General features: G+C 45.2%; 3 protein-coding genes and 1 pseudogene across 7 annotated transcripts; 3 read left to right on the top strand and 1 right to left on the bottom strand.

Annotated features, from left to right (window-relative positions):
* Positions 1-16,159: 16,159 nt before the first annotated feature.
* On the bottom strand, positions 16,160-21,699 carry LOC147962265 (protein FAR1-RELATED SEQUENCE 5-like). The gene is made up of 4 exons (XM_087534122.1): positions 21,584-21,699; positions 18,679-19,577; positions 17,490-18,299; positions 16,160-16,371 (listed from the first exon to the last, which is right to left on the bottom strand). Exons 1-4 carry the CDS (start codon positions 21,697-21,699, stop codon positions 16,160-16,162), a joined length of 2,037 nt encoding a protein of 678 aa, XP_087390248.1.
* A 12,617-nt stretch (positions 21,700-34,316) lies between these two features.
* On the top strand, positions 34,317-37,290 carry LOC147962264 (uncharacterized; annotated as a pseudogene).
* An 8,382-nt stretch (positions 37,291-45,672) lies between these two features.
* Positions 45,673-49,651, top strand: LOC125526979 (disease resistance protein RGA2-like). Of its 5 annotated transcripts, none has more exons than XM_087537701.1 (3): positions 45,682-46,459; positions 46,499-49,419; positions 49,604-49,651. In XM_087537701.1, exons 1-3 carry the CDS (start codon positions 45,682-45,684, stop codon positions 49,649-49,651), a joined length of 3,747 nt encoding a protein of 1,248 aa, XP_087393827.1. The 5 variants fall into 5 exon arrangements, with proteins under 5 accessions (XP_087393830.1, XP_087393827.1, XP_087393828.1 ...); XM_087537702.1 differs by having other exon boundaries at positions 45,682-47,323; positions 47,360-49,408; positions 49,602-49,651; XM_087537704.1 differs by having other exon boundaries at positions 45,673-49,419.
* Positions 49,652-52,398: 2,747 nt separating this feature from the next.
* On the top strand, positions 52,399-53,677 carry LOC147962263 (uncharacterized). Its single transcript, XM_087534121.1, has 3 exons — positions 52,399-52,487; positions 52,872-53,540; positions 53,653-53,677. Exons 1-3 carry the CDS (start codon positions 52,399-52,401, stop codon positions 53,675-53,677), a joined length of 783 nt encoding a protein of 260 aa, XP_087390247.1.
* The last annotated feature ends 18,128 nt before the right edge of the window (positions 53,678-71,805 follow it).

Raw genomic sequence — 71,805 nt, 5'->3', positions numbered from 1 at the left:
TGGTCACCAAGAAGCTAGGAGTCTCCTCAAGCCAGCTATCGGTCACATTCAGAGTGCAAGCACGCTTTGCACAAAGATGCGCCGGGACGTTAGCTGACCTGTTTACATGCTGAATATCAAACAGAGTATAGCTCTCCTATCTCTACTAATAAAGGAGCCACAATTGAACGAGAATTGTGGCGAGTGGTCTAGAGCGTCACCATCTCCAAGCAATCAGTTTCCATTATCACATGCGAAAATCCTCGAAGAGAAGCAAACCGAACTCCATCTCGCAGTGATAAACCCTCCATAATCAAGGGATCAGAGATACCCAAATATGGTTTGCACCAAGCTCCCAGGAGCGCCGAAGAGGATCGAGCCACCCCTCCTGCACCGCCCCTGCCATCAGCCAAATTTAAGGCTCCATCCGTGGTGATCTTGACAACACCTTCGTCAGGTGGTCTCCAGCCGAAACCAGGCAAAATCAACGCATCTCTCTGTGGTAGATGAAGAAGGGTGATCGCCTCCTTAGTGGCGCTGATCGTAGCCGTAGGATTCCTTCCCTCTTCGCCATGTTTGATCCGGTTCCGGGAGTGCCATATAGACCACATTATGGTGGTGATCTTCGCGCGGTCATCGTTTGTAAACCGAGGATCACATGTGATATCCCGCGCCCATGAGTCTGGATGAAGACGAGGCAATCTGAGGTCAAACCATGCAGCCGCTTCCTCCCAGAAGCACTTCACATGTGAGCAGTGTATGAGTGCATGCTCCAGATTTTCATCCATAGCCAAACAAACTTTGCATTGACGAATCTCTGCAATATGTCGATGGTTAAGAGTGGCTTCGTCCGGAAGAATTCCACGAAGAACCCTCCACCAGAACACTCTCACCTTCGGAATGACATTCAACTTCCATAGGGATTTCCACATCTGTGTATCATCCTCTGAGGTCCCGGTAGCCGTCCCTTCCTCTAGAGCAACATGCTCTTTCTGAGTCACGAGAGCATGGTACGCCGACTTCACAGTGTAGTTCCCCGATCTTTCAAATGCCCATGCAAGAAAATCATCTCCACCTCCTTGCCGAATAGGGATGTTCAATATTGCTTCAGCATCAGGCGCAATGAAATTATACCGAACAAGATCTTGTCTCCACGACCAGTTAGAAGGATCAATAAGCTCAGACACACGCTCAATAGTTGTATGTTGAGGCCGAAACATAGGAGACATAGATATTGTACCTGGGATCCACTTATCATTCCAGGCTGATATGGAGGAGCCATCGCCCACTCGAAAGATCAGTCCGGATCGAAGGGCTTCCCTTCCCGACATGATCACCCTCCATGTGGCCGATGCCGACTTTGGTATAGTAGCATTCATGAAGTCAGTGTCGGGGAAGTAACGACCCTTGAGAACTCTTGCACATAGGGAACTCGGGTTGGTGATGAATCACCATCCGTGTTTGCCCAGCATAGCAAGATTGAAAAGATGCAGGTCTCTGAACCCCATCCCCCCTTGCACTTGGGTGTAGCTAGCTCCTTCCAGGACACCCAATGCAATGATTTTTTGTCAAGAGAGCTACTCCAAAAATATTTGGCCATTGGTGAAGTAAGACTCTTACAAATTTTCTTGGTCAGTAGGAATGTACTCATTGGATAAGTAGGAATTGATTGAACGACAGATTTGAGAAGAGTCTCTCGACCTGCACACGCCAATAATTTTTCCGACCAGCCTTGTATTTTCCCGCGAGCTCTTTCACTGATATGATCAAATGTACCGCTGGTAATCGACCCACAGCAGTAGGGAGCCCCAGGTATTTCTCACTGAATGCTTGCACATGGATATTTAATGTTGCTTGCAGAACCTGCCTCAACGAATCAGGAGTGTTAGTACTGAAGTATACTGAACTTTTATCATGATTAACACTTTGGCCCGAAGCCTCTCCATAAATCCTGAGAATCTCATTGAGTCTAAGAGCACTTGGATTACTTGCATTGATGAAAATCAAACTATCATCTACAAATAATAAATGTGTGACCCATGGTGATCTATAACTCACCCTCAGACCCCTGTCTATGGTTACTCCACTGTAATATTTTAACAGCGAGGAAAATCCTTCCGCACATATCAGAAAAAGAAATGGTGAAACTGGATCACCTTGTCGGAAGCCTCTGGATGGTGTGAAGTATGGTAGAAGTTCACCGTTGACACGCACCGAGAAGCGCACCGAGGAGACGCACTTCATTATCAATCTAACAAAGCTCATACAGAAGCCAAGTCGAGTTAGTATAGCTTCGAGATAATGCCACTCAACGCGGTCATATGCTTTCATCATATCGAGCTTGACCGCGCATGAATAATTCTTGCCCTTCTTCCTCCGCCTCATCGTATGTACACTTTCATATGCAACTAGCACATTGTCAGTAATAAGGCGGCCGGGGACGAAAGCACTTTGCTCTTCACTTATAACCTCATCCATAATGCATCTCAAGCGATTGGTGATTGCCTTAGCAGCAATCTTATACAAAACTGGGCACAATGCAATTGGACGGTATTGAGAAATTGATTGGGGGTGTCTAACCTTGGGGATGAGGGTAATAGAAGTGCCATTCAGTCCCGATGGCAGCTCCACCCCATTGAGAAAATCAAGCACTGCCGCGGTTACATCATTACCAAGTATATTCCAATGACGCTGATAAAAACATGCAGTAAACCCATCAACACCCGGTGCCTTCAAAGGAGCCATTTGAAACAATGCCACTTTGACTTCCTCCGGGGTGTAGGGTTTGGATAGTTCTATGTTCATCGCTTGTGTCACTTTGACTGGCACATGTGATAACAACAGCTGGGGATCCGCAAAACCCTGTGATTCATAAAGTTGCTGATAGAAGGTCTGTACCTCCACTTTATCCTCGTCTCCACTAGCGCAAACCGTGCCATCAGCTCGGCGAAGATCTGAGATCTTATTCATACGTTGTCGTTGAGCTGCTTGCGCCTGGAAATATGATGTGTTGCGATCGCCCTCTCGGAGCCACGGAACTCTCGAACGCTGTCGAGTCCAGATCTCCTCTTGATGCAAGGCCTCCTTCAGTTTTTTAACAATACTTTTCTCCTCATCCAAAGGCCCAGTACCTATAGCCTGACACCGAACACGGTTCAGACGTTGTTGGAGTTTTCTGACAGTACGTGCCAAACAACCAAATTCCTTCAAACTCCACGGCTCAAGGGTTCTCTGCAAAGTACCAAGCGCCGAGGCAATGCCTTGGAGGCCCGGAGTCCGTGGTATGCCCCGCCAAGTCTCCTCCACTAGGCGGTCATAATCTGTATGTGTCTGTCAGATATTTTCATAGCGGAATTGCTTCTTGGCCCTAGGCCGATCTGACAGTACCTCTTTGATTTCTGCTATCACAAAACAGTGGTCAGACTCAACTGAAGGAAGATGTCGAACCCGTATGTGATGAAAAAGTTGCAGAAATTCCTCGTTCGCAAAAGCTCGATCTAGCCGTGCCTTGACATTTAATTCTCCCATCTGATGATTATCCCATGTGTAGGCCGTGCCAGACCAGCCTAGATCTTGGAAAGAGATGTCATCCACAACCTCCCTGAATGACCTCATGTGAGTTTCAGATCGTGCCGCTCTGCTGAAGTGCTCACATGCATACGAAGTTTCATTAAAATCTCCCATGCACAACCAGGCACTATGGGGTATGTTATGCAAAGTACGCAAGAACCGCCAACTGTGTTGTCTCTCTTCCGCTCGCGGTGCTCCGTAAAAAACCAGTAAAACACCACATAAGCGTTCTGATTATTACTATGAACCAATACATCAATATGATTCTTACTGAAAATTTTCAAATCAACGGTCACATCTCTGGACCAAAAAAGACCTATGCCGCCACTAAGGCCAACATTGTCAACTGCAAAACTGCCTGCAAAACCAAGCGTAAACTTCAGATCCTCAACTCTTTTTGCTCTGATTTTAGTTTCCATTAAAAAGAGAAGGGAGGGGCCTTCAAGCTTCACGATACTACGAAGCTCCCGAACTGCCTCGGGGTTCCCAAGCCCCCGGCAGTTCCAGCTTAAAACACTCATTATGACTGGCAGGACCGCGACGCGGTCTCTGCCGAGTTATCTGGTGTGGGCTTGTTCTTCTTGGGTTCACGAGCAAAGTCATCTCCCTCTGTATCGTTGCTAGCTGTGGTTGGGTCCTTGATGCTTGCACCCGCGTCCCCAATTGGATCGACCAAACTCCCATCTGTAATCAACAAGGGTTTAGCCACGGGTTTGTAGACTTGATGTGGAGCTTCTTTATGCTTCGGTGGCTGCTTGTTCTTCATAGGAGATGTCACTTCCTGCCCAGGTTCCTTGTTAGTACTAGAGTTCTTTGTGGTTGGCTTGCTATTAGACTTTGGTTCCCTGGAGGAGTTGTCGCTGGCTGGCGTCTTCTTTACATCATCCGACGCACGAAGTTTAGAGCCAAACGGAAGCTCACCCTTGTCATCGCGTGAGCCCGGGGTAGCACAATAGAGCTCTGAATGCCCTAATCTACCATAGGAGAAACAAAAGTAGGGAAACTATTCATATTGAATGTCATACAAGTCCGTCTTCTTTCTCCTGGCAGAATCGATCAAAATCCACCTTCTCAAAGGCTTGTGAACCTCAATTGATATCCTTGCTCGCAGACAACCACCATTATGATTAAACTTGACAAACTGGGCGTTTTTATCCTTCTACTTAGCGATCGACATCCACCACGCCTCATCCCTTAGGTTATAGGGTAAATCCATAACCCTAGCCCAAATCTGCAGACGATCGAACTGGACCTTATCAGGCCGCATACATTCGTCAAACTCAGTGAGCACCACGGCGTTCTTACTGATATGCCATGGCGAACCGCCCCACACTCGATCTTTGTCCCTCTGATTCTCAAATTCTGCTATAAACATGTTGACGCCCACTGATCTAAACTGCAAACCACGCGGGTTGCCCCATGCCGGCCGAAGCGCATTAGTGATGGTCTGGATGTGTAGATGGTTCCGGTAGAGCACCTTCCCGGCCAAAAGCCACTTCGCCGGCGTCCCCTCGACGCGATCGTCAAGGATCAGAGGAGTAGCCTCTTCCTCGGATATATCAAGTTTCCCCAAGGCCTCCTCGAGTCTCCTTCTGGTGGTGCAGCCCGCCTGGGGATCGCTCCTCTCCCCCGAGCCCGCGGCGCTAGGCGCAGCCATGAGCCCGGAGCACTTCCCTCTTCCGCTCTCTCTTGCACCGGCAACGAGTCGTAGGGCAAAGTCGAGTCCACGTCAAACCCTAATCGCCGAAGCGCCGCCAGGGGTTTTTAGGGTTTGGGGAAAAAACACGGACACACAAAATGGCTCTCGGGGGGGGGGGGGACCAATCAAACTCTCGATACCCCTTCGTAAGCAGGGGCATGATGGCCATATCTTGAAAAAGAGCCCACCCGCCGCCCGCCCCACACGCCTCTTATATGTAGAAGAATACGTTCATACGAAACACCAGGTGAGGCATGTAGGGCACCCGTCAAAGAAAAAAATGCATGCAGGGCTGGCCAGGCCGCCGCGAATGGCCTGCCCGACCTGTTTTCATCTGCGCGCTGCCCATGCTGCCGCGCTGCACGGCCTACGCCGATTCCGCCTGCGCCATTGCGCCGCCTGCCCCGCTGCGCCGCCGCCCCGCCAGCCCCGCTGACCCGACCCTCGCACACCCCCGGCGGGTCGCCTGCCCCGCCTCCTTCCTACAAAAGAACCACCCCGCCCGGCGCCTCTTCTCACGCACGCAGAAACTACCCCACCCGGCGCCTCTTCTCATGCACGCACATACCCAACCACAACTCAAACCCGACATCAGTTCTGCCGGTGGCGCAGCTCTGTCCGGCGCAATGCCCGGCCGCGTCCATCTCCGCATCAGCCACTCCAGCCGCTGCCGCTGAGTTTCAGATTCCACCAGAACTGGCGGCGATGCAGGAGGAGGGCGACCAGTTGGAGTCACCGGGTTTGATCCGCACGATCCGGAACTCGACTACGGAGAGGGCGACCCATTGGAGTCACCGGGTTTGATCTGCACGATCCGGAACTCGACTTGGGAGACCGTTTGGATGCCGCCGGCGGAGGTGGTTGACCCGAGGGACCTGAACGATGAGCCGGGGTACTGGAGGCGATTAGGGAGTCGACTGATCTGATAGCGCAGCAGTCAGCGACCGCGGCAGAATTTTTCGCCCACTTCGCCGGTTCCGATGACTCTGACTCCGATGGCGGCGAAGACGGCGGCGGAAACGGCGGCAAGCCCATAGTGGTAGATCTGATTAGCGACGAGGAATAGTTTGATTTATTTTAGTGTATTTTAATTTCGAATGTAATATTTCGTTGAACCAACCATGTAAAATATCGTAATGAGTAAAGGAATGTTCGAATAATTTATCAATTATTTATTAGTGTCGTGGATTGCATTTCAATTAGATAGAAATATGTATGAAAGAACGCACGAGCGATCCTTAAACACGACGAAAACTTGCATAAATTTGTTTTGTACAAATTGATCTTCATTGCCGAAATGGAAAAAAGAAAATTATATGCATTTGATCGACAAAATGGAAAAAAAAGAGAATTATATGCATTTGATCGACGAAGTGGAAAAAAGAGAATTATATGCATTTGACCGATGGAAAAAAACCCAATGCAAGCTTAGCCTGCGGGTGCGACCCTCATGGTTATGAATTTCCTCTGCCTTCTCCCTACCCTAGAGCAGACAAACCGCCTGAACCGTATTATTCCTGAAGCACCCTTCCCTCGTTTCACCTTCTCTCTCCTGATGCTAATCCCATGTTCTTTTGTGTGCTTGTTGTAGAATATATATGCATCCCCTTGTGACCGAAAAGTCATAGCCATGACCTTCCAATGTGTCTCCAATACGCGCTTGCTGGTATTGAGCCTCCTCGATATCCATCTCTGCTTCGTCGTCACCACCATCTGGACCATCTGAACCCTCCTACAAAATTACATATGAAATTATGTCAGTTTTTATGATTATTACAAACTACCGCGCGCGGTACAAAATTTTTGAACGAACCTGGCTCAAGTTATTGGCCCACAATTCCTCAAAATTATTTTGCTCATTCTCAATGTCCACATCTTCCTGTAAATTAAAAACACAGACAAATTATTACACATATGGAACTCTGCCAATTGAAAACTGGAATCAAATAGACTTCACTTACATTTTCACTGTCTGCACCATGTTCATTATTCGCAAAATCCTCTGAAGGTAAGATATCATATGATGACCACGAATCGTTATCGCTACTGTCATCTTCTTCATTACTAGGATTGTTATCGGTCCGACCGACATCATTTGTACCATTATCATCGGCCGAAATGAGGTTTCTTCGTCCATTTAAACACACGGTACTACCAACACTGCACATAATTGAAAAACACATTATCCCACGTTAAATCTATACCTAATATTAAAGGGAGGATCCTTTCATGGTTCTCCATAAGTCACCCCTTTATATCCATTGATTTGATGTTAGTCATAAATATTGATGGTTGAGATTTAAAAGGTGAAGGGTTGTCACATATAGAGATCGTTGGCTGGCCCATGTGAACTCGGATCAATCAGCCCAAGCCCAGCCAAAGCGTTCCTGTGTTCCTCACCACAATGATTGATCGATCATGCCTCGATTGATCTTTCCTTCCTTCCCTCAAAAGAAAAAAGATTGATCTTTCCTTCCCAACCCCGATTCCTTATATTCCTGGAAAAAAGACTAATTCCTTCCGTGTTGGATACGAACTAATTCGACCAGAACGTAATACATATAAGGAACCCCTATCATGCCCGGCAGATCAATCTATGTGACGAGGACGGTGCCTGGACAAGCAGCGAGGAACCTCAGCATAAGCACGGGAGAGCATGCTAAAGAGCCCAAATTCTTAAAAGTGCAGCTGTGCTTGTTGGGCGTCCCGAGCGCACACCCTCGCGCGCCGTCCGATCTAAATCGCGACGCGCAGGTGCTGCCTGATCTGATCGGGGGCGCGTCTCAGGTTTCGCCCTGTCGGCCCGGCTCGTTCGACACGCCACGACTAGTCCATCCCCAGCCTCGCAGCCACGTCGCGCGTCACCATTCCCACGCCCACCGCCCTCCCCTCACTCCAGCGAAGAGGAACGGCTCCCCCCATTTTCGAAACTGCCGTATCTCTGAGTCTTTGCTCTCCTCCCCGCGACGAAATCCGGCGGTTCCTTCCTCCCCCCCGTCGATTCAAGCAGTGCACAGCGTTTCCGTTCAAGGGGCGAGGCATTTCTGTGCTCTCGGCGATGTTGGCCGTGCTGATTCGTTGACGGGTTGGATCTAGGGAGGAACGACAACCGGCGGCGGCGGTGCTGTGAACGGCAGCCCCAAGACTCCGGTAATCCCCGCCCTAGCTCTCGCTGTACATTTCCACCCCATCTCTGCTTCCTATCTATGCATCTGGCTGTACATTTGCCCCGTGCTAGGATAGCATCGGATGCGCCAAATTTGGTTGGGGGTGCGAGACGAGTCGCCCCGTTGCTAGGATAGCCCTGGATGCTTCGATTTTTGGTTGAGATGCGAGACGAATCGCCCCATTGATGCTTGTGGAAGGGTGGAGGAACTCGATTTTCCCTCGATTTTCCCTCGATTTTTAGGGCATGTGTGCGTGCATGTTTTAACCCACCGTTAGAGGTTCTAGATGCGCGAGAAATCGATTTTGGTGAGGCGATTTTGCAGTAGTTTTTGGTCAGCGGTTCCTATTACTCTGTTTGCTTGCTTAATTCGGGTTAGTTGCCTAACAGTTGTATCCCTAGTTGCCTGTCAACTGAATTGTTTTTTCCCAACTAATGTACAGCGTAGTTTGCCTAACAGTTGTTTCCCTAGTTGCCTGTCAACTGGATGTAGTTTTCCCAACTGATGTACAGCATGGTTGCCCAATAATTGTCTCACTAGTTGCCTGTCAACTAGATGGGGTTTGCCCAACTGATGAACTTCACAGTTTGCATAACTGTTTTGTCTCCCTAGTTGCTTGTCAACTCAATGATGTTTGCCCAACCGATACAGCAAATAGTCGTACCTGGTGGACAACATTTTTTGTGCATATGACTATTTTTTGAGTCCATTATGCAGCTTCGCGACAATGGTTACCCCTGATATAGTTTTGCTGAGTATGTTCTTTTCTATGTACACATGTTTGCTAAAAAAATCGCCTAATAGTTGTCTATTAGTTGCCTGTTTATTTTTGCATGGTGTTTGCCTAACTGAAAGGTCACTAACCTGCATGTGTTTTTCTTGTCACGCGTTTTGTAATAGATGTCCTTAATAGATTTTGCCTGTTTTTGTCATTGTTTTTGCCTAATGTAGAGGATGCACTTTGCCTGTGCATTAGTTTTAACTGTTCACATGTGTCCTTGTGCATTAGTTGAAGTGGAATTAGTTTTGTGTAAGATAGTTCAAGTGGAAGCAGCTGTTCATTTTCTGATTAGTTAACTGTTCAAACTCATGTGTTTATCTATGTATGTATCTTTTTACCCATGGTTTAATAATGGCTTTTTTCTGTCATATACCAAGAACAATGGATGGCAGCAGTAAGGAAATGCAGGAAGACCGCTTTCCAGTCAACCCCGATGCCGATCCTTCTAATGTTAGTGCAGATAATGAAACAGAGGTGCGTGCGGAAAATTCTTTGAAATCATTCTTCTTCCTTTTTTGTGATGCATTTAATGGGCAGCATTTTATATATGCTGTTTTTTGTTGGTTCTTTGACCTCTGTAGGCTCGTAGTACTGCCCCCACAACCACAATTGGGTACAAGCGTAGAAGAATGTCGAAAGCGGTCATTGCTCGTGGCCCCCGTCCATCAGATATTGATAGCAACGGGGATGTATCTACAGATGCTGACAAGGCCCCTGAATTTGACAAAGAAAATGAGCGTGAACCTGACAAAGATATTGAGTATCATCCAAGAAAAGCAAAGCGCCAAAAGTGTTCAGGAAATGAGGTAATGCAGTTTTTTGCTTAGATTTCCTTTTTTTGCCCATCTAATGTGTATGATTTGCCAAACTGCATACATGTGTTGCCTCATATCTTTTTTTAATAGGGGGGTTCCCAATGTTTTATGTTTTTGTTTCTGTAGGGTTTTAGGAACAGAGGATCGCCTGCAAGGCTGTATAAACTAAACAAATCTCTTATAACTGACCAAAAGGGTGTCATAATTGACAAAGAGTTTGGGGGTTTGTTGGACCTCGTAGCCACTACAATGGATGCAGATCTCAGCCAATGGATTATGAAGCACTACGACCCCGAGAGGTCCCAAATTGTTATACCAGAGAGGAGGAAGATCCCGGTAGATGCAGCTAGCGTTCATAGAATATGGGGGTTGCCAAACAGGGGCAGAAAGGTCTGTTTTGAGAATCGTCCTGACATCACAAAGGCCATTTATAGCATCTACAACATTACATCCAAGAACTCACCAACCCTCACGGCATGGTGTAAGATGATTGTAAATATGCGCGGAGCTCATGACGACAATTTCCTTCGTGCTTGGCTAGCAGTCGCTTTTTCTTGCTTTCTTGCACCGTCAACAAGTCTAAACATATCGCCAAAAAGCTTCCCTGCTGTTATGGATGTCAATGGTATAACAGAGACAAATGTCTGTCAGTTTGTTGTTGATCAGTTAAAGGCAGCATTCACAGTAGCAGGTGTCAAGAAGAATACTGTATGCTGTTGTGTTTTTCATCTTGTAGTAAGTGCAGACAATCGTAACATTTGATTCTCTCTTATTCTTTCTTCTTTCTTTTTCTGTTGGAAAATCATCTTTTTTTACTCCCATGTAGCTGTTGTATCTGGACTCACTTGATGTGGATGAACCTATCCCAAGCTTGACACCAAGAGTTTCTGTTTGGAACTCAGATTTGATCACAAAAGTCGTGAAGAAGGATAAGAAGGGCCCGGGTCAATACGGCAAACTACGTGTAAGTTTTTTCTTTTTCCTCTTTTTATGTCACCTTGTGTTTTATTAGGACACATATGTCTCTTTTCTCCGTTGACTACTATTAAAGTACAATGTACAACAATGACAGAAAAATAGGCAATTCATGTATTTAAATCTGGCAAGTCTTATAATTTTGGTAAAGCAATTTCTTTAGTTTTTTTCAGACAAGCATACCATTTTTGGTTTTTTGTGATGAACAGAATATGTTTTCTGAAGGGAAATGCAGTGGGTGTGTGACTCAATTTTTATGCTACTAATTCAGCTTAACTCTTAGGTGGAAAATTTTCCTATTTTTCAGCGTGAAATTATATACTATGTTGTACTATTTTTTCACAAATGGATCTTATGTGCTCACACTTTTTTTATTCTTTTTTTCTCTTCCAACAAATGCAATCAGCTTAAGACCGAGTTTTCCCGATGTGCGGACGATAGTTTGTTTGGAAGCATGGATCACATCATAAAGTTTGTTGCAGCAAGATTACCCGAGTCATATAATAAAGAAGTAAGTAAATTATTAGCTTTTGTTTTCTCATTTATTTGTTATCATCAAGTCATTATGGCCTTCTTTTCCTTGTGTTTGTTTTTTCTCAAGCTAACTAGTGTCATGGCAATTCTTAAACATGTCTTTGAGCAACTTGCTTCTTTAGGGTAGGCAACTTCAGTTTTTAAAATCAAATTTTAACATGTTCCAGATTCCCAATTCAAAGTTGCTTAGAGTATTTTTTTTACTAAGCTTTACCTCTCCTTTTTGATATCTATATGTTCTAACCACTTTTTTATTTTCTTGTTTTATAGAAACAAAAGAAGGTATCAATCATGGTACACGAAATGTGTTCCAAAATACCGCACTCAGTTGGAAAGCTTGTGTACAACATCGGCAGGATCGATGATATTGAAGCTGGGACAAGCACGACTGAACCTAGTAAGATGGGAAGAAGCAGGCAGCGTTCAATGAAAAGAAGTAAACAGTTTGGCAGTGACAGCGAAAGCTTATTAAGTGAAGAAGGCAGCGACACCTCACCTAGTGAAGAAGAGTTATACAAGTCGGACAGCGATGATAATGACAAAGATGGAGATGAATATGATGAAGCAGATGATAATAACAACGGCAGCGATGGGGACTCGGACGATGATGATGGTGATGAAGTGAGGAGGGAAGATGCTGGGCGTAACCCCAAAGAGCAAGAAGAACAAGGTGAGAGGGAGGAAGCACATATTGCTGAAATGGAACAAGAGGATCAAGCAACCCATGACGGCAGCGCTAGCAAGGATGGGAAAACACAACCAGGTGACACAGTGGCAAGTACAGTAGCGGGCAAGGCACAGCAAACAGTCGAGCAAGAGGGAGATGACGAGGATGAAGAGAACGATAGCGATGAAAATGAAGAAGATGAAGTTAGTACGGAAGATGACGAGGATGATGAAGAAGAAGATGATGATGATGTTGGAAAAGGCGGTGACAAGGAAGAAGACAGGGATGGGGATGGGAAGGGGGATGGGAAGGATGATGAGGATAGGAGTGGAGGTAATAGCAGTGGCCACGTTGATGGTGGTGGGAACAGCAGGAATAAGGATGGAGCTGCTGGTTACTCGGACGGTGATGACGATGAACAATGTACACTGCAGTTTTTGGTTCAAAAGAAGGACAGCAAACCTAAGGAGCTTGATGAATTTGGCACGGTTAATGTCAGAGACATAGTGATGATGGAGCGGGAACATTTTTCCCCACGCATACCATTGTATGAAGTGAAAGAATGCATTGATGAGGCACCAGCTGCATGGGAAGCAAAGAGGGTTTTTCAGCATTTGTTGATGGGATTAGACTTGAAGGAATTCCCCCCAATGGACCTGACGGGAATATGTACAAAACACATGCGCAAGAGGATGATGAAAGAAATGGGTGCAGAACATAACTTGGGTGGAAAACCAGAAGAAATTGTAGAGAGGGAACTATCACCCATCCCACCGAAGAAGAAAAGGACTGTCAGCTTCATCCTGAAGCCAACAGTAGTGACAGCAACAACAGAGGAGCTACGAGAAAGGCGTTCAAAAAATGCACAACAAGTGCAGGTTCCCAAGGAAAGGCAGTCAGTTATTAAGAAATCTGGGCAAACACAGCATCAAAAGCAGGCAACTGATGTACAGAAACAGGCAACTTGTGCTTTTTTGAAGCCCCAGGTGGAAGTATTTAAAATATCAAGCACTACAAGAGCACCAAAAGGATTCCAAGGTGAGAATGTTGCATCATCTGTCACACAAAGTCTGGCAACTCAGCCCAAGGAGGAAGCAAGTTGCAAAAAACTCAGTGCAAATCTTTCAATGGGGAACCTAGGCTCCATCAAAGAAGCACCAGCTAGAGTTTCATCACAAATAGCAGCGAGCACAACTATTCAAAGTTGTGGGCAACCTTTGGTTGAGCTAAATTGTCAAGCACAAAAGCTCCCTTGCGTTAGTGCACCGCAATCAACAAATGTCCCTAATGATGCCAAAGAGCGTAAGATGAAAGGAGCAGCACAGGGTCCATTATTAGATGCAGGTCTGGGCAAGGATCAAGAAAACATTTGCCCCTTGGCATCCACTGCTGCTACAGGTGACACAACTTGCTTTGATCATCACTCATCAAAGTTGCCTGAATCACTGAGCAAGTTGCCTGCAAAGTCAACTTCAGCGGCCCAGAGTGCCCAAACAGTGAGTCCCAAGGGAAAAAAATCCATTTTTTGTGATGATAATAAAGAAAACCGTCCACCACTGCAATTCAAGGGGAGCATAAAGAATAACCTAGAAATAAATGTTCTGGAAATCAGTGATCTCATAGCAAGATTTGCCCCTCCAAGTAAAAAACCTGTTGAAAGCTCAAACAGCATGTCACCCATTTTCATTCAAGCACAGTTGGATCGACCACAGAATCACCAAAGCAAAAGCGCATCATCAAGCAGTTATGCTGATGAGTATTGCCCGGCCCCATCTTTCTCAATTGGCTTAGATGAAATTTTCATTCCAAAAACTACAGTTGAGGGTGCACAGGGAGGTGATGGGCCAAGCAGTATCGCAGCACGTGAGTACATACAAATTCTCGACGACAGTGATGATTTTGAAATTGTACCCGGTAATGAAGCATGTGAAGTGTTCACACCAGAAAAAACTTCTAACCAAGGAGAAGAAGGATCAGGTAGCAAGTTTTATAGTAGCAGCAGCTCTGGAGAGCCCGTCCTAAATAAATTTGAAAGAAGGATAATCAAGCCAGCTCCTTGCATGATGTCACCATTCATACACTACAACGAGAAAAATTCATTTAAATGCAGAGCTGATGTCAACCGGTTGTATGCATCGGTTATTTTGCATGGGAGATTAAACGAAGAAGAGTCACCTGATGTAGATACCAGGTAAAACAATTTCCAAGCATTTTTTACATTTATGTCAGGCAACATATGTAATGTCATGTAGGCATATCATACACCAAAAGCAGGCAATTTTCATTGAAAAAGTTCAATAGAGCAACAAGTTGATTCAAAACCACTTTTTTGTTTTCAATTTTATGAGCATCATGTCAGCATGACATTCTTGTTTTCTTCTCATTTTTCAAATGTAGCCTAAAGGTAATTGACTATGGCAAGTACTTTGTAACTGTGAGGGAGCTTGCTAACGCAATGAAAAAGGAAGGGTTCCTGTTGACCCATGTAGTTGAAATTGGGATACAGTCCATCATGATGAACTTGCCACCAGATTCAATGAAGGTTGTGATGCCCTTGAGATTCTCGGTAAGAAAATGGTAGCTATTTTTAGGTTTTTCAATGTTTTGCTTTCTTTCTTCATGCTGTTTTCATAGACGCATATTCCCTTTTTATTTTGCCTTTTCAGAAAATGTTGCAGGAGATGTCATTAGACGGCCAAGAGCTTGCTTCAAGATTCAATAAATCCAACCGGCTGGATCGTAAAGATATGGTCAGCCAAACTGTTGCTTATTGTTCATATAATTTTTTTCTAGTTATAAAATGCATGGAACAAGTGTGTAAACAACCACATAGCATGCAAGAAGTTGCTCACACAAATGTTTACACTTGCCTGAGTAGCAACATAAGTTGCTTATGGTAACATAACAAGTTGCTCAAATGACGTTACATGTTTGCTCAAATGACTGTACTAATTTTCCAGAGAGTAATATAACAAGTTGCTCAAATGTTTTATACAGTTGTATAAGTTGCCGAGATTAAAACACGGCTTTCTGTGCTGTATACTAACTTTTTTCTTTGTCTCCTATTCTTTTTTTACAGATCATGTTCCCTGTCATAGAGAACATTGACAAAAGCAATCCAATCACAGGAAATCATTATTGGGTTTTCAACTTGAATATATGAGATCGAAAGTTTGAGGTGCTTGATTCGTGGAGGACACTTGCTAACAAGACTCTGGACGGTTGCGCAAGGTCTATTGTCGCAAGTGTTAGAGTTCTCTGGGATAAACACTACCCTAAGTCTCACATTTCCATGGACGATTTTAAACTTGTCAACATTGATGTCCCAAAGCAAAATAATGAGTAAGCAACCAGAACATCCAAACCGCTAGATTTTTTTACACGGCCTTTTTTGTTTGATCTGTTCTCTTTATTTTTGTTTATTTTCTTACTATATTTATACTACATACAAGAAACTATGCAACTAATGACATACTGTTTTTCCTTCCATTTGCTCTACAGGTTTGACTGTGGGGTTTTCGCGCTTACACTCACAAGTGGTTGGGAGGCAAGGGCTGTGCCAAGATTCACCCATAATGACATTCCAAATATCAGGAAGCAACTAACAAGCAATTGGGTCAACACCGTTTACAACAAGGCCCCATGGAGAGACATCTTGAATCTACACTAAGGTAGTTTTTATCATCAAATTAGCACAACAATACTTAAACTAGTTGAGTGACACAATATTGCAACTTGCAAGAATATGCAACAGAAGTTGCATGCATAGTAAAAGTAATGCAATAGTCCATGTCTGCAAGACAAGATATCTGTTTAACATGGTTCAATCAAATTACAACATTGTACGCTAAAATTCAAAAGCTTTCTGGATCATAGGTACTTTCTGGTACGCTAAAATTCAAAGCCATGGTGCTCCTCAAATCTCTAACTTCGCAAGCAACATCTCCACCTTCTCGCATTCTCTACTCTTTTTCACACCAATCTTGTTAGGCAGAGCGCCGAATTGTGCTCAACAGAACTACAATAACTGCATTTGTTCTTTCTTTTCGAGTGCAGTTCAAGTGCTGATTGAATCCTCTTAGTTTTCGCCCTTCCCTTGGTTGTCGACTTTGGTGGGTCTCTAGGTATAGGTGGGTCAGGTGTTGGAGTAGGATATCCAAGGTGTTGGTCAACCCTAGAAGCACCTGCATGACCATCAGTAGGTGTTGAAGTAGAAGACAATAATTGGCCTCCACTCTTTTGCTGCTGTGTAAGAGTAGGTTGCTGTCCAGAGACACTCTGCACTTGGGAAAGTACCGATGGCGGTGGTGTGGCAGCTCCCCTGGGTGTTGATGCTGGCCACCCATGTGGGTTTGTCACATTCAGTAGCTGCGTAGGCCACCCATGTGGTGGTGTAGGTCCTCTGTTTACCGGCATAGGTCCTCTAGGTTGTGTTGCAGCAAGTCTTGGCAGTGGTGCAGCCACCACTGGCAGTGGTGGAGGTCCCCTGGGCCGAGGTGCAACCCCTGGCATGGGCTGTGCAGATACTCCAAAAGGAACAACCACCTTTTGCTTTGTTGCTGAAGTAGTGGGATGTTGTGCAGAGCTGCTTGGCGGTCGTGCAGCTGAAGTAGGAGGTGGTGGAGGGGCACTGGGCCGAGGTGCAACCCCTGGCATGGGCTGTGCAGATACTCCAAAAGGAACAACCACCTTTTGCTTTGTTGCTGAAGTAGTGGGATGTTGTGCAGAGCTGCTTGGCGGTCATGTAGCTGAAGTAGGAGGTGGTGGAGGGGCACTGTTTGCCGGAGGAGCACTGGATTGCGGTGCAGAACCACCACTTGACGGTGGTGGACCACCAGGGCCCCCAGGGGGCACATTGGGAGGTGCTGTTGGCTTCTTTTTCTTCGACAAATTCAAATGCCTTATTTCTGTCCGAGCTGCCCGCATATGTTTCCTCACGATATCTGAAGCAGCATCTGTTGCACTAGCAACACGAGCAAGGCTTGCAAAATCCATTGTCAAGTTTGCGTGCCTCATTTCTTTCTTCGACTGTGCTGGCAATTCATCGGGTTGACCTTCAACATGAGGGGGTGCACTGGGAATTGCCTTAGGTGTCCATCTCCGAAGAATGTATTTTGCTGGAATTTTATCGATGCCAAGTTGGGTCAAAACCTTCAAGATGTGGCAGCAAAGCATGCCATCCCTGTCCATTTTGCAGCACTCACACATGTAGTCTCCAGCACTAGGGTCTGATGTCACAAAATAACTCCTAGAACCATATTTAGCAACCCATGTTTGTGTTTCATTGGGGTAAATCTCGTACATGTGACTTCCATGGGGCTACGTTGGGTTGACTGCAAGAAGGGAAAGAATTGGTGTTTGAAGTAGCAAGGAACCCATGTCTCCCTGTTTTTATATAGGGTCTCAAAGTGTGTATGAGTCATAACCTCATACTTCAACATCAGAGCAGCCCATGCTGCCTCAAACTCCTCTGGTGTCAAGCTGAAGTCAATGCAGCTGTTGAAATCTGTTGACAATCCAGGGTTTCGCCCCAACAAGGCGCCAAGCTTCTCTTGAGCCTTTTTCATTATATGCCAACGACAACATCGGTGGATACTTGTTGGAAACATCCTTTTAATCGACTGTGCCATCGCGATGTCCTGGTCAGTAATGATGTTTGTTGGTGCTAAACCATGCATTGCCTCAAGAAAGGTCCCAAACAGCCAATCAAAGCTTGTAGCCAACTCTTGCCCCACAAAACCGCACCCCAACATGAATGACTGCCCATGTCGATTAATTCCAATGAATGGTGCAAAGGGCATGTTATACATGTTAGTCTTGTATGTGGTGTCAAATGAGATGCAGTCGTGGTATGCCTCCACGTAAGCCCTCCTTGCTGCACCGTCAACCCAGAAAATATTCTCAACCCTGTCCTCCTCATCATACCTCATCTTATAAAAGAAATCTGGATCTTCCTTTTGCTGATCTTTAAAGTAGGCAACTATCTCAATCATATCACCTTCCTTCGTTGCATTCTTGTTCAACTCCGACTTTAGGTTTGAAATATGCTTAGTTCCATAAGGGACAATCAGCTCTGTACCATAGTAATCCGACATGATGTGCATCATTCGACCTGTAGGGGAGCAAAGCCATATATGAATGTTAGTCTAAACTTTTTTTCCTGACATGAAACAAATCCAGAATTAAACAAGGAGATGTGTAAAAAAAGGAATTTTTTGCAACTTAAGAATGCAAGCAACTAACGCATCAGATGCAGGCAAATCAGTGCTTGGGTTCAAGACCTAGGAGCAACTAACACAACTAGCATAAGGCAATCAATTTTGTTGATATGGTTTAAGGAACTAACACAACTAAACAAATGTAAGTACAGGCAAAAATATTTTTTGCTAGGTTTTGAGCAAACTAACAAACTAAATCTAGGCAAAAGGCTGTATAGGGGTTAAGCAACTAACACAATAAACCAAGGCAAGTGCAGTCTTGTTTTCAAAAACCTGTAGGTATATTGCAATTGTGGAGATGTGTAAGGAAGGCCCTCTCTTCTGGGGGGATCCCTTGATGTGATCGCAGATACTTAATCAAAGATGGTTTGTCAACCAATGCATGATTGTGTTCAGCAACAAAGTAAATCACCTCCCAACGACCATCTAATAGTTTGACCACCATCTTTGCTTTGCATCCTGTCTGCACTATTGTATCTCGCTTCCGCTTCTTGCATTTCTTCTTTTTTTTACTCTCATCACCAAGAAAGATAATTTCTTCATCTTCATCAACATCATGTTCTTGTTCAACAATCTTATCTAGGGCAGGAATACTTTCTACTCCTCCATCATCAATTTTAGGTTTCCGAAACTTGTTGCAAACAAACTGCTGCTTTATCAACACACCAGTATCAACAGTCCTCCTTGATGTGTTCATCTTGATTGAAAACCCAAGCTGTAAAGCGTAAGCATTGTAGTGTTCTTTGGCGCCTTCCAAAGTGTCAAACCTCATGCCTATGTAAGGTTCCCTAGGCTGTGACCAAGCTTCATCATCGTTCTCACCTTCCAAGCCTGTCAATCCATTTCCAACAGTCCCTCCAGTATCACCTGCAGCACCTGTGTCATCAAGGGTGTGCGCATCTGTCTCTGCTGCTTCTGTTCCAGGGTTAGTTCTACCACCTGCGGCCACCCCTGCATTAAGTGAGTGGCCACCCGTACCCATTGCTTCTGCCACAGTTTTGGCAACATTTTGCATGACCATAGGATTAGGAGATTCCGCAACGAACTCAGCATCACCTGCATGGATGCTCTGCTGTGTGTAAAATGCAGGAACTCCAATATCATTGTTGGCAGGAATTTGCAATTCAGGGGTATTGTCTTCTGGCAGCTCATTTAGGTCAATCATATCCACCCTGCACATTTTTCAAACCAAAGAAGCGAACAAGTTTAGTTGGACGAGGCAAGCAACTAACACACTGTACATAGGCAACATTTTTAGTAACAGCAGGTATATGATTTTTTTTATCATGGACGCAACATGAAAGTATATTTAAGTTTTCACTTTTCAGGTATATGAGCAGTAGGAAAAGTTTTCTAAATGACTCTTTTTGATTTTTTTACAATAGTCGCTTATGATTTATGTTTCAGGCAATTTATGTCAATACAACAGTTTTTTTATATGATTGCTTTTTAGGCAACTGCTGTATTGACAATAGTTGCCTATAGGAGAGATGTTTTTTTCAATAGTTACAATGATCCATTTTTCCTTTTTTTCCAAATGGCTGCAGATACAACTGATTTTCATGTGTTTCCAAGGCCGAGCAAAGCAAGCTTTTTCCATGGGAACAGGATGCCTTCTTTTTCTTGAAGTGTTTTTAGCATCGAGAGGAAAAGCTAATATTAGAGACTTTTGAGAGTAGCGTTTTGTGCGTCTCATAAATTTTATATACCAGTACTAAAAATTAGCTGGGTGTGACATTTTCTTCATGTTCAGTACTTTGTTAGTATGTAATTCGTACCAGCAACTTCAGGACCATGTTGTGTTTATGGCCTCTTTTTTCATTTTTGCTTGTTGAACTATCTTAACGCGTTGGAGCCCCTAAGGGTTCATGTGTTTTTTCTTGTCTTTCTTCTGTGCATGAACTCTTCTTTGCAGGATCAACCTAATTTTCTTGCCAGGAAGTACAATTGATAGGAAACAATGTTCAGACAATTCCTCAAGGTAATGTTCAATCAATTCCCCAAGGCAATCTTTTTTCCTTTTGATTTTGAACACACAAGTTGCAAATAGTTTTTAATCAGTACTTTTCAGCATCTACCATGATTTCTCTTTATTTTGCACCAAATTTTACCAGTTTTGCTTCAAACGAACACATGAACAACGATTTCTCTTTATTTTGCACCAAATTTTACCAGTTTTGCCTAAAACAAGCAGGGAAATTGCTTGTAATACTAGGTTTTTTTATTTCATGCACCGGCACCCGCAGTTACTCAAACTGAATTGGCTGTGTGAAGTCAACATGGCACTCATCTGCCTGATTTTACTTTTGATTCCCAAAATACAACAGTTGCTTACCACAGTCATAATAGTTGCCTAAAATTGGTAACCGAATTGCTTACAATTCTGCTATTAGTATCAGTGTTTTGCCCAGATCAGGAACTACAATTTTTTCGCACTAAATAATCATGCTTTTTTAATTGCTTAAAAACTGCAGCAGTTTTTGCTTAAAACCATAGCATTTTGGTCAGGTTTTTTGCTTAAGAAATAATCAAATCAGATGATTTTTCACTAACCAACATGAGAAAGGAGGATACAACATAGCATTTTGTGTATAAACTAGAAAGAAAGTGAAGAAAAGAGTCATTGAGAAAGGGGGATGCTTTTAGATGGAAGAGTTGAGCAAACCTGGCCTCCCGTGATTGTTTTTTTGCTTTTGTTCTGATTTCACCCGTCAATTTGGATCTGCTGACCCGGTCTTATGCCGCCATTGCAGGTACAAGGAAGCTTTCTGGATCTTGGGAAGGGAAACCCTAACTTGATGGGGAAGAAGATGGGTACGCGGGGGAAAGGGGGTTGGTATGGTCAGGAGAAGGGGGGGGGTTTGGGAGAGAGAGGGAGCACGTGAGGGGAGGGGCGGACCAGCTTATAGCGTGGTTATAGCGTGGGCTGGTTAGTTTCCCTTTTTGTCAGGGGGGGACCAAAAGTTTCCTTTTATGACAGGCTGCCACAGGATGCTAGGGAGCAGCCGGCCGCTCCCTAGGCGCGTCCGCTAAAGAGATAGCCGGCCATCTGTACGGTGGTTGCTGTCACACCGGAGCGGCTGTGGCTATTCACTTGGCCGTCCATCTTCGACGACGATGTGAGGAGCTCACTATGACGGGGAAAAACAGACAACATCGGTGGGGGAGCCCAGCTCACCCAGATCGAGGACGGACGGCTTTGAGCGAATCGCTCCGGCTGCCCTTGTCGACGGGTTCCAGCCTCAAACGGATCCTCGACCCGATCGACGTCCATGTGACGTGCTCTGCAGCCATGGCGAGTCCATGAACACATCAATCCTAGAGCGTGCGTCTGGAGGCTTGACCGGGATCGCCACCACAGAGAACGACATATGGAGCTCGTTGCGGCGACATCGTGCCTGGCCGTGCCACCTGGATCGGCTGCGCTCTGCCCTGGTAGTCACGAATATCTACCTCTGCAGCCGATGACCAGGCAACAAGAACCCAGCTACGTACGTGCTGGGCTTCGTCCAAGGGGAGGTACAGTGAGTACCTCACGGATAGATTTTTCCGATGTGGCCAAACCAATAAAAGTCTACTATGTTTTTGTCTCGGTAGCATCACCCCTAAAAAAGCTAGGTGGCCAGCTTGCCAAGATCACATATTGCTCCATGGCTGACAGTGCACGTTCTGATGAGAATACTTGAAACAATCTAATCACATATTCGTCCATGAGATATACCTCCTTTTATCTCAATATCTAACAATTTAAAGTTGTTGCAATTCATACATATATCTTATTTTGACCCTATATTTCTATTTCGTACAAACTTTGTTTTTTTGTGAAAGCGTACAATCTTTGCATATACATTAATAAATATATAAAGTGTTATCCAATGCAGATGCACAACTTGAGCCCGCCAAGCCCAACCTCTAGGATTAGTTGGAGATCCAAATATATGTTTTTATTCACAGAAAATAATTTAATACAGAGTGAGCTCCACAATTGAAAAAGATTGGTCAAATATGCTACAATTACAAATGTTCAAGTTGTTGTTTCTGTACTATTATTTCATAACGGTCCAGTTAATTTTGTCTGAACCCGTGCACACATATATGAGCATGTACACATATTTGGGTGGATGAAATTTAAATTGGTTATGTATATGTAGCTCACTTGCGTTGATCAATTTATTGGAAGTTCTATCTATAATCAAGACAATAATGGATTTTCATTTTAAGAATGGTCCTTGGAAGTTGTTTGAGTTTTTTTTTTAGTTTTTAAGTATATACTTATTTATTTATTTTTATTACACGTAGCAACGCACCGCCATGTTTCCTATTTGGTATAATGCTAATATGCAAAAAAATGAATTGTGGTATAAAAACAAGATATGGTACAAGTGAACCGGTGGTTCAAGTAATAGAAACCTAAAACAATGGCCTCACCAGTTTGGTTTTTTAAACAATGTTGTCGGGGAGGGTGAGAAGAAGGATACGAGGTGACACAGATGTGATGCCATGCTATAAAGAACATGGACCTATTGTGGCATTGAATGATCATGATTACTAGGTTAGGGCCATGTGTGTTTTTTCTCCCATTGCAACGCACGGGCTCTTTTGCTAGTTATACCATACGGCAGGAAAAGGAACTGGAAGCTTAGTAGAGATCCAATCTTTGGCCAGTGCAAGAAACAAAACTGAAGCAGAGAGAGCACTGGGATTTATGTATAACTAGAGTTTATTTGTTTCTTGGTACCAAACACAATTAAAACCACTCTAGAACCACCACCTGAATGGCGAGCGTGCAGTTTAACTAAACATAAACATCCATCTAGTGATGAATGGCAAGTACAGCACCACCGTTGTACATCTGAACACAGGTGAAGACCACAAGAATTCCTAGTGGGGACTGAACCGAAAGTGGACAGTGAGGAAATTTGTAACACTAAACTTCAAGTGAAGAACAAAGTACCGAACATTATTATTTTTTGAAGATCCCTCTGATCCCCCCCAACCCCAAAGAAGTTGAGTGGTGGTGACAAACCTTCAGCGGTGGTGTCGATGTCGTCCATCAATGCCGATGGGGCCTTCAGGCACGGGCCTCCGGCGTGATTCAAGACGGCGACGACGTGGAAGACGACGAATCCACAAGCGGGAGTAGCTGACGGATCTGCGGCGGCGAACGAGTTAGGTCAACGTCGGCGTCTTGGACGAGTGTTGTACGCGCCGTGGGACGTCCGAACGGTTACAGGCAGCGGACGCGGCGTCGTTGCGGAAGTCGGCGACGTCCAAGACGTGGCCGGCCACTTCCCTAACCGCCGACCGCGACGTGGGAGACCGACGGGGTTGGAATCGCCGGCGTGGGAGATCGGGATCGTTAGAGGCAGCCGTCGATGCGGAGAACGGCGACGTCCAACACCGGACCGGCCACCGGCGACGGCGGTCTTCCACTCCTCAGCCCACCCGCGACGATCCAGATCAGCCGCCGCGTGATCGCCATATAATCCAGATCAGCGGTTTTTCTTCCTAAATACTGCAAAGTGCAGCTGCACTATTTGGTTATTTCTGGCGCAAGAGCTAGGCGACAAAAGTCGTTCGCTGTCTATAACAATAGCGTTATCCAATGGGTAGTGTAAAGAATACCTATGCGCCTGCATGTGCCGACGTCACCTATTTATTCCGTTTCAATTTTTTTTAAAGCTACAACTTTTGAACCGAGTGTCAGAACGAAGAACCGTTTTCACCGCTAGGTTCCTTGTGACGAGCTCTTCAAAACTAGATCTCATATGAATATGTTTTGATGACTTTTTTTTAAAAGCAACTTTGATGCTAGATGAAGCAACTTTAGTGCTAAACATGAGCAACTCTGATGCTAGATGAATTGCACCGTGTGTATAACTAACTTCACCTGTAGCCACCTAGTTAGTTGTGTGCAACAGTGTAATGGGTGGTCACTATGATTTCTAAGTTGCATACATCGGAAAATAAGTTGTGGATTGTTTAGTTGCCTACCATATTGTGAAAGTTTCTTACTGTAGAGTGGAAAGTTGTCTAACATGGCTTCTAAGTTGTCTACTCCAGAAACCAGGTTGTCCTTTCACTACGAAGTTGCCTACGAGTGATCTTCAATTTCCTACAATACTATGAAAGCTGTTCATCAAAAGACCTAAGTTGCCTACACTATTGGAAAAAAATTGTGGGATCTAAATCATCTATCATGATTTCAAATTTTGAACTGTGTGGGGATGGGTGGTATGAGATCTGTTTGCTTTCCTTTTCTAGGGAAGTCTGCCGCTAACGCTATTGAGCACGCGGGTGTTGGCTAGCCAGGTCGTGACGAGCTATTCAAAACTAAACCCACATGAATATGTTTTTGATAATTTTTCTTTCTTTCAGAAAGCAACTTAAACGCTAGATGAGACAACTTTAGTGCTAATTAAACAGAAGTAACTCCACTCCAATTTAAAGTAACTAATTACCAACAATGAGCAACTAACTAGTAATAGAGAATAACTTTGAACAGAGGTAGACAACATCATATCACCTTTATAAGCAACTTTCTTATTACGAGAGACAATTTTAGTGCTAAAAATAGGCAACTTCACTACACTTTCCGTCCTAATTAAATTTTTTCTAACGTTCTCCTACTTCTTCACCGGTACTTCTAAGTTGCATATTGTTCATGCTTGTATGTTGTTATTTCTAAACTGCCTATAATACTATGAAGTCGTCTACCATTCATACTCTTGTGTCTTCTATTGCTAACTATGATAGGAAACTTAGTGGTCAATTTTGGCAACTTTAGAGTGTTTGCAGGCAACTTAGAAAAACAATGATAAACCACTTCACAATATTGTAGGCAACTATTTTTGCAAAGTTAGGCAACTGAGCAACAATGATAGGAACTAATTACCAATAGTAGGCAACTAGGCATCAATGATAGGCAATTTACAATATTTATAGGCAACTGAACATCAATTGTAGGCAATTGACTATCAAACAATATGCAAATGAGCAACCATGATAGGCGAGTTGGGATAATGTTAGTAAAAGTCACAGGTACACATAGTGCAGTGAAGTTGTTTTGTTTGTAGCACTAAAGGGGCCTTATGTTTTGTGTGATTTTTTTTGTTTTTACGCAAACAAACCTAATAGGCAGTCCTACTAGGCCAAAGAGAAGAAGTTGCTTCCCTATAGCACGATAGTTGCCTCCTTCGCACCCAAAGTTGCCCTCAAAAAAGATATCCAGTTGCCTACAATCAACCATACACTTGCCTAAAACAAAGTACCAGTTGCCCACAATCAACAAATAGTTTGCTTAAAACCATGTATCCAGTTGCCCAATCCTCACGAACATAAACATTTACCAAGAACATTATTTGGTAAATATCTAAAGTTTTTAGATACATGTAATTAAGTTTGGGTCATAAAGGTGGAGTCAAGATTTTTCTCTCCTCGGGTGGGATCGCTTGGTGCGACCGTAGAGGGGAGTGGGTGGAACTGGTTAAGTTACCTAGCTGGAGATATGTGGCACATGAATATGTGTGTGTGTTGGTGCGCGCTCACGCATGCGCGCGCGTGTGTTTTCTCCTCTGCTAGTGCCTAGTTGCCTAACAAAAACGGTGGAGTTGTTCAGGCTTGGACTACACAAGAGTTGTCTGGTGAACTTAGTCTTTTCTATATGTGGCCGCTTATCTGGATACCATGTCAGACTGAGAGTACACAAGAGTTGTCTAGTGAACGCATTGGAGTTGCATAAAAACACCCCAAAACTTGCTGGCTTTTTTAAGTACAACTCCAGTGCATATAAGTCACATAGTTGTTTTTCTTTTCTACCCCCAATGGGTTCTGTTGGGTGAACTTAGTCTTTTCTATATGTGGTTGCATTTATCAATATTCGAAGTTGTTGTTGCCACCTCCTTGTTACAACAAAAAATGTTGCCGCAGTGGGGACGACGTCTCCTCCTTTACGCGGCATCTAGTTTTGGACGTCGTGTTTGCTCGGGAGGGCGGAGAGGGCATCGTCAAACAGCGGTCGGAGGTTGACCATTGGGTTGGCATCTCCATTTCTAGTGTGGACTCTTTGTCCATCGCGGGGGCCTTCTCTTGTCGTCTGAGGTGATGGGATCCGGCTTGATGTCGAAGGGAGAAATCGACGCCGAGGGGCCCTGAGAATGCCCCCTCCTTGTCTGGCTTGGAGGATTTCGGACGTACGAACTTGTTTAAACAAATTCGGTGACCGTCATTGGATGGTTAAAAGTGTCTAGAGAGGCCGATCCTGACATTTGGGGCGATTTGGTGATCCGCGTTGGAGTTGTCTTTATGGTAGGCGACTTATAGATGAAGCTAGTCAATTGGTAGTCATGGTAACCAACTTAGAAGGATCCTTTGCTAATAGGTAGTCATACTAGGGGAAAATAGGAGTTGCTTTTTATAGCATTAAAGTTGCCTCTGTAGCACACAAAGTTGCTCAAGAAAAAAAGTTCGTCGTAACCTACTCATATGGGATCTAGTTTTGAAGAACTCGTCGCGAGAAACGAATCTGAATTTTGAGACTCAAATCAAAAGTTACGACTTTTAAAGTTTTTGATCCCCTAATAAATGCAGGTGGGATATATAGCGTGAGCACATGGACCTGACGCTTTTCTTTGTGAAGCAATAGAAGAGGACCTGTTGATTTCCTTTCTTTAAAAGGAAAGTGTGCTCAATCCGACGAACGAGCGCACTGCGGCTAGCTAGGTCCGTTTTTCTTTCCTCTAGTCGGGCGGCAGGCGGGATCGATGGAGTGGTCGTCCAAGTTTTTTTCTTCTTCTTACTCACGTGTATTCGTATGACCGGGATTGTACGTCTACGATACGAAGTGGGTATACGTTTCTTCTGTATGACCTTTCTGCCCTTCTACGTTTTGTTGGAGGGGGGGTGTACTGAAGCACTTCTCTTTGTACAATAAGTGCTTGTATTTTTCTTGACGGAATGAAGCAGGCAGTGGCTCTGCTGCTTGTTGCCGAAAAGTTGGTGATATACAAATGTAGAATACTCGGGTTCTAGGACACCTTGTTTGACAACGAAGTTTTTCATCTCCTCTACCAAAGCTACTTCATCTATGGGAGCGCCAAATCTTTATATGAGGTACTCAATGTTCTATTAGGGTATAGAGATTATATATACATGAACTTAGCCATAAACAACTATTGAATAAATACAAGGTGGTGAAGTGCGCACCCGAGGAGGGGGGGCAATGCCCCCCTTTAGGTGTGTATATGTGTTGGGCCCTAGGCCGCCGCACCTTTTGCCATGGCCTTGGACTGACCCTGGTTGCGAACTCACAGACACAGACCAACTCTACAGGGGCAGAATCTGGGGCGTTCACGACGGTCGTCTACTCGCATTGCTCCTTCAGCAGCGTAGTCCTCCCTCAGGGCTGGGGCACTATGAGGATCTCATACTCAACAAGGTATGTGACTTGTAACTCCTGCAAGGTTAAGGGGGCAGGATAGAGATAGAAGAGTGAGAAAAATAAGAGCGCGCTGCCAAAGAGTAGTTCTAACATCCTTTCCTCCAAGCTAAAAAACACACCAGAAAAATCCCTACAAAATTGGAATAAAAAATTATCCCACACAACAACCAGATAATCTCCCTCCTTGACCACCTTTAGAGAGGACAACCTTATCAAACCAATCCAGCGATCATCCAAAGCCATGTGATTCATAACATCTCCCTTCCAATCAGTAGGAACAACCATATCATCTCCCTCCACGACTGCCTCATGTTTTCCTACTAAAGGGAACACTCTCCATCTTTGGCATGACAAATAGAAAAATGTTGCTCTCTACTTCAAATAGAAGTTCCCGTGGTTCCACTCCTTTGCTATGGATGATAACGTTTTAGTTACCCAAGCCCTAGGGCAGGGGGGCGGGGGGTCTTCTCAACCTTTCCATCCCCTATCGTCCCAAGCCTTTGATAAATTCCAAATCTTCTAAGTCATGATTGATGGCTAATGAGGATATGACATTCGGGCACCTACGAGATCATAGTCCCAAAGCCTTATGGACTGCATAATGTCCCAAGCCTTATAGACCGCATAGTCCCAAACAAGATCATCGACTCGCTCATGCCTACCGGATGTGAAGAAGAGATGAAGAGGCAACAGATAGAACCTCTGTTCTTCTTGAGGCTTTTTAATGCCCATTTCTCCGTCACTACCATAGTGGGGTGCTCCCTGTTCTTCGTTGAGCTGCTGCTGATCGGTGCTCCACGAAAGGGAAGGTCTTTCCTGTTTCAGTCACAGGAATTTCAACATGAGCGCATATGTGAAATAATAATCCCAGAAGGATTTTCTTTCTTGTTAACTGATCTTCTGGTCTGTATGTCTGCCTTCCTCTGTGGAGGCAATTGGTGCCACGATAATCTCCCGGATATGTTCGGCGAGATCCTTAGTCTCCCCAGGTCTAGGCGTGCGTCCCTTTGGGTTGCCATGGGCACCCTTGAGTGGACTCTCTGGAACTGCCGCAATAAATTAGTCATCGAACGCGTCATTCCTTGCCGTGTAACTGACACAATCTACAAAATGTGTGGCTTCTTACAACTATGGAGACCGCTTAGCAAGCGGCACGACCCAGACGCCATCGACACCATCATCACTGGTCTATGATCCACTGCATCCGTGTTGGTGCCGCCTCCTCCCCTACCATCCTCGGAGCCGGATTAGCTTCTAGCTGTTTCTTTTCTGTTTGGGGCTTGTCTTGTTGTGCCCCCAGCCGCACTTATTTACTTTTCTCTGCTTTCCTCTTCTTGTACTAAAATTTGGATTATTGTCGGATGTTGTGGGATGCTTGGTGCTGTTGCATTATAATATAAAGCGGGGGAAAACCCTTTTTCGTAACCTTCCTCTGTATGCATAACACTACTATTTTGACGTGTACATGAACTGCTACCTGCTCACTACTATCTCTATATTAGGCTGTTGATTGCCCCTAATAGTCTGCACTTAGGAAATGCCTGTCAATTCTTTTGGTAAATGTTTGCTGGTTCATCGTCGCGTGGAGTTTCCACGTTCTGAACAGATGCAAGACGCCTAAATGAAGTTGAAGGCCAGCCATTTTCTTTGTTTGTTCTTTGCGAAGTAAGCTCAGACCAAGTTAAAATTTGCACTTATGTATGTACTGCTGCTAACCGCCAACTCTGGTATACACTGCTAATCATTTAAACTCTTACTAGCTTGGCTTCAATTTTCTCAAGGTATGATGTATTTCCTATTTGATTTTTCCTAACAAGGGGTTCAAAACAGAATCTGAAAACCAAAGCGCATAGTTTTCCAGTTGCTTTACTCATACCACATTTACTAACTTTGTACTAAATCCGTGACACATTTTTCTGAGACGGAGGTAGTAGTAGTAGTAGTACACTAGTACTGCTAAACGAGTGGCCCGGTATGCTTTCCAACTGCGCATATCTCTCTCCACTTCAGTTACTTCAGCACGCAAACATGGGATTCCTTTCCGCTGTTTTCTGTTGCTTACTAGTTCTGTATTTTCCCAGTTGTAGGATATACTATATTCTGTACTCATTCAATGTATTTTATTCAGCCTGAGTAATACTCCGCACTTTGTTTTTCAGTACAATCTAAGCTAGAAATATAATGGTCGTCTGAATTCATCCTGATCGTTATTTGACTTATTTATTGACCATCATATGTATTTGAAGATGTTTGTTCCCCCCTCACACTCTGCACTTTTTTTCTCAAGATAAGTTGCTGTTCTGAGTTGAGGTTAGGAACTTTGGTATACATCATCGTGAACCACTCCAAATTATCAGCACTAACTACAGAGTTGCAACTTCATATTTTCATGATATGATGTTCATCCCTAGCTAGTTTTTCCCTACTAAACTGATCTTTGAGTAAATCAGCAATTTTGAAGCCCATGCATGCAAAATATACATTGTACAATAGCAGTGTAATACTAGCATATATAATGCGTATTACATGATGAGTGAGGAGTTCATCAGACTGGACAGAGGGGGCAAATTGCCTCGTCATATCACGAAGCTCTCTAACTGTCGCGGGTTAGCTAGCCCCGCGACAGTTCCAGCACAGTAGACTCATTGCGCTTGGCGCGACCCCTGCGGGGGCCCACCAGAACGCGCATCAGAGTTTTTGGGTAAGGTTGGGTTCTTTCCACTGTTTTTGTCGCTGTTCATCCCTCCGGTCTTGTTCCTCTTTGTTTCCTGCTTGGTCAATGGGCTGACTGGTGTTTCTGGGGCTGGCAACATCAGCAGCTTCCCTGACGAATCTGTTGCTGGCGGCTTGATTACTGAAGCTGCACGTCACATCGGCTCCCCTTTTCCTGTTATTCTCTGCCTCCCCCATGGTGACGTCCAGACCTTGGCTAATGTCGCTGCTGAGCTCACGTGAAGCATTAGAATTTTGTGTTGGTCCGCGGCCTCGTCCTCTCCCCGAGCGACTATTGCCTCTTCCGCCCAGTGATCCGTTGCCATATTTCGAGCTTCGTCCTTCTCCTGGACCTTTGCCCGGACCCTTGAACCAAGATGCCTTCAAGTCCTTAAAGACTAGATCCTTGGGAGCATGAACGCCATCTCCGCACTCCTTGTATAAGTGTCCAAGATATCCACAGCACACCAATCCGGGAGCCTCTCGTACTTCACCCTGAAGATTTCCCTATGTACTGGATCCTTCTTTCTGACCACCAAGGAGACGGCATTCTTGAGCGGTTTGGTTACATCGATCCTCACTCAAACTCTAGCAAAATTTCCTTCAAAGTCCTGGGCCATTGGCTCGGCGTATATGAACTCGCCCACAGTAGACGCAAGAGCCTTGATTTTTGTGAAGAAGCCGTTCGGGAAATCATGGATCTGGATCCAGATCTCTATCTTGTTGAGCTCAATAGAAGATGGTTTTGTATAGCCGTCATAGGGTTCCAGCACCACTGCCCTGCCCTTGAACAACCACGGACCGTCCTGCATCACACGTTCCCAATCACCCAAGCATGCAAACTGCAAAGTATACAAGTTGTCCTCGAGAGGCCTAATTTTCACTTCTTTTGCCAGATCCCAGGCCGCCCTCATGTTTCTGAAGAACCAGTACTGGCTATAGGTACGGTCCGTGTGAACCCTAGCTATCGCCATCCAACGAGTAGCCTCCTCCAAAAGTTCTTCATCCTCGATTACTACATCCTGGAGATCACCTTCCTTCAATCCCAGCTCCTCCATCATTGCCTCTAGGTCCGACGTGAGGCCGCCCGATCCAGAAGCTGTGTCACCCATAATACTCTTGCCCGAGGTTTTTCGATTCGCGGGCGTTTGAATCCCAACCCACCTTGTCCCTACGTCGGTCGTGGAGGCCCTAGAGGCCGCCGATTGACTCCGGCGAGAGGGGTTAGGGGGGAGATGAGTTCTCTACGGCAGGACGATGGGATCGCCGCCGCCGAGAGGAGTCGGAACCCTAACGAGAGGGGAGATTCAGATCAGATCTTTTCTTTTGATTATTTTTGAATTTTGCTGCAAGGACAGATTTGTTTTAAAGTTCGGAGGTCCTAGGCCTAGTGGGCCTGGGAATCTGCTCGGCATACATACACACTGTTTGCAATGGCCCGCCAGCCGCTAAAAAATTTCCTCAAACTTTGGATTGATCAAGAGGATTGGTAATGGACAGGATACGAGAATTTGGGAAGACCAATGGCTGCCGCGGGGTGAGATGCTGCGACCCTTCGGTTCCATAATGCATGATCCACCCACCATGGTATCTGACTTGATTGACACGATGTTGGCAACGTGGGATATACAGAGGCTCAATGCAATGTTTATGCCCATGAACGTGCAGGTCATTCGGGGAATCCCTCTTTGCACAAGGAACGTACCAGATTTTTGGAGCTGGTTCTTTGATAAGAAGGGCAACTTCATCGTCCGATCAGCGTATAATATGCTAGTAGCCATCCGACAAAGAAGGGAGGCGTGGCTAGAGGGAACGGCTGGACCATCCAACTCGGCTATGGAGGAGAAGGAATGGAAAACTTTGTGGAAAACTGCTGTCCCGGGCAAGATCCGTATGTTCTTATGGCGTTTATCACACCACTCGATCCCGACCAACGATGTTCGAGCGCATAGGCACATGGCAGACTCCAGTTCATGCGGCATTTGTGGAGCTCCAGACTCATGGAAGCATTCTTTGTTGGACTGCACTATGTCAAGGTGTACATGGGCTCTGGTTGACGAAGAACTCGGACAGAATCTAGCGGCTACTACGGAACCCAATGCTAAGCAATGGCTATTTACTCACATGAAATCACTTTCTAATGAGCAATTTGTTAAATTGTCGGTGACCTTATGGGCAATCTGGGCGGCAAGGAGAAAGGCCATTCACGAGGGCATTTTTCAAAGCCCTCATCACATACACTCCTTTGTGATCAGGTTCCTTCAGGAGCTGGATATGTTAAAGGAAGGAGGAAGCAAGGGGCCAAGCGAGCCTGCGGCAGTGAGAGTAACCAATGTTCGCCGGCCCAAGGCCCCGCCACATGGATACTACAAAATCCAAGTGGATGCAGGGGTTCGGCCTGGGAGGAGAGGGGTGGCTGCAGCCGTCTACAGGGACAGGGAAGGTAACTATATGGACAGCTCGGCAATATCTATAAATGGTGTCCATGATCCAACAACTTTGGAGGTTATCGCATGCAGAGAGGCTCTTGCATTAGCAGCAGACCTACACCTTCATGACATCGTTGTCTCTTCTGATTCGAAACAAGCGGTGATTGGCATCAACACTGGGTCCAGAGGGAACTACGGAGCTATCGTTGAAGAGATCAAGCTTCAAGCATCAACTTTTAATTGTTCTTTTGTGTTTGAAAGTCGTGTTGTTAATCAGGACGAACATAGTTTAGCCAAATATGTACTTAATCGCGGTCAGGGGCGCCACGTCTGGTTTGGCCAACCCCATGATCCGAACTGCATCCCACACTCTGTGGTCTTTGCTGAATAAATTTTGGTTAAACCCTAAAAAGAAGCTAAAGTTCCCCTCATCGGCGTCTACAATGGAATCCCGAAAATCCCAGAGAACACCGGCGGCGGCCGGCCGGAATCCTCCGCCCTCGCCGCACCCCCGCTGTAGTCCCTTCTCTGTAGAGAGCATTCTCGAGGTCAGGACACATCTAAGGAGGGATATGGAGGCCATGGCGCCGCCAGTCGCCGTTCGTCCGGCGCCATCGTCCCCGTCCCTCTCAGCCTTTCTAGAAACCATCGGGAGAGGGGGACACCAGCGGCTACCGGAGCGAGGCCCTGGAAGGACATGGGACGGAGCTGCCGGCTGCTCGGGTAAGTCAACAGTACATTCTGAAATGGTTCTACTCCTTGGTACCCTGGGAAGCAAACGTCTAGAGTTAGACAAATTAAGTCCCTCCGTTCGCCATTGTTTATGTCGATGGAGCATGTAGTCCTGTCGTTACATTGTAGCCGATCAAGGCGCTGACCTCGAATGGCGCATGCCTTCATTATTGAATGGTTCTAGTATTTCCAGGAGCCTGGAAGCGTTGCTGATGATCGACAGCAAACTTCCACCTGACGGCAGAGCAGATGGTGTTGGCGAAGCTGCCATCAATCAGGCACAACGATGGCAAGACCATGAGGATATGACACTGTCCGAACTTGATGAGATAGTCGCATTGATGATTGGTTCAAGAAGTGCAGATCGATCAAGTAGTGTTATTTTACCAGGTAGTACAATTTGTACAACTGCACATGCAACCTTCATTTCTATATTCCTGGCAGTGGATCAACGGAACGCAACCAAATGTACCTCGATCTCCCTGAGAGTCAACACTAGCATCTGCTCCCATTTTCCACACAGGGAAGCAAGCAAGCACATCTTGCTCAGACCATTTCCTTCTCCACCTTCCACTGCACTTGTGCTTCTCTGTGTTCCAATGGCGGAGCTGGTGGCCACCATGGTGGTTGGACCACTGCTCTCCATCGTCAAGGACAAAGCGTCCAGCTACCTCCTTGACAAGTACAAGGTGATGAAGGGCATGGAGGAGCAGCACAAGATCCTCAAGCGCAAACTGCCTGCCATCCTGGACATCATCACCGACGCCGAGCAGACGGCAGCACACAGAGAAGGGGCGACGGCCTGGCTGGAAGAGGTAAAGACGGTGGCTTACCAGGCAAATGAAGTCTTTGATGAGTTCAAGTATGAGGCGCTTCGTCGTAAGGCCAAAAAGGAGGGACACTACAAGAAGCTTGGCTTCGATGTGGTAAAACTATTTCCCACCCACAACCGTTTTATCCGTAACAGGATGGGGAGAAAGCTCCGCAAGATTGTGCAGGCCATTGAGGTCCATGTGGCTGAAATGAATGCATTTGGCTTTAAATATCAACAGCAATCTCTGTTATCCAAACAGTGGCGGCAGACGGGTCATGTTATCTTTGATCCAGAGAAAATCACAAGCACATCAAGAGACAAAGATAACAAGTATATTGTTGATATACTAGTTGGTCAAGCTAATAATACAAATCTCACAGATGTTCCCATCGTTGGAATGGGGGGTTTGGGCAAGACCACATTAGCACAACTTGTCTACAATGAACCTGAAATTCAGAAACATTTTGATTTGCTCGTATGGGTGTGTGTCTCTGACAGCTTTGATGTCGATTCTCTTGCTAAAACTATAGTTGAAGCAGCTCGTCATTTATTTTTGTCATGCCATGAACCAGGAAGAAAATTGAATAGTTCTCTAGAGAAAAGTTTTCCGGCTATCCAAACACTTTTGTGTGATAGCTATATGACTACTTCACTGAAGCATCTACCAAAATACAGCTCTTTGCAAGCATTTCAGCTCTGTTCAAGCAAATCAACATTTCTGCTGAAACCAAAGCATCTACATCACCTGAGGTACCTAGATCTCTCAAGAAGTTGTATAGAAGCACTTCCTGAAGATATGAGCATTCTATACAACCTGCAAACGCTGAACCTTGCCGGCTGCAGATTTCTTGGTGGACTTCCAAGCCATATGAAGTATATGACTGCCCTCCGTCACCTTTACACTCATGGTTGTCCAAATCTGAAGAGCATGCCAAGAGACCTCAGAAAACTCACATCCCTACAGACACTTACATACTTTGTAGTGGGTAGTGGCTCTAATTGCAGTAATGTTGGAATGCTCAAGACTTTAAAACTTGGTGGTCAACTAGAGCTAAATCATCTAGAGAATGTGACAGAAGAAGATGCAGAAGCGGCAAACCTCATGAAGAAGGAACTAAGAGAACTGACATTAAAATGGACTGTTGGATCAGATAACTCTGTCGAGGAAGCTAGTCATGAGGATGATGCAGGAGTGCTCAAGAAACTCAAACCTTGTGATGGGCTGCATGCTATAAGGATACACTCCTATGGAGGCACCACCTTCCTGACATGGATGGCTATGTTGCAAAACATTGTTGAGATCCATCTTTTCAGTTGTATTAAACTACAATGGCTATTCACCCATAACCAGGATACATCCTGTGCATTTCCAAAGCTGAAGGAGCTTACGTTGCAACATCTTGTCTGTTTGGAAAGATGGTGTGAAATAGATAATGATAAGATGCATGGAGAAGAGATAATGTTTCCTCTGCTTGAGAGATTGTTCATTGGTCACTGTGAAAATTAGAAAGCATTGCCAGGATATCCAACCTTCTCGAACTCCAGAATGTTTGTATTGAGAAATGTCCAGAGTTGACAACTACAGCTAAATCACCAAAGCTCAGTGCATTGAACATGGAAGGACGCGAGGCAGAGTTGTTCTTGTGGGTAGCCAGACATATGTCTTCATTGACCATTCTGCAACTGACTAGCATTGAACATAGTACAGATACAACCTCGACGGTGGCTGAGAATAGTTTGAGGGAATGATCAAGGATTTCCTTTAGCAGTTTTGTTGTTAAGAAACTTTAAGTCGGGTATAAGTGTAACAGAGATGTGCACATGCTTTGTACACCTTCAAGAGTTGTCAATTGATAGTTGCCATGCGCTTGTCCACTGGCCAGAAACATTGTTCGAAGGATTGGTATCCTTGATGAGGCTAGAGATTAAAAATTGCGATAATTTGACTGGATATGCGCAAGCTTCTGCTGAGCCATCAGCATCATCAGAAACCAGTCAGCTCCTGCCACGTCTAGAGTCTCTAACGATACGTAGTTGTGAAAACTTGGTTGAGATCTTCAACGTCCCTGCATCTCTCAGGACAATGGGCATTTATAATTGCAGAAAGCTTGAGTCCACATCCGGCAGGAAGCTGCAGCAGGGACAGTCAGTATCATCGATTCATCAAGGGTCATCCAGTATAGAAGATTTATCATTATACCACTGTGATGGCTTAACAGGGGTCCTCTATTTACCCCCGTCCCTCAAGAGACTAGACATTGTTAGCTGTGGTGGGTTGACATCTCTGGAATCCTGCTCTCCCGAGTTCAAATCCTTGGAGTCCCTCCAGCTTTGGGACTGCAAGACCGTGGAATCCCTACCGGATATGCCGCAAGCATACTCATCTCTCCAATATCTTTGCATTAGAAACTGCCCTAGTATGAAGATTCTCCCTGCAAGCCTGCAGCAATGCCTTGGCAGCATCCAGCAGGAACATGTAGATGCCCGTCTTTATGGAAGTATAAGCACGCAGCAATTACCTTCTCTATTGCTACTTACTAGTGAGTGTTAACTGTGCTAGTTAGAAAATGATAATAGCTTCACTAGTAGTATAACAGAAAACTAGAGCAAGATAAATTTTCCTTTAACCTAAATCCATCATTTCTTTTTTTTAATGAGATTCCTCTTGAGTGTAAGTTGTTACATGATTAATCTGTGCAGATAAGCCAAGGCCTATGCTGCTGAAACCGAAGACATGGAAGTATGTCTGCAAAGCTTGAACTACTGTTCTGAAAGACTTGGAAGATATGCTGTCTGCAAAGGTTGGTGATACTGTAGCCCAGAGATTTTTTTTTATGATATGTTTGGCTTTCTTCTGGGGTTGATAGTGTATGGCTTCTTCGGAGAATTCTTCAAGCACATACAGACGGATGGAGAAGAGAGGTCGCTTGTACGTAGTAGAACTATTCTCTTACAAGCCCAGACACTATTTCCTTCACAGGATCAGACGGCCTCCGACACTGTTGTCTATCATTAATTCTACCCCCAGAAAGACATCTTGTTTGATAGTTAGTACTTGTATTTTTCCTCTTCTGCTGCCTACAGGCTGTGAGCTTTCTTGTAAAAACTCTGTCAGTGTTTCCTTTTGGGTGCTATTCCCAGAAGAGGTAACTTGTTTACTCAATTTTTTGTCATCTCTATCGGTGAAATCTCTGCATGACTATGTGTAACAGTAGTACTGTACTACAATTTTGACTTACACATAGATCTGAAGCTGTTGGTTTACCCTTAATCCCTTATGATCCGCCCTAGGAATACTGCGACGTTCTGCCATCAGTTTTTTTCTTTCAAAATTCTATCACAGTTTCCCAATGTTATTTATGGATAACAGACTCACAACAGTGCTACTATTCCTTTTTTATCAAAAGGGGCTTCCCTCCTGCCCCATTTTTATTGACAACAAACATGGCAAGCAAAACATCCACCACATTGGCTATTTGAATCTGTCGATTCCCACTCATACTCTGCACTAGGAATACTCTTCTGAAGTAATTTTTAGGAACCTTGATATACACTGCGTTGTCGCTAACCACTTCAAATTCCTCATTGTCCGTTTGTCGAGGAGGAGGACGAGGATGATGATCTAGACCATGCTTCATCAGCTGGCCATCGATGCAATAGCAATACGTGCCAGTAATCGATCCTTCTCTCTGAAAATCATGAAAACCACCGAATATTCGATTCTGAGCTCAGGCTCAGCTGCTCCTGAAATCGTAGCCGTCTGCTTGCGTGTGGATCTGTGCACTAGATGGTATTCTCAGCTGTATATTACTAGTATCAGACTTAAACAATGCGACGGCATGTGCGCATTCATTGTGTCGGCAGGCGTTACCCTGCACACGGAACAGGCTGTGGGCGCACGGCTCAGCCTTTTTCCTGAGCCAGCCTGAGCCGTCTCTTCCATGGAGTATTTAACAGGCACCCACCCATCCGGTACCAGCGGGAATGCACCAGGTGTAGCAGCACTGTTCTCTGACGGACCTGGCTTGGATCTCTACTCAGTTGTACTCCAGACTGGATTACCTCGCGACCCAGGCACCATTTTTAATGTCACTGCCTTTTTGCCGAATCCCGTTAAACAAGGATTAACCATCTGATCTGATTCAGGCAGTAACCATTGTTACCTGAAGATATAAAATATCCGCACAACATATAAATATATGATGAAGGATAACCAACTGTGACCAATTCCAGTAAAAGTAGACGGTGGTTCAGCTAAATACAAACATTGGCAAAAGGAAGAACAATCGAAACTGAATTTATGTAATCACACACATATATAAACTGAAAGCTGCATGCAACAATTCAGATAAGAGAGAATCTCGGAACCTAAACATAAAATGATTTGAAGCTGACTACCACTACTTGATTGTTGCTACTCAACAAAAGGTGAGGTGATGCTGCCTTTCCCGTCGGCAGTTTAGACATGATGATGACCTCCTCGCTGTAACAATTTACATGGAACTGCAGAGGAACTCATCTTCCTGTAGGAGACAGTCTTCACGCTGATTTAATTGGTGTGCTCTAGCCAGAGGACCCTTCATGATATTGGTAATAGCAGGAGGAAATGTATGTGATTTTTGCACCGGTGTGAGGCAAGAAGATGAATCAAAGGTGCAAACACTTCATCTGGTTCTCATACAGTTACTGAAATCTGTACACAAAGAATTTCGAAAAGAATGAAAGGAACAAAAATAGCAGGGTGATTACAGTAGATATATAGTAGTTCTCATACAGTTATATCATTTCGTGACAAAATTGGCAGAATATTCATTTATATTTACCTTTGGATATTACCAAGAAAATTGTAGAACCCCCAAACAATCCTCCTCGAGCAATTTCGAGTGGACTCTATCTCTTAAATCTTCAGGCTAATAAGAGGAATGATGATAATTAAGAGCATAAACTTCTTTAAAAGAAAAATACGAAGAAAACAAACATAAATGTCAAATAAAATTTCATATACGCTAACAATGAAGAGATACAAACAATTGTACACTCATGCTGTCTATGTTGATAAATACACTATGCATGGAAATGCACAAAGGATTACAATTTGATATCTTCATTTATCCTAGGATGAGTTGTCCAGTTTGATCAGCATGATTTCACACATTAATAATAATCAACTGGCGCCGCAGGTAAATTACCACACTTTTCATTGGTGCATGTTCATATGTTGTTCCTCGAACACGAACTTGGTCCTAATATGGAATCTAATAGCCAGATATGGAAGTTATAGTAGTATAACAGTAGCTAAATACAGCAGGACCAATATATTTAGTAGCCACGACATTCTGTCATCGTGTTTGGGAGTCTGAATTTTTGCAACGAAGGAGCTGGCCGATACTAAGATTTTTTCCCCATCCATGCATGGTTTCTCTGTTCCATCACAAAAAACAAACACTGATTTCCCTATTTGGCTGTCCCAGATATAATTTACATTAAGAAAGAATTTCTATTAGCGACCATGTAGCCACCGTTAGTGTGTGTATATGAGAAAAATTCAGCAAATAGCATGCTTAATTTATTTCCATCTAACATGTTCACAGAACTTAGCAAATCTAGCATCCAATCTTCCTGTTGTGCATCCATGCACTAAATCAATGAATCACTAAGTATCATCCAGAAGGAACAAAAGAAAATAAGGCAGATAAAACCAAACCTGGGGGTTGGAGCCTTGGAGGATTGACACCATTACAGGGCGCTTGTCATACCTTATCCCTATTCCGATCTCCCACGAATGCATATTGTAGAAGTCGTACGCCTCGCCAAGTGAGTCAAAACTCAAAACTAAGTCATAGTTCAGGACAAACTACACTTTTCGTCGGTTCCTCTGCATAGTTGCGAGTTGACTGCTCTAGGGCACTCATAAAAGATGGACACTGTTTTCTGTCCGGCGGCACACTCCCAAGACGTAACCTGATTTCTCAGTGAAAAAAATCTTTGTAAGTTTCCACAGGAGGGAACATGGCAGCTCCAGAATGAAATGTTGGCAAGCAGGACTGCTGGAGGAATATCAGATGGACCACACCTTGCATGCTACCATGCTTCCATTTTTCAAGAAACGTATTCAAATGTTTTCAAAAAAAATTAACAAGATTTTGGGTGCTCACAAGGCATGTGCGTACAATCTATAAAATTTTCACATAAAACTTGAAACACACGCCGGTATGAATGGTGTCCACAAGGCACGTCGGTATGAATGGTGTCCTACAAAAGCAAGAGTGACAATATTCACAATCAGATTTGTCTTTTTTGTTTCTACGAATGCATTTCGAGTCTTTTGACTTGAACTTCTTACAGATTGTATACACATATCTTCTGGACACTTGCAACTTTTCCACAATTTTCGGCAGCATCTAAGTGTCCTTTTCTAAAAACTATATCATGGGACCATCTACGGTGTGGGAGCATAAGCAATCTCCCCCAGAACTATTCGCATCCTACACACACCACATGAACGGACATTTTCTTTCCATTTGGTCAGCGGGTCGTACTTACAACTAGCATGGCGGCGAATTTCACCCCCGTTGTACGACGACAGAGCAGCATTCAACAAAACAATAAAACAGGTGCCCTCGATTGGCTTCAGGCCGTACCTTTTTGTCCATCTAGGCGCCTCCGGAATCCGGATTCACCCTGTCTGTCGACTCCGCCGACCTCGTCGGAGAAGCCTCCCGCCGACGGCGCCCGTTGTCCTCTTGCCTTCCCTGGCTTGCGCCGCCAACACGATGGCCGCAGCCGGAGCCAGCATTCGAGTCAGCCGGGTCAGCGCTCGTGACAGCAATCCGCGGGAGGACCGCCAGGGGCACCGGATCCGGGTGGTCCAAGCTGTCTGCGAACTCTTCTCGTAGGGGAAATCTGCAACACACGGCTATGGGGACGGCGTATTGCGTAACCATGGTCAGGCAGCGCCCATGTCGGCCGGACTAGGAAAAACTGATAGATCTCCAAGTAGGGCAGGGTTCCCTTACCTAGTTACCTGTCCACGGCGTCAACCAAGAACTCCAGGCCAGCATCTTTCATCGCCGGTTAGCCGGAGTGACCTCAGCCTCCACAGCAGTGGGGGGCGGTGGATAGCTGGCCGCGGCGGCGCCTGGTTTCGAGAACCACCGAGGTGGGTTTGGGGTTGAGTGTGGTCCGACCAAGAGACGACCTGCAAATTCTCCAAAACGGTTGCCCTACAGCGAGGTGGGTTGGGGGTTGACACGTCCGTTCGGTGTCCTGGTCCACGGCTCAGCCAAAAGGTAAACTTTCTGTTCCACGGACCAGACGGAACCGCGCGCGCACGGACGTCCGCCCATACGGTTTGGGCTCGCTTTAGACGCACTGTGCGCTACGTACGCGAACCGTATATTGTTTTTCCCATGCATCAGCGCAGGTGTGTCAGACCGAATTTTCTGAATCCCCAGACGAGAACTAACGCGAGGGATTTCGGGAGCAGCTGCGCTCGGGCACCAAAACGCTGCTTCCGAAAACCACCAGCAAATCACCAGAATGTTCAGAAAGAAATTCCATCACTCATCAGCTACTAACTACAACGGAATGAGCACAATTTCTTAATGTTCTTTCTCTCGATGAAAAAAACAGGATGTTTGCATTATAGAACAAGATGATACGATGATCAGGTATGTGAAGTCCAATTAAGCAGAGAGATTTATGGTTTAGGGGGGGTAGTGGGTTTCAGAGATAATGGGTGGTTTTCAGACCTATAGGCAGCCGACGGAGTTCCGGCTGTGCTCCTCGATGATCCTGACCTACAGGCAGGTTGTCGATGGACGCCCTCGGATATGCCGTTGGTGCCCTCGATCTGGAAGGTCCACTGCATTCGTATGTTTCCAGACAGACATGGCACCGTCTGACAAGTTGCCGACAGCATGCAGTAGCTGGTTTCAGACAATAATAACCGATCGACCTTGGATGAAGCATGATGCAGATGAACATCCGCTGCACCACTAATCCACAAGCCAGGCAGGGTGACCTGCTCGCGGACAAGCCTGCCAGTGCCAGTGAGCGAGGAGGCCGTAGGTTGTAGATATCACATTAAACTGCATTGCCCAGTAACTGGAGGCAGGAAAGTTTGAGGCTTCAGCCAACCGAAATGGTGAGCCGAGCGCTGGCGAGGAGCTTGCACAGCTTCAGCTTGCTACTCTGGACTCTGGTAAAATGGGGAATCAAATAAGGTACTACATGAGGCTAACAACAGGAGCGGTCGTTCACTGGTTATCCAACAAAGGGGGTGGTGGCGCAGTTTTTTTTTTTTGAGCGGCGCAGTTGGCTAGCGCGTAGGTCTCATAGCTAATCGAATTGCGAGTGATCTTGATTGAGGTCGAGAGTTGGAGCCTCTCCCACCCCACACCGCCTTGGAATGATGAAACGCTCCGTGGCAACTTTTGGGTCCTCACGTCTCCATCTGAACCTTCAGGTGTGGAATGAGCAACTGATCTGAACCTGGTCTCTTCTTATTTTTATTTTTCCACCCTGCTGCTGCACTCTTGTGTGAGCTGAGCAACTCCGAACCCTCTTCTCGATGCTGAACCATTCTTTGTGGCAAGCGTTCTTGTTCATAACGGAATTCACACATCTTTGTGCCTGCCAGACCAAAGCAATGTGTGTCTAACTTGTGGAGAGATGTCTTCATAACTATCAGAGGCAATATTGGCTCATATTGTTAAGGAACGTACCCAGCCGCTGCCTCCAACGTAGCCAGCCGCCGCCTCCCCAAAACTAGGGTTTTTTGTCTCCCACCGGCGCCAGCGCCGGTCCGTCCCGTCTCCGGTGGCCTTAGGGCCATGGAGGTGGAGTGGATCTCGGCCCTTGTCGATGGGAGGGCTCCATTTTCATATCTTTTTTCAAGCTTTGTTAGGTTTTGTGTCCTACTCAGGAAGGCGAGACGGCGGTGGCTCCCTGAAGATGGAATAAAGGTCTCCCCGTCTAATCCCCGTTCCGTTGATGTGTGAAGCATAATCGGTGGGCGTGTGGAGGTGTGTCTCCGGCGGATCTGTTTTTGGTGGATTTGCTCGGATCTGTTCGTCGTTCGTCTTCGTTCGTGTGTCTTCAGGTTGGATCCTTTTGATCTACACTATTCATCCGCGGCGGTTACTGTTCTGGTGCGTTGGTTCTATGGGACCTTAGCACGACGACTTCCCGACTGTCTACTACAATAAGGTTTGCCCGGCTCCGGTGAGGGAAGGGCGATGACAGCGGCGCGCCTTCGGCTCGCTTCAGTGTTTGTAGTCGTCGCTAGGTGGTCTACGGATCTGGATGTAATTTTTATTATTTCTAGTGTTCGTTGTACTACCATGATTGAAGATGAATAGATTGAAAGTTTTTCCGAAAAAAAAAACTATCAGAGTCATGAAAGGAATTAAATTAGGTTTTCTTACATGATTTTTTTTTCAACTCCAGAAAAATACGATCATATATGTTTTGATTCAACACCAGCAGGGCAAGAAGCTGGTGTTGATTCAATCTGGACTATGTCCAGTCCAGACATGTGGGATCAAATTGCGCTATACTCACACATGCGGGTTGGAGCCAGTTTTGCACTTATGTAGCTCAAACCCGAAGAAGAAGAACAGATACTAAGCAAATAGTGCCTTTGACATACACATATTCAGACGAACGATTATAGTGTCAGATATAATGTTATGCATGTTTCTCGTGGACGAGCCTGGCGGTGAGGAGCATGTACAACCTGCTACTCCGGTAAATTGAGGAAAACAAATGAAGCTAACAATCCAGTTTTGCACTTATGTAGCTCAAACCCGAAGAAGAAGAACAGATACAAGGCTAACAAGACACATTGTTTCACTGCAGTTTTTACTCACTGGCCGTTAACTTGAGTTTCTGTGTTATGAAGAGAGCTCGGACTGACTTACAACTGTTTTTTTTATTTCATATGAGTATTTTAAAAAATCAATGCAAGACTATTTTTTTAAAATTGCAAACAATCTTCAAATTCGAAAACATTTTTTGGATTCATCAACTTTTTTGATTTACGCAAACTTTTTTTGATCATGAACAATTTTTTGAATTCATAAACTCTTTTTGATTTGCACGATTTTTTTGAATACATGAACCATTTTCAAATTCACGGCTTTTTTTAATTCGTGAATATTTTTATTTCCATGAACCTTTTTTGAAACCGTGAAATTTTTTCAAATTAAAAAAAATCCTGATTTTGTTATTTGCATGAATTTTGTTGAAGCCGTGAACATTTTTTAAGAACTGTTTAGAGCATATGTTTGACTATAAAACGGTCGAAAAACCCAAAAAAAGCAAGTGAATGAGCGCTACAGGAATGCCAGCTATCGAGAAAACTAAGGGAGCAAACGATCTAGTGATGGGCCGTCCCACCACGAAATATTATAGCGATACATATCAGCCCACTAATCCGGCTTGTGGGCTTGTGTACTTCATGTGCACTAACATGTACGTCTCCCCGGAAGTAGATCAAAATAGTAAGCATTATTTGCTTCCATTTTCCTCAGAAGCAAGCAAACGCATCGTGCTCAGACCATTATTGCCTTCTCTACTTCTGCAAACTTCTCTATATTACAATCATCTACTAGCTTAATACAATTAGTACGGATAGCTTTCATTTGAGACATAGATGCTCGCAAGAACCAAATCCAAGTTGTTGAAGATCATAATTTGGGCTGCCATGGGTTTGGGATCATTTGATCGATTTCCTTAATTTGCTCGCTACTTATGAGTGTGCGCTCAAATTTGAAGGTTCCTATGCTTGTTGGTTGCTAGAGTCAGAAGATGAACAATGCTGACAGCAGAAGTTAAGGCTCTGGTTCTAATGGAGCACATTCTGTTGCAAGGCCAAGCTGAATTTAATTGTACTAGTTGTTGGTTAGCTGGCCATTATTTCCGTGTTTCAGCTGCAGACAGCACCCATCCCGAGCACTGTTAGGTGTTTTGGACCGTTGTTTCTATCTACTGTGTGGTCATCAATGCAATTAATCAATCAAACCGAACGCATCCACACATACTAGCATTATTTGCTTCCATTTTCTCACAGGCAAGCAAACAGATCTTTCTCACACTATTATTGCCTTCTCCACCTAGTGCTTCTCTGTGCTGTCCTTGGCGTTCCAATGGCGGAGCTGGTGGCCACCATGGTGGTCGGACCACTGCTCTCCATGGTGAAGGAGAAGGCCTCCAGCTACCTGCTCGACCAGTACAAGGTGATGGAAGGCCTGGAGGAGCAGCATGACACCCTCAAGCGCAAATTGCCTGCCATCCTGGACATCATCACCGACGCTGAGCAGGCGGCAGCCCACAGAGGAGGCGCAGCGGCCTGGCTTGAGGCCATCAAGAAGGTGGCTTACGAGGCGAATGAAGTCTTTGATGAGTTCAAGTATGAGGCCCTTCGTCGTAAGGCCAAAAAGGAGGGACACTACAAGGAGCTTGGCTTCGGTGTGGTAAAACTCTTTCCTACCCACAACCGTGTAGCATTCCGTGAAAAAATGGGAAAGAAGCTCGGCAAGATTGTGCAGGCCATTGAGGTACTTGTGGCTGAAATGAATGCCTTTGGCTTCAAATATCAGCAACAACCATTGTTATCCACCCAGTTGCGGCAGACGGGTCATGTTATCTTCGATCCAAAGAAAATCTCCAGCAGATCAAGAGATAAGGATAATAAGAAAATTGTTGATATACTGGTTGGACAAGCTAACAATTCCGATCTCACTGTTGTTCCCATCGTTGGAATGGGCGGCCTGGGAAAGACCACGTTAGCACAACTTGTTTACAATGAACCTGAAATTCAGAAGCATTTTGATTTTCTGCTATGGGTGTGTGCCTCTGACTGCTTTGATGCAGATTCTCTGGCTAAAACTATAGTTGAAGCGGCTCCTAGGAAGAAGGATGATGGTATAGAAACAGCTCCCAGGAAAGGGCATGACGGTACAGAAGCAATGGCTACTTCGAAGAAGACACCACTGGATAGCCTTCAGAATGTTGTGAGCGGTAAAAGGTACCTCCTTGTACTGGATGATATCTGGAAACGACAAGTTCACATATGGGAACAGCTCAAGGCCCGCCTTCAACATGGTGGTATTGGTAGTGTGGTCTTGACAACAACTCGTGATGGAGGAGTGGCAAAAATAATGGGTACTGTTGAAGCTTATGATCTCACATCTTTGGAGGATAAATTCATAAAGGAAATCATTGAGGCGAGAGCGTTCAGCTATTTGCACGAGGAAGAAGAAAGGCCCGACGAGTTGGTGAAAATTCTTGGTGAGATTGTGAAGAGATGTGTTGGCTCTCCATTAGCTGCAACATCACTGGGTTCAGTACTGCGTACCAAGACCAGTGAAGAAGAGTGGAAGGCAGTATCAAGCAGAAGCAATATTTGCACCGAGGAGACTGGAATCTTGCCAATACTCAAGCTCAGTTACAACGAGTTGTCGTCGCATATGAAGCAATGCTTTGCTTTTTGTGCTATATTTCCTAAAGATTGTGAGATTGATGTGGACAAGCTGATCCAACTATGGATTGCACATGGCTTCATCCAGGAAAGGCAAGTTCGTCTTGAAACCATTGGCAAACATATTTTCAATGAGCTAGCTTCAAGGTCATTCTTTCAGGATGTGAAACAAGTCCAAGCCACAGTTGAGGAAACTGAACTCACCGGGTGGTGTTATTCCAGAACTACATGTAAAATCCACGATCTTATGCATGATGTTGCACTTTCTGTAATGGGGAAGGAATGTGCCTTGGCAACTGAGGAGCCAGGCAAGATTGAATTTGTTGCCACAACTGAGGAACCAGGACAGGGCGAGTGGCTTTCAAACACTGCTCGTCATTTATTTTTGTCATGCAAGGAACCAGAAAGTAAATTGAATAGTTCTCTAGAGAAAAGCTCGGCAGCTATCCAAACACTTCTGTGTGACGGTGATATGGAAAGTTCATTGCAATATCCATCAAAATACAGCTCTTTACAAGCATTACAGCTCTGTTTGCACAGATCATCATTTCCGCTGAAACCAAAGCATCTACATCATCTGAGGTACCTAGATCTCTCGGGAAGTTATATCATAGCACTTCCTGAGGATATGAGCATTCTGTACAACCTGCAAACGCTGAACCTCTCTGGCTGCACATCTCTTTGTGGACTTCCAACACAAATGAAGTATATGACCGCTCTCCGTCACCTTTATACTCATGGTTGTCCAAAGCTGAAGCGCATGCCAAGAGACCTTCGAAAGCTCACATCCCTACAGACACTTACATGCTTTGTAGCGGGTAGTGGCCGTAATTGCAGCAATGTTGGAGAGCTTGAGAATTTGAAACTTGGTGGCCAACTAGAGCTACATCATCTAGAGAACGTGACAAAAGAAGATGCAGAAGCGGCAAACCTCATGAAGAAGGAACTAAGAGAACTGACGTTCAAATGGACCATTGGATTAGATAACATTAATGAGGAAACTAGTCGCGAAGATGATGCAGGAGTGCTCGAGAAGCTCAAACCTCATGATAGGCTGCATGCTATAAGGATACACTCCTATGGAGCCACCACCTTCCCGACATGGATGGCTATGTTGCAAAACATTATTGAGATCCATATTTTCGGTTGTAGAAAACTACAATGGTTGTTCAGTCATGACCGTGTTACATCCTTCACATTTCCAAGACTAAAGGAGCTTATGTTGCAAGGTCTTGTCTGTTTGGAGAGATGGTGGGAAATAGATAATGATGGGACGCAAGGAGAAGATATAATGTTCCCTCTGCTTGAGAAGTTGTGCATTAGCGACTGTAAAAGGTTGACAGCATTGCCAGGACAACCGATCTTCCCTAACCTCCAAAACGCTTGTATTGAGAGATGTCCAAAGTTGACAACTACAGCTATATCACCAAAGCTCAGTGTATTAAAAATGGAAGGGCTTGAGTCAAAGTTGTTCGAGTGGGTAGGTAGACATATGACTTCATTGATAAATCTGGAACTGCATAGCATTGGAGATAGTATAGAAACGGCCTCAGGGAAAGCTGAGCATGGTTTGAGGGAAGTGTTGGATGGCAAAGAAAAATGGTATGATCATGATTTTCCTCTGGCAGTTTTGGAGTTAAAAGGCTTTAAGTCAGGTGTAACAGAGTTGCTTGCGTGTTTTGTACGCCTTCAAGATTTATCAATTCAGTATTGCCACACACTCGTCCACTGGCCAGAAAAAGAGTTCCAAGGATTGGTATCCTTGAGGAAGCTTATAATTGCCCATTGCGATGGTCTGACAGGATATGCACAAGTTCCTGCCGAGCCATCAACATCATCAGGAATGAGTCAGCTCCTGCCACGCCTAGAGACTCTGACGATAGGATATTGCAACAACTTGGTTGAGGTCTTTGATGTCCCTGCATCTCTTAGGACAATGTACATTTCTAGCTGCAGTAAGCTTGAGTCCACATTTGGCAGGAGGTTGCAGCAGGGACAGTCAGCATCGTCGATTCATCAAGGGTTACCGGAGGTGTCGTCGTCATCATCATCACCCGAAGCTGGGGTGGGGCATTTAGAAGAGTTAAAATTAACATATTGCCATGGCTTAACAGGGGTACTCCATCTTCCCCGGTCTCTCAAGGAACTACTTATTCATGACTGCCGTGGTTTGACATCTCTGAAATCTCACCCGGGAGAGCTACTCTCGCTGGAGTTCCTCCAGCTTTGGGAATGCAATAACCTGTCATCCCTACCTGATTGGCCGCAGGCATACTCGTCTCTTCAATATCTTTTCATTAAAAAGTGCCCTGGTGTGAAGACGCTCCCTACAAGCCTGCAGCAACGGCTGGGCAGCCTCCAGGAGAAAGACATAGATGCCCGTTATTATGGAAGTAAGCACACAGCAATTACTACCTCTGTTACTTATTGAAGACCATGAAATGTGCTAGTCAGTTAATTATAATAGCATCACTAGTAGTATGACAGAAAATTAAAGCAAATTAAGTGTTCTTTTAAAATAAATTCGTCATTTCCTCAATGGCGTTCTTCTAAAGTGTTATGTTTTTACATGATTAATCTATGCAGAGCCCATGCTGCTGAAGCCAAAGACATGGAAATATGTCTGCAAAGGCTGAATTACTATTCCCGAAGACTTGGAAGATATGCTGTCTGCAAAGGTTGCTGATATTGTACCCCTCTGATTTGTTTTTTGGAAAAAAAAAAAACCATGCCCCATCACTATACCTATCTGTTTGGCTTTCTTCTCATGTTGACCGTGTATGGCTTTTTTGTAGAATTCTTCCAGCACATACAGACGGGCGGAAAAGAGAGATCACTTGGAGTAGAACTATTGTCTTGCAAGACCCACCAAGATCAGTAATTGTTGTTGCCATGTTGTTTTGCGATGCTGTTGCCGGGATCAGAAGCCCATGGGAGGTTGTTACCATGCTGAATTGCAAGATCAGTAATCAGAAAGCGCTCCCATAATACTATTATCTACTATCATTTTATCCTCGAAAAGAGATCTGGTTTGAATAATTTGGTACTTGTATTTGCCACTTCTGTTTGCCTCTGGGCTGTTGTATCATTGTGTTCCTTTTCCAACTGGCATGGCGGCATTCTGCCTTGGCACTGTCAGATTCTTTTGTCAAACTTCTGTCTGTATTTCTTTTTGGTTGCTACACTCAGAAGAGGTAATTTATTAGCTCAATTTTCGATATGTCAGTCCGTCAGTCTGTATGATATGTATATATGGAGCTGTTGATTGCCCCTTATGCTCCGCACTGTCAGTTTTTTTTTTGTCAAAGTTCCCCAATTTTATTTATGAACTTGTATACCAAACACTCATAACAGTACTACTATTTGTAAAGTCAATATTGTGTTTACCGCATACAACAATACTGCTGTTTTGATTTGTACAACTACATACACACACTGTTATTTATTGACTGTTTGAAGCTGTCGGTTTTCCACTCATACTCTGCACCAGTTAGGAATACTGTTTGTGAAGTGATGTTAGGGATTTTTATATACATTTGCGTTGTGGCGAACCACTGCAAGTTTGATGCACTAACTAGAGATCTATGCCTTCAAATTTCTCAAGATATGGTATTCATCACGAACCCCATTAAGTTCCTCGTCAAGGAAGAAGACGACGGTGATCTAGAGCTTCCTCCTGCACAGCGGGCATGATTCCATGCTTGATGAGCCAGCCATCGATGCAACGCGTGCCAGTAATCGGTCAAGCTCCGTGCCTTCTTCCCAGTCTGGAAATCCTGAAGACCACCAGGAACATCGCCACAAACTTCAGAAGAAAAAAAATCCAAAACTGAAAACGACCAAGCAGCTGCTGGTTGCAGCAGAATGAGCGAAATTTCATTGTGTACACCAAAAAAAGAGAATGTTTTACATTATAGAATGAGATGATACGATGATCAGTTAGCTGTAGTCCAATTAAGCAGAGAGATTTATACTTTAGTGGACAAGTGGTTGCAGAGATAGTGCGTGGTTTAAATAAGACCTGGACGCGGACCGAGCATCCCGGTCGAGAGGTCGCCGACGGCGTCTCTGGTTGTACTTGTACTCCTCGGTGAGGCAGGTTGTCAATGGACACGCCCTCGATCTCGAAAAGGTCAGCGGATTCAATGAACCATGGACAGGTTCATACCATCTCCAGCCTGAAGCCTGAACAGAAGAACAAAACTGCAGAATGTGGAGAGACTGCACGGGGATTTGATTCGTGGAGAGCACGATAGAAAGAGCAACGTAAGGATTTAGTCTGCTTTAGGCGCCGGCGTGCCTTACAGTTCGCGGATGTAGCCCCAAACAAGATCATCCCCGCAATGATGTGAATAAGATACGAAGAGGCACAGACAGAAGCTCTGTTATTCAGGGTCTTAATCCCCATTTCCCTATCACTACCACAGTGGGGTGCTCTCTATTCTTGTTGTGCTGCTGGTCATCAGTGATCGCCGCTCATGAAAGGGCAGGTCTTTTCTATTTCGATCACAGCAATTTTAGCACAAGTTGATATATGAAATAAGAGCCAATCCCAAAAGGAGTAGTAATTTGTTAACTGATCTTCTGGTCTGTATGCATAACAGTACAATGTTGACTTGTACATGCACTCTTACTTGCTCACTACTAAGTTCTGATGGATTATGGATGGGCTTAGGCCCATATAAGACAATAATCCCTAGTTAATCTCTGAGGTCCATGCATGTGTACGGCAAGTGGTGGGAAGTGTGGAAAGTTTAGTCTCATACTGCTACAGTAAGAAGAGTGAGACCTCTTTATAAGGGCTGCTCTACCACTTGCTATTGGGAGCTTGGGAATAGGAGCTGTACACGGGCGCTCCTCCTCCTCCGCCGCCCACCCCGCCTCACCTCGCCACGTCTCGCCTCGTCACGACGCTCGCGCGCCGCGGGTTGCGGGAATGAGCCGAGTCTAAGCATATTTTTACCGCTAAGGAATGGTTAATTAATTGCTAATTAATTAACAAGTCGCTTACGGAAGCGCCACTGTCCGAGACGTTGTACCGTGGGCTGTTCACGGACTCGGTCATGGGCCTGGCCTAGGCCCATCTACTTGATGGCCTATATAAGAAGGCGCTGGCCAGTGGAGTGAACCCTAACTCAGTTCACTCACCCTCTCTCGTACAACCCTAGCCGTCATCCTCTCTCTGTGCTGCTTCCGGCGATCCCATCCCGACGACCGCGTGCACGGTTGGTCGGGAGAGCAGGTGCCTTCGGAACCCTGTCATTCGAGATCCTGCCCGGGAGAACGGCAATAAGGTTTTTGGGGAGCGTCTCGACGCGACTGCTCCCGATCCGTCCCCGTCTCCGTCCGCCTCTGCTTCCACTACTTCCCTTTCATCGACCCCATGGCTGACGACGCCGCCGCCAAGAAGAAGGCCTCGGCAGATGCCGAGGCTGCCGCTGCCGCCGCCGCGTTGGCCTGGCCAACCGGAGGGTATGACTCGTTTATTCTCTATTTGCTCGTTCATGTGCTAGCCGTATATATGTTGTTCATAGATGTTTCGGTTCTATGTACTGTACGTGCTCACATGCTTAGGTATCGGTATGAGATGCATAACGTATTTGCCATGCTTACTGTTTACTCCTGGATTAGATTAGTCGGAAAAGTGCTAATATTTCCAACAATCCAAAAACCTTATTTTAGGCACTTTTCGACTCATGGCTTCGCCGCTACTCTGAAACCGGAAAAGTTTACTGGAACGCATGTTAAGCGTTGGCAGACGAGGACTACCTTGTGGCTCACAGCAATGAACGTGTTCTGGGTTGGTGGTGTGTCTCCCACGGTAACGATTGCTCCTGAATAGGAGAATGCGTTTAGGGAGGCAACCACCATCTTTGTTGGAGCCGTTCTTACTGTGATCGGAGACAAGCTAATCGACGCATATCTCCATATGCGCATTGCCAAGAATTTGTGGGATGCGCTCGAAGCTAAGTTCGGCGCAACCGATGCTGGAAGCGAGTTGTATGCTATGGAGCAGTTCCATGATTACAAAATGGTTGATAACCATTCTGTGTTGGACCAGGCCCATGAGATACAATGCATCGCTAAGGAGCTGGAGCTCCTGAAGTGTGAGTTATCGGACAAGTTTGTCGCGGGTTGCATTATTGCAAAACTCCCTCCTAGATGGAGGAACTTTGCTACTTCTCTCAAGCACTTAAGACGTGAATTCTCTGTTGAGGATGTCATCGGTCATCTAAGTGTTGAGCAGAACTCGAGAACAAAGGACTCACACGTGAAAGGGGCAGAGAGTTCTTCTAGCGCCAATGTGGTGCAGAAGAACTTCCACAAGTTCAAGGGAAAGAACTCTGTCCAGCAGAATACTACCTTCAAGAAGAAGGGTAAGAAGAAAGATAAGAAGAGAGATGGCTGCTTCACTTGTGGTTCAGAGGAACATTGGGCAAACAAGTGCCCAAACAAGTATAAGAAGCCAGGACAGGACGCAAAGTCTGTCAATGTGACTCTGAGCAACAATGATGCGGCATCAGGGTATGGTAATCTGTTTACCGTACTTTCAGTTTGCCAGTCCACCGATTGGTGGGTTGACGCTGGGGCTAATATTCATGTGTGTGCTGATGTGTCTTTTTTTTCTTCTTACCAGGTCACACGAGATTGTTCCGTCCTGATGGGGAACGCCTCGCATGCTTCTGTTCATGGTGTTGGCATGGTAGATCTGAAGTTTACTTCGGGAAAGATCGTGCAACTGAAGAACGTACAACATGTCCCCGCCATCAAGAAGAATCTCGTTAGTGGCTTCCTTCTATGTAAAGAAGGGTTTAAGTTAGTATTTGCGTCTAACAAAGTAGTCGTATCTCGGTATGGACTATTTGTTGGAAAAGGATATGATTGTGATGGTTTGTTCCGCCTTTCCCTGGAGGATTTCTGTAATAAAGTTGTGAACCAAATTCATTCTAATGTGAACGAATGTGAGGTTTGGCATTCACGTCTTTGTCACATAAATTCCGGTTATATGACGCGGCTGGCTAAGATGAATCTAATCCCGAGTTTCACTTTAGCCAAAGGCTCTAAGTGCCATGCGTGTGTGCAAGCAAAGCAACCTCGTAAGCCTCACAAGCCTGCGAAGGAGAGACACCTGGCACCACTAGAGCTCATACATTCAGATCTCTGTGAGATGAATGGTGTGTTGACTAAAGGTGGAAAGAAATACTTCATGACTTTGATTCATGATTCCACTGGATTTTGTTATGTGTATTTGTTAAACACAAAGGATGAGGCTCTACACTACTTTAAAATCTATAAGGCTAAAGTTGAGAACTAACTTGAGAAGAAAATTAAACGAGTCCGGTCTGATCGTGGTGGAGAGTACTTTTCTAGTGAGTTCGATTTATTCTGTGCGGAACATGGTATTATTCATGAGAGGATGCCTCCCTATTCACCCCAGTCAAATGGGGTTACCGAATGGAAAAACCGTACTCTAGCAGATTTGGCTAACGCCATGTTAAATACATCGGGTTTATCCAAGGCATGGTGGGGGGAGGCTGTATTGACATCATGTCATGTCTTGAATAAAGTTCCCGCGAAGGATAATGAGACTACTCCCTATGAGCAATGGGAGAAGAAAAGAAGTACACTCTCTTACTTGCGCACTTGGGGCTGTTTGGCAAAAGTCGATGTCCCGATCCCCAAAAGGCGTAAGCTTGGACCAAAGACCGTGGACTGCGTTAACTTGGGCTACGCTAAGAATAGCGTTGGCTATAGATTTCTAGTGGTGAAATCTGAGGTATCTGACCAAAAGGTCGGTACAATTATAGAGTCTAATGATGCTACATTCTTTGAGGATATATTCCCCATGAAAGATATGCAAAGCACTTCTAGACTGGAATCTGATGAGACTCCTGAACCTGCCATTCCGATGGAATATTATGAACACAAAAGTGATGAAAGTTCATCAGAGGATGACGAGGAAGCTCCTATTAGGAGCAAGAGACAAAGGACTACAAAGTCTTTTGGTGATGATTTCCTCGTGTACCTCGTGGATGATGACACTCCCAGTTCCATTTCAGAAGCTTATGCATCTCCGGATGCTGACTACTGGAAGGATGCGGTCCATAGCGAGATGGATTCCATCATGGCTAACAGGACATGGGAGATCACTGATCGTCCTTATGGTTGCCAACCATTGAGATGTAAGTGGGTGTTCAAGAGGAAGCTTAGGCCCGATGGTACTGTTGAGAAGTACAAGGCTAGTCTTGTGGCCAAGGGTTATACCCAAAAGGAAGAAGAGGATTTCTTCGACACTTACTCACCTGTGGCTAGGCTGACCACCATTCGAGTGCTACTCACTTTGGCTGCCTCGCATGGTTTTCTCGTTCATCAGATGGACGTTAAGACGGCTTTCCTTAACGGAGAGCTAGACGAGGAAATTTACATGCAACAACCGGATGGCTTTGTAGTAAATGGCGAGGAAAGAAAGGTGTGTAAGCTAGTGAAATCTTTGTATGGCTTGAAACAAGCGCCTAAGCAATGGCATGAGAAGTTTAATACAACTTTGACATCTGCTGGCTTTGCTGTTAACGAAGCTGACAAATGTGTATACTATCGCTATGGTGGGGGCGAAGGAGTTATACTGTGTCTGTATGTCAATGACATACTGATATTTGGGACCCACCTCAAGGTCATTGAGGAGGTCAAGGCTTTTCTATCTCATAACTTTGAGATGAAAGACCTGGGCGTGACTGATGTTATCTTGAACATCAAGCTACTGAGAAATACTAAGGGTAGAATTACACTTTTGCAATCCCACTATGTTGAGAAGATTTTGAGCCGTTTTGGATATTCAGACTGCAAACCTTCTGCAACACCATATGATCCTAGCGTGCGGATTCGAAAGTTCGAAGCCACGACTGTAAATCAATTGAGATATTCTCAAGTGGTTGGTTCACTCATGTACCTAGCTTGTGCTACTCGCCCTGACATCTCATTTGCTGTGTGCAAACTGAGCCGGCTTGTTTCCAATCCGGGAGATGTGCATTGGCATGCTGTTGAGCGAGTGATGTGCTATTTGCAAGGTACTGTGAACTACGGGATTCACTATTCTGGGTACCCGACGATACTTGAGGGGTATAGTGATTCTAACTGGATATCTAATGCTAATGAGATGAAAGCCACAAGTGAATATGTCTTCACACTTGGTGGTGGTGTTGTTTCCTGGAAGTCTTGCAAGCAGACGATCTTAACCAGATCGACTATGGAAGCAGAACTCACAACATTAGACACATCATGCGTCGAAGCAGAATGGCTTCGAGAGCTTTTGATGGACTTGTCGGTGGTTGATAAACCAGTCCCGGCTGTCCTTATGAACTGTGACAATCAAACAGTGATTGCCAAGGCTAAGAGTTCAAAGGACAACTTGAAATCCACAAAGCACATAAGAAGAAGATTAAAATCTGTCAGAAAATCAAGAAACACCGGAGTAATAGCGTTGGATTATATATAGACGGCTAAGAATCTGGTAGACCCTTTTACGAAAGGGCTATCACAGATTGTGGTAGAAAATGCATCGAGGGAGATGGGTATGAGACCCACGTAAGTTGTCATGGGGGTAACCCAACCTATGTGATCGGAGATCCCGTGAATTAGGACCTGGGAAAACAATGCAGCGGTCAACTGAGGAGAGTATCCTTAATTAACCTACTCCGTTGGAGATGCAGTAATACTCTCGATTCTGTAAGGCAGGCTGACTTTTGTCTTAATGTGTTCCAAAGCTTATGTAAGCAAGATGCTAACCTACAGAGCATTCTTTGGAGGAACAAACCTATGTGAGCCCGACTGCTGGTCACAGTCTATGAGATTGGGTGATTTCTACGAAGCTCATGAGAAGGCACGGAGTATGACTAATAAGCTCCACCCGTGGGGTTTAGCCTTTGGCAGCCACGTATCAGCTGACAATAGGCGAAAGTTTTACATGCCAAACTGACAATTTAAGGCATAGTCCATTGTTCAGTTGTGAAGAAGTTTAATCCAATTGCTCTAGGTAGAAGTTCAACTTAACAGTCTCCACTGAAAATTCTGGTATATCAAACATTGTTTGGAATAGTTGACAAACTTATGTGCCTCGAGATCTGGTGGGGGATTGATGGATTATGGATGGGCTTAGGCCCATATAAGACAATAATCCCTAGTTAATCTCTAAGACCCATGCATGTGTACGGCAAGTGGTGGGAAGCGTGGGAAGTTTAGTCCCATACTGCTACAGTAAGAAGAGTGAGACCTCTTTATAAAGGCTGCCCTACCACTTGCTATTGGGAGCTTGGGAATAGGAGCTGTACACGCGCGCTCCTCCTCCTCCGCTGCCCGCCTCATCACGACGCGCGCCGTGGGTTGCGGGAACGAGCCGAGCCGAAGCTTATATTTGCCGCTCGGGAATGGTTAATTAATTAACTTAACGAGTCGCTTACAGAAGCGCCACTGTCCGAGACGTTGGACCGTGGGCTGTTCGCGGACTCGGTCATGGGCCTGGCCTAGGCCCATCTACCTGATGGCCTATATAAGAAGGCGCTGGCCAGTGGAGTGAACCCTAACTCAGTTCACTTACTCCCTCTCGTACAACCCTAACCGTCATCTACTGTTCCTCTCTCTGTGCTGCTTCCGGCGATCCCATCCTGACGACCGCGTGCACGGTTGGTCGGGAGAGCAGGTGCCTCCGGAACCCTGTCATTCGAGATCCTGCCCGGGAGAACGGCAATAAGGTTTTTGGGGAGCGTCTCGACGCGACTGCTCCCGATCCGTCCCCGTCTCCTCCCGCCTCTGCTTCCACAACTTCCCCTTCATCGACCCCATGGCTGACGCCGCCGCCGCCAAGAAGACGGCCTCGGCCGATGCCGAGGCTGCCGCTGCCGCCGCCGCGTTGGCCTGGCCAACCGGAGGGTATGACTCGTTTATCCCCTATTTGCTCGTTCAAATGCTAGCCGCATATATGTTGTTCATAGATGTTTCGGTTCTATGTACTGTATGTGCTCACATGCTTAGGTATCGGTATGAGATGCATACCGTATTTGCCATGCTTACTGTTTACTCCTGGATTAGATTAGTGGGAAAAGTGCTAATATTTCCAACAAGTTCTCCCTCCGATTCAAAATATAAGGTGTATTACTTTTTTGAAAACTCAAACTTCTGTGTGTCTGACCATATTTTTAGAAAAATATATTAATATCTGTAAAAATACCAAATTTGTATCATTTGATCCGTCCTGAAAAGTATTTCATATTTTATTATTTTCTATTCCGGATGTTGATGTTTTTTCAATTCTGGTCAAACATACATATGTTTGACTTCATGGAATAGATGGAACGGAGGGCGTATATATTAAGCTGTTGATTGCCTCTCATCGTCTGCATTTAGGAAATTCTTATCAATATTCTTTTTTTACTTTATTGATGTAAGTGTAATTTTTGCATTATTGACATGTGCAGATACGCCAAGGCATGTCCCTACCCTGTTGAAACCAAAGACATAGAAATATGCCATCCACAAAAAATTTAGGGAGCCATAAATAGAATCACACGAATACCAATATGAAGTTATCAGGCAGCAACAGCAACAACAACACAGGCATAGCGAGCGCACACACAGCATGCAAAGCAGCAAGCAGAGCCTCCATTTTAATAACAGACAGAAGTTTCTCATCGGCCGTCGAAGATGACGATAATGATGTAGAGCTTCCTCCTGCAGAGCGTGCATGATCCATGTATGATCAGCCAGTGGAACATGTGCAGGCAATCGAGCAAGCTCCGCACTTTCTCGCTGATCTGGAAATCCTGAAAACCAGCAAAATGGGCAAAGTTCATGAACATTTACATCACTGAAAATTAACAACCGATGAGCTTAATAAGATTAAAAAAACAAAGCAACTGATTATGACTAGTAGCAGCAGAATGTTACATTACAGAGAGGTTTATTCTTTAAGGTCTGGGAACATTTCTGAATTAACAGAATGAAAAGAGAGAAAAAATGAGCAGAAAAAGTTTCTCTCTGCTACTCCTGCCGTTCCATAATCCGTGTCGTGCCATGACACGAATTATGGAACGGATGGAATACGGACTAAGAGAGACAGACCAAAGGAAATTCAGATTATAATAGAATGAGAAGAAGAAGAAAAGCATGGGCTACAGATCATAGAAAGAATGAGTAGAAATTCAGAATGTTTTGTCACGTATGACACCAAGGCCCCAGCTGACGCTGCGATGGAAGAGGCGACGGGCGAAGCAAAGGCACACGACAAACGCGTGACCAGTGCGCGTGTGTCGCTGCAAGTGGGCCCGGGGAGTGGGTGAGCGGGTGCGGCCTGCGTGCCGTGGGGGTTAAGTGCGGCTGCGACCGCGAGAGTGGAGATTATGATGTATTAAGATAAATCGAACGCCGAGCGAAGCTGTTCTTCCTCGCACCTCTACCAGATCCCCTTTCCCTTGATCCTTCCCCTGCCTTGATCTCCTCCTCCCCCACTTAGATCAATCGAGGGCCGTGACAAGTGGTATCAGAGGTCACTGATCTGGATCCGCTGTATCAGAAACCGCGTTATCAGACCAAGGCGGCGACGCAAGCGGCGGCCATGGAAGAACAGATCGCGGCGCTCGCCAAGGCGGTCAACGATAGCCGCCTCGCCAACAACGAGCGCCTCGACGCGATTCAGCAGTCGCTCGAGTTGTGGCGGCCGGCAGTGACAAATCTGCAGCAGCAGTTGGACGAGCTGCGGACGCAAGTCGGCCGAATCGCGCTCCATCCAGCTCTCGCATCGTCTCCGGGGACCCAGGAGGGCGCGGTGGTGCGTTACCGAACAGACTGAGGAAACCACTGAGATGCCAGTGGAGATCCAACACATCCTCGACAAGTTTTAGTCAGTCTTCGAGGAGCCTACCTCTCTACCTCCACACCGAGCTGGAGATCACACTATCCCGCTGGTGGCAGGTGCTCAACCGATCAATATCCGACCATACCGTTACACACCTGAGCAGAAAAATGAGATCGAGGCTCAAGTCAAACAGATGCTGTGAGACGGACTAATTACTGCCAGTTCGAGTGCCTTCTCGTCACCAGTGTTGTTGGTCAAGAAGAAGGACCAGACATGGCGATTTTGCATCGATTTCCGACACCTCAATGCAATTACTCTCAAGAAAAGCTATCCCATGCCCATCATTGAGGAGCTGTTGGACGAGATCGCGGGCTTCAAATGGTTTTCCAAGCTTGATCTTCGCGCAGGATACCACCAGATCCGTTTGTCACCGGAGGACGAACACAAAACAGCATTTCGTACTCATATGGGACACTTTCAGTTCCGAGTCATGCCATATGGATTGGCGTATGCGCCGGCAACTTTCCAAGGAAACATGGACACCGTGCTGGCTCCGGTAAATCGAAAAGGCGTTTTGGTCTTTATGGACGATATCTTGGTACATACGAAGGATCTGTCAACGCACCAAGCACGACTGTCGCAAGTACTGCAGCTGTTATCAGATCATGGCCTCAAGGCGAAGCGGTCGAAGTGCATGTTTGCGCAACAACAGATCAGTTATTTGGGGCATGTGATCAGCGAGCGAGGGGTAGCTATAGATCAGACTAAGATTCGTGCAATACAGGACTGGGAAGTGCCGGCCAATGTCAAAGAGCTCCGTGGATTTCTTGGGCTCGCAGGCTATTACAGGAAATTCGTCAGGTTTTTTGGGGTGATCAGCAAACCACTTACCGAACTCCTCAAGAAGAACACCATTTTTGTGTGGACCCCGGCAGCAAATACAACATTCTTGGCCCTCAAACGTGCTCTGGTCGAAGCCCCTGTTCTCGCGCTGCCCGATTTTCAGAAACAATTTGTGGTCGAGACGGACGCTAGTGCCTCAGGAATTGGCGCTGTGCTAATGCAACAAGGACATCCGGTGGCGTATCTAAGTAAAGCCCTGGCACCCAAGAACCTGGGATTATCAGCCTATGAGAAGGAATGCCTGGCTTTGCTCCTCGCGGTCGATCATTGGCGGCCTTACCTGCAACATGCAGAATTCATCGTGCGTACGGACCAGAAGAGCTTGTTGCACCTCACGGACCAGAGGCTCAACACCCCAATTCAGCAACGGGCCTTCACCAAGCTCATAGGTCTGCAGTTCGTGATCCAATACAAGGCGGGGTTCTCCAACCTTGCAGCAGATGCGCTGTCGAGGAAAGCGCATACCACCCAAGCTGAGCTCGCAGTGATTTCGGTCTGCAAACCGGCCTGGCTGGAGGCCATACGACGCAGTTACCACTCGGATGAAGGGATTAAACAGCGCATGGCCAAGTTGGCTCTCGATCCTAACAGCGAACCTGACTATGTGGTGCAGGACGGAGTGCTTCGCTTCAAAGGGCGCATTTGGATCGGGGATGATCAGAATACGCAACAGCACTTGATTCGAGCACTCCATGCAAGCGCAGCAGGAGGACATTCGGGGTTCCACGCCACTTATCATCGGGTGAAGCAGCTCTTTGCTTGGAAGAACATGAAGCAGCAAGTAAAAACTTTGATTCAGGGTTGTATGATCTGTCAACAAGCCAAGACGGAGCGCACATCTCCGGCTGGACTCTTGCAACCACTGCCTATTCCTCAGAAACCATGGGCCGTGGTGTCTTTGGACTTCATCGAAAGGTTTCCTCGCTCGGGCGGGTATGACACAGTGCTGGTGGTGGTGGATAAATCCTCCAAGTACGCCCATTTTATCCCCTTGGCTCACCGCTTCACAGCCCTTCACATAGCTAAGACATTCATGAAAGAGATCTATCGACTCCATGGACTACCGCTAGCCATCATCTCGGACAGAGACCGCATTTTCACAAGCAACATATGGCAAGAACTCTTCAAGCTCTGTCGGACTGAATTGAAACTGAGCTCAGCTTACCATCCGCAAACAGATGGGCAGACCGAACGTGTGAACCAATGCCTCGAAGCTTACTTGAGGTTTGCTGTGCATTCATGTCCTGGGAATTGGTCCAAGTGGCTGGCGCTCGCGGAGTATTGGTACAACACCTCGTTCCATTCGTCGCTGGGCAGGACTCCGTTCGAAGTGATATACGGACACCTTCCGAGGGAGTTTGGAGTTGCTCAAGTGGATACGTGCACGGTCCCAGACCTCGCGGCTTGGCTTCAGGAACGGCAGATCATGATGGAACTACTCCAGCAACAGCTCAAGAGAGCGCAGGACAGAATGAAGACACAAGCTGACCGGAAACGCACAGACAGGGAATTTGAAGTGGGTGATGTGGTGTTACTCAAGCTGCAACCGTTCATCCAAACGTCTGTTGCACAACGACCGCATCAAAAGCTGGCATTCCGCTACTATGGTCCTTACCGAGTACTCGCTCGGGTGGGGGCTGTCGCCTACAAACTCCAGTTGCCGGTGGGCAGCAAGATACATCCGGTGGTACATGTGTCGCAACTCAAGAAGGCGGAAGGAGCTTCAGTACCTATCGATTCTGACCTTCCTCCTGAGAATTCTATCTTGCAGGCGGAGCACACACCCGTCGCGGTCCTGGAAAGCAGACTGGTGCAAGTGCGCGGGGCGCCGCGGCATCGGATCCGCGTACAGTGGAGTCAACTGCCAGTTTCCTTGTCCACCTGGGAAGACCCGGATGCTCTGCAACATCAGTTTCCTGCTTCGCCGCCTTGGGGACAAGTCGGCACGCAAGAGGGGGCGACTGTCACGTATGACACCAAGGCCCCAGCTGACGCTGCGATGGAAGAGGCGACGGGCGAAGCAAAGGTACACGACAAACGCGTGACCAGTGCGCGTGTGTCGCTGCAAGTGGGCCCGGGGAGTGGGTGAGCGGGTGCGGCCTGCGTGCCGTGGGGGTTAAGTGCGGCTGCGACCGCGAGAGTGGAGATTATGATGTATTAAGATAAATCGAACGCCGAGCGAAGCTGTTCTTCCTCGCACCTCTACCAGATCCCCTTTCCCTTGATCCTTCCCCTGCCTTGATCTCCTCCTCCCCCACTTAGATCGATCGAGGGCCGTGACATGTTTACAGATCACTTAAGGCTACAGTTCAGCTCTCAGGGGGTAGTGGGGTTCAAGATAGTGTGTGGTTTGAAGTTAAACCAGACATGCAGCCAGACCGGGCATCTGGAGACTGGAGCGGTGTTCCGGTTGTACTCATCGGTGATCCTGTCCTCGACTCCTCAGAGACAGGTTGTCGATGGACGCCCTTGATCTCGAAGAGGTCGGTCAGGGGCCGCCCTGAACTGCGGTGAGTCGACCAAATTCATTGATGTTGATCTGGAGTAGTATGCGGCAAGATGTAGTAGTGACAACAACATGCATGGGTTTAAGCAAGCCAGATGTGCGACAGTGGGATTGGAGCACGCCATGCATGTACTGTATGATGATGATGCACACATGGTGAGCTGACCATCGCTGTCGCTGGTGATGAGAGCTTGCTACTCCGGTAAACTGGCTAACAACAGGAGTGGTTGTTTCGCTGGTAGTAATCCGACAAACGGGTGGTGGCGCAGTTGGCTAGCTACAAATGTTGAGTGATCCTTAGGTAGGTCAAGAATTGGAGCCTTTCTCACCCCAAACCAGTAATGTAGTGATGAAACGCTCCCTGACAACTTGGGTCGTCATGATTTCCATCTGAACTTTCAGGTGTGAACTGAGCAACTCTGAACCTGGTCTTATTTTTTTCTTTTTGTTCCTCTGCTTAATGTAATGATGATCCATGCTTGATCAGCCAGCCGTCGATGCACGGCAGTGGAACATGTGCCAGCAATCGAGCAAAGCTCTGTGCTTTCTCCCTGATCTGGAAATCCTGGAAACCGCCAAAATGGGCAAAGTTCATAAACATTTACATCACCAAAAATTAACAACCCATGAGCTTATAAGATTAAAAAAAACTACTGATTAGTATCAGCAGAATGCTACATTATAGAAAGGTTTATTCTTTAAGGTCTGCAAATATTTCTGAATTAACCGAATGAAAAGAGAAAGAAAAAATGAGCTACATACTATGAAAGAATGGGCAGAAAAAAAAAATCTCTCTGCTACTCTCTCAGTTCCATAATAAAACCACGAAACGAATTATGAAACGGAGGGAGTACAGACTAAGAGAGACAGACCAAAGGAAATTCAGATTATAACAGAATGAGCAGGGGCCTCCCTGAACTGCGATGAACCCACTGCATTCATCTGGTGTATGAATGTCCAGAGAAACTAACATGCGTGTGATACTGTCAGGCAAATTGCAACAGTATGCAGTAGTAACTGGTTGCAGACAGTAAGTAGCTTGGAGACCTTTCATTCGGTCTCGCTTTTCCATTGTTTTGCTCGACTTCTATACCTTGAAACAAAGCAATGTTGCCATGTGGCCTACTAATGGGATTTTTTTCTTCTTATTTACAAGAACCAATTTCGAAAGTGGGGAGAAATATTGCGGAAGAATAAAAAGGTACTTAGGCAAGCAAAACAAAAATGTTCGTGCATATGAAATAAAATGATCATGTATGTCAAAAACTGTATTCATGAATTAATTGTTTTTACAAATTTTAGAAAAACGCTTGTGGATTTTTAAATTTTCATATCTATGAAATTAAATGTTCATGTATGTCAAAAATTATATCCATGAATTAATTGCATTTACACATTTTAGAAAAAAGAACTCGTGGATTCTTATATGTTCATATCTATGAAAAAAAATGTTCATCATCTATTTCCAAAATGTAATGAACGAAAAATCCATGTATTGTTTTTTACATAGTATTAGGAATGGTTCATACATTTAAGAAATATTCATATATTAAATTATTAAAATATTAATCGCATATTTGAAAGGTTCATGTATACAAAAAAGTATATTAATATGTTAATACGTTCATTTTATTTTACAACCTCATGGAATTTTCTGAAAATATTAATATATATTTACATGAATTAAAAATCTTCATGGATTTTAGAAAATATTATATCCATGTATTAACAAATGTGTGATTTTGGTTATATCAAAATAAAAATGATAAAAATAAAATAACACAAATTTAAGGGGAAAAGAAAAATAGATAAAGATTAAAAAAACCGTTGAAAAACAGAAGAAACCAGAACGGCCACAAGAAACTAGAAAAGAGAAAGAAAAACCCAACAGAACCACTCACCTATTTGTCGCAATATAATAAGCAGGAAACAGAGAGGAGGAAAATATTTAGTATTTGGGCCCAGGAGTGGGCCCCCTTTCTTGGTAAGGCTCATTTTTTGATAAAAAAAATTGTGGATTGGGCCTAAAAAAATGTGTCTTTATTTTCCCTCTTATTCGTTTTTGTTATTTCTGTGCCTAGGGTAGAAACTGAAATTCGTTCACCAGAAGATACTTTTGGAAGGAAAAATCACACTAGGTATCTGGCAAAAGCTATTCGTGCAACTGAAATGTTACCTCGAAAAAGGACAGTTGAATGGAACCGTTTCCTTGATGCATCAACCTGATACAACCTGTGGAGAAACAATAATTGCCACTGCAAGCATTTCAAAACTTGTTTCTATTTGACTTGGCATTTCAAAACTTGTTGCAGCTAAGTCACTTCACTTAAAAGTACTCCCTCCCTTCATACACGATGGTGTTGGAATTTGCTAGTGGGCTTTTGGCCCAAAGCCTAACTAAAATTCTGAAATTCTCTTGGCCCATTCATGCACACATGTGAGTGGAATGAGTGAGGCTAAAGTTTAGTCCCACCTCATGAGTTGAGAAAGAGTTGCACCTCTTTATAAGGTGAGCTCTCCTACTACTTGTATGAGCATGAGAAGAGGAGATCTACACGCGCGCTCCTCCTCCTCGCCGCGCCGTGCCGCGGGATTGAGCCAAGCCGAGGACAGAGCTATGCACGTTGTCTATATTTTTGCTGCTCGGGAAAAATTAATGAGTCATTAGTTAATAATTAATGGACGCGTTAATTACTGAACCGTTTCCGATTCTTTTGGATCGTGACGACTCGGACGTGGGGTTTACTCCCACGACCTACCCGGCCCGCGCTAAATAGTCAGGCAGACGTCTACCCTAGCCGCCGCCGCTTCGTATGGTTTCTCACCACCGTTCCAGATCATTGCGCCGCCAAGCAAGTCTTCTCCATCCCTTCTTTCGGCGTGCACCGGGAGAAGGGGCAGCAGGCCTCCGGAACCCGCTTTTTGTGATCCTGTACGGGAGAGGGGCGATCAGATTTTTGGGGAGCGCACTCGCGCGACTGCTGGCAGCGACGACTTCGCGAACGACGACTTCTTCCCCGACCTCGGCAACCTCATCCTCGACGACATGGGCGACAACGTCAACGCCGGCGGTGCTACTCCCGCTACACCGTACGTGATTCTATCTTTTCTGTTCGAGATCGTGGTAGAACTTATGTTTCTAGCATGTGCCCTAGATGTGATCTGTTCATCTGCTATGTTAGTTCACATGATTAGTTCAATCTTTGCTACTATAGTCATGATTTATTTTCTGTTTATTCGGATTAAATCTCGTAGTAATTTGCTCATATTTCCAACAGATGGCACACTGAGCATTTGGAGAGATCACCGACGACATTCTGATTGTACTACTCGGTGATTCTGACCAATGGGAAGCTTATCGATGGGCGACCTCCGCATGCCGTTCGTCCCCTCGATCTCGAAAGGGTGTGGGTCAGGGGACTGGCCCAACTCTAGACATTAGTTTGAAGCCTGTGCAGAAGAAGAAGAAAATTGATGAACCAAAAGATATGCAAAGATGATTTGATTGGTGGCTAGCAAAGATAGAAAGAGCCTCACCATGCTCTGCTTTAGGCCACGGTATGGGCGTGCGCAGCAACTCGCGCGTTCCATATGCATCACAGATGTAGCACGTTTATAATTTTTGTACTCTATAGACAAGGGATTGACTATTCGTCATCTTGGGAGAGAAATAGTTATTCTTCACCCACCTCTATTTTAACATCTATGCAGCGCAATTTTATGTTTTATAAATTTTGTCTTATTTAAGACATAGAAAGAGAACGTAAGAAAATCTATAATCGTCGTCAAAAATATTTTATGTTATGTAAAATTACGAATGTAAAAACATAGTGTAAAATGTACATAGAATACAATTTTTGACCTATATTTTTTTTGTAATGCGAAATTTTATGCAGTAAATTAATATGAATGTAACTATGTGTATTTCAAATGTAATTTATTTATGAAATGACCGTAAGATTACCTCGGGTGAAGAATAACTTATTCTGCACCCTGGGTGATGAATAATAACACTACTATAGACAAATGGACAATAGCACATTTATAATTTTTGTTCCATATGCATCGCTAATTTTCCCTTAACTTTTATCCTAGTCTGAATTATTTTTTGTCCTGATTTCTATATATTTAAACAATTCAAATTGGAAAATTAATGGCACTAACAGAAAGTTTATAACTTTTATTACCTAAAACCAAAAATAATAACTGAAAAACTAGTAAGTATTTTGCTGTTAGTAAAAAGACAAAAAACTAGATTTTTTTTAAAAGAATGCCGCCTACTGGGCCACCACAGCCTGCATACGACTAGAAACCCGCTAGTTGGGCCAGGATGCAGGCCCACAGTAGGCCCAGTAGGCCCACAGGCACAGAGAGTGGATTTAGGCCCGTAAGCCTGCAGTAGAGAGGAGCTCGAAGTGGTCGGCTCCGCTGGGCTTATAAACTACTCCGAGCCCCTCTCGGCTAGCGAGGTGGGACTAAACATCCCAACGCACCGCGGCAGTTCCAGTACACGCCCTTTGGTCCCGGTTGGTGGCACCAACCAGGACTAAATGTGGGCATTGGTCCCGGTTCGTGAGAGAAACCGGGACGAATGCCCCCTTTAGTCCCGGTTGGTGCCACCAACCGGGACTAAAGGCCGCCGCTTCCCGCCCTTTGGGCTGCCGAAAAGTGGCCTTTGGTCCCGGTTCGTGGCACAAACCGGGACTAAAGGGGTGCATTGGTCCCGGTTTGTGCCACAAACCGGAACCAATGGCTTTGCTATATAAGCAAAGACTTGGGAAATTTTCACATTTCCCTCGCAGTTGCCCCCGACGACGCCGAGCACATCGACGCCGCCAGGCTGCCCCGACGCCATCCGCCGCCCCTGCCGTCGCCCCCGACCACGCCGTCGCCGTCGCCCGTGCCTCGCCGTCGCCGTCGCCGTCGCCCGTGCCTCGCCGTCGCCGTCGCCGCCCCGTGCCCCCCTGCCTCCTCGCCGCCGATGCCGTGCCCCTCACCGTCGCCGTCCGCCGCCCCTGCCGTCGCCCCCGACCACGCCGTCGCCGTCGCCCGTGCCTCACCGTCGCCGTCGCCGCCCCGTGCCCCCTGCCTCCTCGCCGCCGATGCCGTGCCCCTCACCGTCGCCGTCCGCCGCCCCTGCCGTCGCCCCCGACCACGCCGTCGCCGTCGCCCGTGCCTCGCCGTCGTCGTCGCCGCCCCGTGACCCCCTGCCTCCTCGCCGCCGACGCCGTGCCCCTCCTCGTCGATCGCCGCCCCGGCTTGCGTAATTTCCTAATTTAGAATGTAGAGTTAATTTAGTTGTATAGTTAGGACGTATAGTTAATTTAGATGTATAGTTAATTTAGTTGTACTTAATTTAGATGTATAGTTTAGATGCAAAAGTTAGAATTTTTTTCTGTTCATACATTTTTTTGGTGATATTATTGTAGCATATGCAAAAGTTTGTGTTCATATATATGCAAATAATATGTCAAATTTTTCATAGAATTTTTATTATTTTTTTCTGTTGTAATTTTGTTCATATTGTGTAGGAATCTGAAAATTATGTATGATCAAAGTCATTTATGTATATGTTCATATTTAGAAGAAAAAGAAGGAGAGAAAAAAGGAAAATAAGAAGAGGAAGAAGGAGAAGAAGAAGAGGAGAGAAATAACAGGAGAAATAAATAAGAAGATGAAAAAGAAGAAAAAAAAGAGGAGAAGAAGAAGGAATAGAGGAGAAGAAGAAGAATTCTTCTCTCTTCTTCTCCTCTATTATTCCTTCTTCTTCTCCTTTTTTTCTTTTTTTCTTCTCCTTTTCCTTTCTTCTTCTCCTCTTTTTTTTATTCTTCTTCCTCTTCTTATTTTTTGTTATCGGGTATGTCGTTGTCGACATACCCCCCCTCCCCGATATCTTTTAGTAATTAGTACTACTTAGAAAGTGTTTAATGGAATTAGTTAGAACTAGGTAAACTTGTTTATTTTTAGTAAGTACTACATTATTCTATTTATAGTAAGTGCTTAGTAGTTGAACTAGTTGATTTAATAAAACTGGTTTATTTTACTATAGAAGTAGTTTATTTTTAGCAAGAAAATTAATAGAACTAATTTATTTTTTTAGTTAAAGCAATTATTCCCGCATCGACGTGGACGATGCCTATCCCGCATCCTCGTCGTCGAGTCGGCGGCGGACGACACCTGCTTGACCAGATGGGCCATGTCCGGGACTCGGCTCCGCCGGGGTGGTACTGGGAGGCGCTACCTTCCGGGGGGCGTAGCTTGGTGAGGAGCCAGCCCGTCGTTGACCCGATCCTTGTTTGGTGGCGGTCGCGTGGGCCAGTGACGGTGCCGAGGCTTCCGGACACCGCGGAGGTGGTACGTCACCGTGTCAGCGAGGAGGACGAGCACGTCCGTCGCTACATGGTTGCGTTGGAGGGCAGGTTCGAGAATACCTGGCAGGTTCTTCAGGGATCTCACTAGAGCTATGATCCTGTGATGGTTCCTTCCCTTTGGGTGTCCACCGCCCGCGCCGATACCCGTCGGGCGCTACGGTTCTAGCTGTACTGGCGATATGTATGATATATAGTATTCGACGTGTATTAGTGATAGTATTCGATGTACGGACACATGGAGATGATGTAGTTTTTCTTATAATTGAAGGCATCCTAATTTGAATACTACTTTATTTTGCGATTTGAATTTTCTTATTGAATGCTCAAATTGGAGAGCACTATGCAAGGCATATGCATATGATTAGTTGAATAATAATGATCTAATTTAGTCTTTGAATTATGAACGTATAGGAAATGTCATCATCCGACGACGAAAGTCTCCCGGGGGAGTGCGACTGCTGCCACGACGATCGAGGTCAGTGCGACAGGCCTCACCTGGACGATGGTCGGCGCTTCAGCATTAAGCTCGAGGAGACCTTTGAAGTTGAAACGGTACGCAATGATGACAAGTGTTTTTTTTCATAATTAAGCATGACTTCAACTATTTCAACGTGTAATTTTCATCTTTTACAATTCAAGTATAGTTTATCCCATGCCATGCAAGACGCTATGTCTTGGAGAGGATGGATTTTGAAGACCATGAAAATTTTGAAACGAAGAAAATTCACCTAAGGACCCATCATCATGTGGATTTTGAAGTAAAGTTGTATAATGCTGAGAGCGTAACCCATTTTGGTTGCAAAAATTGGGAAGCATTTTGCAAATTGTATGGTTTTGATGAGGGTATGCTTGTCACCATGGATCTTGGTGATCCTGAAATCGAGCAAGACAATATGGACATTTGGGTCCTTGTTGATACTCCTCCAGTTCTACCGCTATGTGAGTTTCTCAAACATAGTTAATTATTAACTAATTTATATTGTTCATTTCAAAATAGTTGACAGCTTATTTCCATTGACAGCTTATTTTGAAGTATCAAAGAATGTGCAGAAGATGGTAGATAGAACTGACTACACCGATGGCTCTGAGTTAACTTACAAGGAGAAAACTCATCTGGTTGGATTTTGTAATGATCTTGAGAATTACAATATCTACAATCGAACTCCTCAACATTATGGTCAATACGTGCCACTAGTGCACGTGTTGAACTACGGTAACTACCATGGAGATACCCTGGTAAGATTTTTTACTATTACGACATCCGTGCATCTTTCTGCATACTTCTAAAACTAGTACATCATTGCTAACTATGAAGTTATTACTATGTTTTTCAACAGAGAATCCCAGAGGATTGTGTGCCTCATTTGATGTATCAGAATGGCGGTGAAAGAACATGCGGTGCCCCCATGTTTGGTTTTGGTAATTGATGACAATCTCTATGGACTAATGGTTGCCTTGAGTTATATTTGAAGGTTTTGTCCATAGGCTTTTCTTGGAGTTTATGTGTTGGTTTCAAGGAGAGTTTGTGTCGACCAAGGTGCTATTCAAGGAATTACCTAAAGATTGGTCTTGTGAGAGGTTGATCAAGACTAAGTTAAAGAGTGAATCAAGTTGATCAACCCACAAAGCGTAGAAGATGTACCGAGAGGGATCAAGTGATCCCATGGTATGGTAAGCATTGTCAATTATGCTTTGTGTACTAACCCATGGTCTTCGTGAGGGTTCTTTGTGGGGTTAGGTTGCGGTGTGCAAGTTCAAGTGGAGCATCACGAAGAGATCAAATGCTTGAAGCTTGCCGTCCTTTGTGGTGACAATGGACTTGTGAAGATGTGGGGAAGAGTGGCTCACCCATAGTGGAGTATGGGGGAGCAATCAACTAGTCTTCATCAAGTCAACACAATCAAGAAAGGTTGCGGTGTGCAAGTTTAAGTGGAGCATCACGAAGAGATCAAATGCTTGAAGCTTGCCATCCTTTGTGGTGACAATGGACTTGTGAAGATGTGCGGAAGAGTGGCTCACCCATAGTGGAGTATGGGGGAGCAATCAACTAGTCTTCATCGAGTCAACCCAATCAAGAAAGGTGGTCCAACTTGAGGGAGTCAAGATCGTCATCATCTAGCTCAAGTGGACCATGTGCAAGGAAAAGGTTTGCCCTTGATAGGTTTT

This window comes from Triticum urartu, chromosome 7A (genome assembly GCF_056163025.1).
Source record: "Triticum urartu cultivar PI428250 chromosome 7A, HENAU_Tu73, whole genome shotgun sequence".
NCBI classification, from domain to species: domain Eukaryota; kingdom Viridiplantae; phylum Streptophyta; class Magnoliopsida; order Poales; family Poaceae; genus Triticum; species Triticum urartu.
This window is presented reverse-complemented; position numbering and strand designations above follow the sequence as displayed.

Bases quoted from the DNA above. Each gene is read 5' to 3' on its own strand.
- LOC147962265 (XM_087534122.1), bottom strand. From the start codon at position 21,699: ATGGCTGCAGAGCACGTCACATGGACGTCGATCGGGTCGAGGATCCGT. The intron at 18,300-18,678 runs GTTTTTGAAAAC...GCTCCCCTACAG, and splicing joins CAATTGCAATATACCTACAG to GTCGAATGATGCACATCATG. The intron at 16,372-17,489 runs GTACGAGATTTA...ATGGTCATGCAG, and splicing joins TAGCCCCATGGAAGTCACAT to GTGCTTCTAGGGTTGACCAA.
- LOC125526979 (XM_087537704.1), top strand. From the start codon at position 45,682: ATGGCGGAGCTGGTGGCCACCATGGTGGTCGGACCACTGCTCTCCATG. The intron at 49,420-49,603 runs GCAATTACTACC...ATCTATGCAGAG, and splicing joins ATTATGGAAGTAAGCACACA to CCCATGCTGCTGAAGCCAAA.
- LOC147962263 (XM_087534121.1), top strand. From the start codon at position 52,399: ATGGCTGACGACGCCGCCGCCAAGAAGAAGGCCTCGGCAGATGCCGAG. The intron at 52,488-52,871 runs GTATGACTCGTT...GAATGCGTTTAG, and splicing joins TTGGCCTGGCCAACCGGAGG to GGAGGCAACCACCATCTTTG. The intron at 53,541-53,652 runs GTATGGTAATCT...TCTTCTTACCAG, and splicing joins AACAATGATGCGGCATCAGG to GTCACACGAGATTGTTCCGT.